Consider the following 69,655-nt stretch of genomic DNA (forward strand, 5'->3'; position numbering starts at 1 on the left):
GCTTGGCAACTGCAGCAGCCCCAGATGTTTCCCATCTCCACATTTCCACAGGAATCGGGCCACCCGGTGACAGTTGGGCTCAGACTTCAGAGCGAAAGTGTCTCTGGCTTACAGGGCAATGGGGAGGAGGGCTTCTCGCGTTGAAGTACTGAGCCCGGCAAGGAGCAGTCAGGTCCCCTCCCGGTGCCGGAGCTCCTCCCAGGCAGCCCGGGCCTGTCTATCGTTCTGGCTGAGGGACACACTCCGATGATTTCTTCCTTCTAGGCAGAGCTGAGCTGTGGGCTGTCTTCCCAGACAGCCGCAAGTGCTGGAGGAGAAAATCCTGCCAGAGCAATGTGGAGAGAGAGCAATGGGGAGCTGCACGAGAGCTCGAACGCTGGCTCTGCCACTCATTGGCTGGGCGTCCTTAGTCAAGTCACTTCACCTCTCTGAGTTGGTTCTCTCATCTGCAAAAGAGGATTATTAATAACTACCTCTCAGGTCTGTATAAGGAGTGAATGAAATAATAAACGTAAAGTACCGGGCATAGAAGTAGGTACTCAGTATTGATGTCTTTACCAGTTAACGTGCTCAACTGTAAACAAGAGTCCACTCTAGAGTGTCTAGCAGGAAAGGGCCAGAGAATCAGCCTGGGAGGCTGTACAGCAAGGAAACATCTCCCCAGAATGCTACTCCAGTAGAGATGCTAGAGCCCCCCAGCTGCTAGCACACAGGCAGCCCGGATGCTCTACAGGCACCCCTTGCCTTTCGCAGGTTCGTTCCTTTGGGGATCTGGCACGGGAGGAAAGGGGTTATAGGCCTGGCTCCCAGGGCTGGCCTGCATGGGGGAAAACACCAGCAGCCAACACATGTAAAAGCACTATCCACCTGGCATGACTTCAAATGCTTACAAGTCTTGGAGAGAGATACTATTATGATGCCAGTTTCCAGGTTTGGAAACTGAGGCACAGAGAGGTTCTTTTTCCTAACTTACCTGAGATCACACAGCTAGTAAGTAGTGAAACCTGGACCGGCCATGCAGTCTGGCCCCAGAGCCTACGTTCTTATCTACTACCTCTGTTCCTAATATTGTGAACTAGAACTCCGAATGAGGTGCCCTGAGGAATAGTGTTATACGTGATGGGGAGCTTCCATCATAAATATGACTAGATGGATGGAGGACTGGATTTAATTCATTAATTCAACTAGTATGCGCTTCCTAGGTTCTCGGTGACGAGCACTGAACAAGACTAACATGACCTCCGCTTATGAGGAGCCTAGCGCTGTGAGGAAACAAACGAGAAATAGGCAAACACCCAAATAAATAAAACAATCACAAATATGAGAAGAGAGGTGAAGGACGCACAAAGCGTGGTATGAGAAAGCACGACTGGAGCGTTGTTGGGGTTATGAGGACTCTCTCCCGGGCTCCTTCTGTTCCAGCCATACTGGCCTTCGTGCTGCTCTCTGAACCCACCAGGCACACTGAGAGCTTTTGCCCTGGCTGTTGTTCCTGCTTGGAAAAGACTTCCCCCAGTTATCCACGTGGCTAACTCCCTCAACTCCTTAAGGCTTTACATAAATATCACCTTCTCGGTGAGGCTTTCCCTGCCACCACTGTTTAACCTTGGACCCCCTCTCCACCCCTCCACACCTCAGCACTCCTTATCCTTACCCTGCTTAGCCTTTATACCTTCTAACAAAACCTACTGTGTTTTCAGTTCGTCTGCTTCCCCTTGTAGAATCTCAGCACTAGGAGAGCAGGGATCCTTGTTCTCCTCACAGAACGGTGTGTGGCACATAGTGTGTGGTGAGTGTAGGTGCTCAAAAATATTTGTTGAGGGCGCCTGGGTGGCTCAGTTGGTTGGGCGACTGCCTTCGGCTCAGGTCATGATCCTGGAGTCCCTGGATCGAGTCCCATGTCAGGCTCCCTGCTCGGCAGGGAGTCTGCTTCTCCCTCTGACCCTCCCCCCTCTCATGTGCTCTCTCTCTCAGTCTCTCTCTCTCAAATAAATAAAATCTTAAAAAAAAAAAATATTTGTTGAATGAATATAAATAACTTCCCCAAGGTCACACGGCTGGGCAGCAGCATGGTTGTGATTTGAATCCAATTTTTTTTTTTTTTTTTGGCTCCAAAGCTATAGAATCTTCTTTCTAGGGCTGTTATGAGGCTCAAATGAATTTGCGTGTATCAGCCACTTAGCAGAGTGCCTGGTACAAAGGTTAATGTGCCATAAATGTGAGCTATCATCATCATCACCATTATTATTATTATTATTGTTGTTGTTGTTGAGCCTCCCCCCATCCTGGGCTCATTTTTCTAAATTCCATAATAGTTAAGTCAGCTTTTTGGGATGGAACTTCGGGCAGACTCTGGCGGACACACTCACATGACCCTCAGGAAAAATGGGGGCATCTCTTGCCAGCCCAGGCAGCAGGGAGCCCTGCCCCTGCAGAACCCGATCCTCTATGTGGCCCCACCCACTTAGTAACAGACCTGAAATTGTTCTCCCACAATTACAAACAACACAGACTTCCTGTGTTTTCTGAAAGGGGAAGTCCAGTCAGCAATTTACCTTGAGTCATTTGTTTCGAGAAGGAAGCCTCTGCAATTGGTAGAAGGTAGCAGAAGAAGGAGGACTGCCAGAAAAGGGAAAGGAGACCTGGATTCTAGGAGTGCCCCCACTTCTCAGCTGACTGCACTGAACAAGTCCCCTCTCTGGCCTTGATTTTCTCACATGGAAAACGGAGCAATGATTTCACCTCACCTGCTTCTCTGCACTGTACTAGTGTGGGTGGGTGTCTCTCTCTGTGTGTGTGTGTGTGTGTGTGTGTGTGTGTGTGTGTGAAGAGCTGGGAATACAAAAGCTCTGTGCCACTGGGAGGGTTCTATAAAATGGATCCTTGGTTTCCTCAGCTGTGAAATATTAGCTTATCTCCTAATCTGGCTTTGAGGGTTAAATTAGATATGCACATCAAGGGCTGGGAAGAAGCTAGGCTCTGGAACAGTGGCTCTTGTTTTTAATCCTCGATGACCTCTCACTTCCTCCCCTCTCCCTTCGGTGATGTCCTGTCCAGTCCCAGCTGTGCTCAGGGCAAAGCCCCTTGTGAGATTGCTTCTAATAGACCCCCTCCCATACCTGTGAGGCCACACATAATTGTTAAAATAGAGGATAATTTCATTTATATTTTTACTGATTACAAAAATAGTAAGTCCATGGTAAAAAAAATTTTTTTAAATATTTTATTTATTTATTTATTTATTTATTTATTTATTTATTTATTTATTAGAGAGAGTGCTAGCTGGGGGAGGAGCAGAGTGAGAGGGATAAGCAGACTGGGCTGAGCAGGACCCTGAGATCATGACCTGAGCTGAAATCAAGAGTGGGACACTCAACCAACTGAGCCACCCAGGTGCCCTGTAAACAAACAAACAAATAATAAAATAAATAAATAAAATAAGTAAAAAGAAGAAAATAGAGATTACACGTAACTTTACCCCAGAGATAATCACTATTGATGGTTGGGTGACTTTCCTTCCTGATTTTTTTTTGAGTAGGCTCCCCAGCATGGAGCCCAGTGTGGGGCTTGAACTCACGACCCTGAGATCAAGACCTGAGCTAAAATCAAGAGTTGGATGCTTAACCGACAGAGCCACTAGGTGTCCCTTCCTGATTTCTTTTTAATGCATGTGTTCCAGGGTGTTAAATGCAAGTGTCCTGTCACTTTGCCTTTAGAGTAGAGGCAACAAACACCGAGGACCACCCAGGCAGGGCATGCCTAAGGCTGGAGAAACTGGTTCTACCCGCATGAACCCATCACCCACCTCTTGTCATCACGGAGTGTGTGTGTGTTAGGCAGACACAGACAGAGACACAGAGACAGAGGAGAGGCTGCTTGGGAGGGATTTCTTTTGGAGAGGATTGTTGATTATTGTCTGTTCCTACTGCAACAATCCCCTTCACCCAGAGAGGAGGGATGAAGGTGTGTCTCCTCCTCACTATAGAGCAGGGGGCTTGGAGACAGCTTGGCAAGTTTGAGATGTGCCTCAGGGGTCCATGGGCCAAAGAGAAAGGCAAATCTAAGGCAACAGCCCCTCTTCTCTCCCCCTGGCAGAGAGCTTGTCATGCTGAATTGAGTGTCCACTGAGTTGTCTACCTCCCCAACTTGACCTGGAAACTTCTTTCAGACTGTCTGGGTCTTGTATCCCCTGCCCCTGCAGAAGGCCTAGCACTTGGTTGATGCTTGATAAATGTTCTGGTGAATGGAGGAAAGACTGACTAGAAAGCAGAAAGAACAAGGTTTGGGAGCCACCCAGGTCCAAGTTCAAATCCTGCCTCTGCCACTTTCCAGCTGTGTTCTCTTTGGGGAAGTCACATCATCTCTCTAACCTCATTTTCTCACTTGTAAAATGAAATTAATTGAGTATCTGTTCATAACAAAACAGAGCTTTTTCCCTGCCCTGAACCCTCATCTTATTCTAACACAGATCAGAGGTGCCCCCCCAACATGCTGCACAGCGAGCAGGACCCTCGTACCTTCCCTCAGCCATGGGCCCACTGGCAGGGGTGCAGGGGTGCTAGGCAGCCCAGTGGGCATGGGCTCTCAGTAGCCAGAGCCAGGGACCTGGGCCAGGCCTGTCACAGCTCCTTCTTGCAGGAACAGAACCCCAGCTGCTCCTCTGGGAAGGAGATCTACTCACTCAGGGAGTCGATGCTCTCCAGCTGCTGGAAGGAGTGAGCCAGGAGGCTGTCGGGGTCAGGCAGCCTGTATTCCAGGGCCCTCGAGGCCCAGCTGTGCGGTGGGGCCAGCACCAGCTGCAGCTTCTGCTCCAGCACATCCAGTCTTGACAGAAGCCTCCGCACTGTCCATTCCTGTCGTGGGGTTCGGGGCTACCATGGGAGGCCTTCACTTGGGCAGGCAGAGCACACCATCTGCAGATGGGCTGTGCCCTTCCCGGCACTGGCACGAGTACCCACCCGCGGTGTTGACACAGTGAGGGGGACAGGTGCCCCCTCCAGCACTGCATTCGTCCACGTTTGTCTGGCAGGTGTCGCCCTGCCATCCTGCAGGGTGGTGACAACGGCCTGGCTGTACATCGCTCTGTCCATTCTGGCATGGTGGCTGACATATTGTTGCTCCACAGGCCCTGGGGAGCCTGCTGGTCCTCTTCCAGCCAGGGCAGCAGGCAGAGCGAAGCCCGGTGGAGGCCAGCCCAGGGCTGTGGCGGTAGGCAGTCCTGTAGATGGTGCGGTAGGTGCTGCAGGCTTGGTGCCGTCACAGATGGTGAGGGAGGGTTGGTACATCTGCTGCACGAAAGACTCAACTCGGGGCCCCTGGGAGCCCCGATTACGCACACCCTGCGGCCAGGCCAGTAGACGTGCTCAGTGCCATCCACTGCCAGCGCCGGAACCACACCAGAAGTAGTTCCCGGGACTCACACATGGCCCGTGTGTGCGGGTGAGGATGGCCTTGTCCTCAGCACGGCCACCCGAGCTGGGAGCATACTGAGACAGGGTTTTTAATGAAATGAGATCAAGCATTGGCACATAGTAGGTGTTCCAGCAATGACGAACGAATGAAGACACAGTCGTCTTAGCAACTGGCAGGGCCTCCTGAGAATTTCGCGTCTGAGTTGATACAGGGCTGGTACTTCCAGATCCTGGTTTCCTTCCCTGCTCCTTCCTCTGTCCCCACCACCATCATCATCTTTAGCAGCAACAACAGCTGCTGGTTGTATGGCAAGTTACAGAAATTCTATGACTTGGTCTCATGTAAATCCCACAATAGTCCTGAGGTCTGTATTATAATTCCCATTCCACAGATGGAACCTAGGCTTAGAGAGGGTGTATGACTTGCCCGAGGGCACAGAGATCTGACACGTGAGGGCACTGCTTTTGGCCTTCCTTAGATGAATTGATTTAACACGTACTCAGCAGCCACCATGTGCATGGTTAAGTGCCGACACGATGACAGTTTCTTTTGCGGGGAGCGATCGGCTGGAGAGCAGGTCCAGTCCACTTTTTCTATCTCTGTGACTTTGGGCAAGTCCCTTCACTTCTCTGGGCCTTAATTTCTTCATCTGTAAAATGGGCACTATGATGATAGTCTCGTAGGAGAGAGTAGAGAGACCCTCTCACGCAATCACTGCGGGGAAAACAGAGACAATGTATTTACATAGCATAGTTGCTGGCACAAGCGAGCACTCAGTAAATTGTAGCTCGTTCTTCGTTGTCACCTAGAGTCAGCCAGGGGCCTCCTGACCCCTTGATACCTTCACAGGATGAGCCCAAGTAACCACTACAAAGCCCTCTCCAAGATTACTGCAAATTCCTGGGTGATTTGATTTCTCCAGATCCAGCTCTGGCTTCAGCCTATACTCTCTTTGGTCAACACTATACCAAAATAGATGTAAAACTTGGCCCCTTCTACTAGTTCCACAAACACCCCAGTCAAGGCAGCTTCAGTGAGTATTGGAGACTTTTTTTTTTTTAAGGTTTCCAGGTATGGGAGACAGAGAAGCGGATCACATCATAGCTACAAAAAAAACCTCATGGTGAACTAAGAGTAACCTGGTTCCCAAGATGGCTTCAGCCTGCTCTTCTGCTTCCCTCCCCATTGTCCTCAGACCCTCAGCCTTGGGACATTTGCCATAGTTTGGCTATTGTTTCCAATTCTCTCTTCCTAAGGAGCTCTCCAATTTCCATTCCAGGCATTATCCCACTGTGTGAAGCCTTAGAGGTTGGGGGTGGGGGGCGGGGTGGTGGTGGTGAGCTTCCCCTCCTATCTCCCCCTCACCCACCCACCCCACCCCCACAAGTAAAACTCTGCAGAGTGCTTCTCAGGCCTTCAGGAAGTCCCCACAAGGATGAGAAGAAATGTTTGCTATCATTCACAGTAGTTGATGCTGGTGGGTGGGTGACCCTGCCTGGCTGCTGGCTGCCACAGGGCTCTCCCATACTCCCCACCCTTGGTTCCTGCCCATTTCCCAAACCCAGTCCTCCAGTTTCGGGTAGATTCTCTTGGGCGCTCGGTAGCTTAAAACATCCCGTGTCGTTTTAGGAACAAATTCAAATCCTAGTCCACTTCCTTGTTGCGTCCACAGCAGCTGCCTCTCAGAGCTTCAAGAGCAAACCTTCACTCTCAACAGTTTTTCAAAGTATTTTTCCAACGAAAGCCATTCTCTTCCCTAGGAGAGGAAGTCACGCGCTGAGGATCTACAAGCCGTATCTGGTCCACAGGGATTTTTTTTTTTTTTTAAATCAAATGAACATTTAAAAATTGAGAGATTACACATGAAAATCTGGATTTATGCCTTTTCTTGTAAACTCATAATATCTGGCATCATAGGACTCACATTTCCCCCCAAGGAGCATGTTGGCCTGAATGGAGAGCAAGGTTCCTACCCTTTAGACAGGTTTTTCTTATGCTCTCACCCACTGGCCTTATTTCTCCTGCTGGATCCCTGTAGGCTTTCTTTGTGACCTTTGCTAAAGGGCATTTCGGGACCGGTTTCCGCCCTCCACTGCATTATTGCAAACAGATTGGGTCCATGAATTTGCTGGGTTCGCAAAGGGCACCGTAGGCAGAAGATACAGCAACAGTGGTCACTTAAGCACGCGAGCGGTGACTGTTCCTGGAAGGGCAAAGGGTCCGGAGGGACTGGGTCTCTGGTGCGAGGGGGCGGTGGGGCTGGAAAGGGTTAACCTGGGGCTTGGTTCTGAAGGGCCTTAACGCTCTCTTACAGGACACTGGGAGCCAGTGCGGGGTTGAAAGCAGGGCCACAGCATGAGGTGTGCGTATGACAAAAGAAGCTGGGAAGCTCGTGGGCAGGATGGATTGAAACCCTTCCACCCCCCCCCCCCCCCCCCCCCCCCCGCCCCGCTATCCCCGCAGCAAGCCCAGCGAGAAGCTGAGGCAGTGGTCCAGGAGGGCCAGGGATGCTGCGGCCAGGCTCGTGGCAGCGGCGGTGGGAACGGTTCGGAGGATGGCAAGGGAGGGAGTCCAGAGACTGGGCTGCCCAGGAATGGATACGCTTGACCTTGACGGAAGACACTGCGGGCGCTGCGGCGGCAAAGCGCTCGCCTCCCCCCTTTCCCCACCCCCGCGCCGCAGCAGACTGCGGCGGAATCCCGGGCCCTCGCCTCTGCGCCCTCCCGCGCCGCTGCGGTACGCGAGGGGCGGGGGCGGCAGGGTGGCGGGGATGCCCGTCTTCCCTGGAAGGCCGGAGAAGGGGGTGGGGAAGGAGGTGGGGGGGGCGGGGAAGGAGGCCGGTCACGTGGCGCCGCCACCAGGCGCAGCCGGATTGGCGGTCCCGCAGCCGATCCTGCCCGGCTGCTCGGGTTTCCAGGCAAGCGGCAGCCCCTCCCGCGTTCCCGCTTGCAGGGGGTGCTCTGGCCCAGCGCAGAACAGGGTAGGGCGGGGGCCGCACTCTCCCTGCGCTGTTAAACGCTGCCAGGTCCCTGGCTTCGCGCCGCGATCCTCACTGCAGCTTGGGAGGTCTGATTATTGTCTCCGTGAACACATCCCTTCTCTGCTTCTCTTCTGCCTTCTCCCATCTGTCCCTGTTCCTACTGTGCTACCTGAAGGCCAGCTTTGTTAGGACTGGCTGAAGCAGGTTTCTGTTACTCGCCAAGATTTTGTAGCTTTGGGCAAATCAGTTAACCTGCGTGGAGGTGGGGAAGATTCAAATAGATATCTCACAGACACCTCAAGCACCACACATCCAAACCAACCACAGTTGCTCCCCAAACTGTTTCTTCTTTGTGTCCCCATCTCTGTTTTAAGCAAAAACCTGATAGCCATGTCCATCTTGCTGTCCCCCATCAAATCTATAACCGAAACCTATCAAATTCACCTCCAAAATAGTTCTTAAACCTCAATATCCAGTATTTTGCCTTAGCATTTACCCCAATTTGTACCTGTATGTTTGTGATCTTTTCTGTACAGTAAGCTCCATGAGAACAAGGACCTTGTCTTTTTCCTCATCATTGTATCACCAACACAGTACTTCCCCACAGTAGGTGTTTGATACAATTTTATTAAATGAATAGATGCATGGCTAGTCCTGTGCTAGGTACTAGGTGTGGAGGTGGACACGGATTTTAAGATGAGACACACAGTTCTATCCTCATGAAGTCATCTATGTAACAAACATGCACCGAGGCCTTCTAGGCTAGCCCCTCAGCAGGACCGGTGCACAAGATGAACAAGACACTTTTTCTCCCTTCCTCCTTCATCTGGAGGGACCACACATGACAATAAGACAATAAGACTCTGGCGTTGGAGGGGTCAGGTGTAGTGGTATATAATGACCTCTAGAGTCAGAAGAGTCCAGGGCTTAGAATCTAATGATCTGACTTCCCAGGCCAGCTTTGCCTACTTCTGGCTGTGTGACCACAAGTCTCTTCTCTCTCTGAAGCTCCATCCTTTCATCTTAAAAAATGGGAAATAACAGTACTGTCTAAAAGGGCTGAGAGATACGAACAAGGTAAATGGAAACACTAAGTGCCAGGTTTTACAACAATGCAGGGTGTAGGTGGCTGACCAGGCCTTCTCCTTAGCCTGGAAGAGACCGGCTGACACCCGCTGAACCAGGGCAATTGATCATAGCATTCCCTTTCATTCTCAGAAGGGTCCTGGGTTTGCACCATAAATTATGTGGTCATCCTAGCAATAAGTGTGACACTAGAGTTATCTCCACTGTGCCCTGGAGACACAAAGGTGGGAGGGTGGCGGGGCTGACTGGAGGAAGAGATGCTGTGACCATGGAAATGAGTCTGGAAGTATGCATGTGATTACACCAAATGAAGAGAGATAGGAAAGGCATGACAGGCAGAGGGACCAGCATTTGCAAAGGAAACAAAACTTGGTAATTTGGGGCATGTTTAGATAACATCAAGAAGGCCCAATGGCGCTCTCTTTGGCAGCACATACACTAAAAATAGAATGATACAGGGCCACCTGGGTGGCTCAGTTTGTTGAGCATCTGCCTTCGGCTCGGGTCATGATCCCGGGACCCTGGGATCGAGTCCCGCGTCGGGCTCCCTGCTCAGCGGGGAGCCTGCTTCTCCCTCTGCCTGCCTACTTGTGATCTCTCTCTCTCTGTCAAATAAATAAATAAATAAAATCTTAAAAAAATAAAAATGGAATGATACAGAGAAGATTAGCATGCCCCCTATGCAAAAATGACATGCAAACCTGTGAAGTGTCCCATATTTTTAAGGGGCACCTGGCTGGCTCAGTTGGTAGAGCATGTGACTTTTGATCTCGGGGTCATGAATTCGAGCCCCACGTTGGGTGTAGAGATAACTTAAAAAAAAAAAAGGCCAAATGGGTCTATTCTAAGAGGCATGGAAGGAGATGGGGCTGGCAATGGGAACTGTAGAAGGGATTGACATGAGCTGGTGGCTTCACAAAAGAGACCAATTGAGGAATTGGGGCCAAAGTCCAGGCAAGAGAAATAATGAGGCCTGTAGCCAGGTAAGGTTCTCTAAGCACCTTAGAAGTAAACTGGACTTGGATGTGGGGGTTGGAGGACAGGTCAGGGCAGTAGAACTTCCAGGTGAATGGGGAGGTCATTCACTGAAGCAGGTGGGGAGAAGGGAGGGCCAAGAAACCTGGAGACAGGAGGTGACCCAGGTTGGACTTGTGGCATTCACCACTCTTGATCCAGAGACTGTCTCATCTCTCTGATGAGGAAGCTAGGAGCGTGAGCTGGGGATTGCTGTTGGGCACAGTTCCAGCCTGGAGAGGCAAGTGGTCTGAAAACATCGAAGTAGGGAGAAGATTGTTTCATAGGTACAGGGTTTCAATCTGAGAGATAAAAAAGTTCTGGAGATAGATGGTGGTGAAAGTTGCACAAACAATGTGAATATAATTAATGTCACTGAATCCTGCACTTAAAATTGGTTACAGTGGTATTTCATGTAATGTACACTTTACCACAATTCAAAGAAGAGGGAGGAGGAGAAGGTGGAGGAAGAGTTGCCGGCAGACAAGCAAAGTTGAAAGCTAGAGGAGGGCAGGTAGCTCCCGGGTGTGATTGGTCCTTGGGCCCAGTTGCTGTAGTACTTGTCTCAAAGAGTTGCATGAGCCAAGAAACGTACTCTTTTGGCATAGGTTAGTTCACGTTGGGCTTCTTTTCCTTGCATCTGATGGAGTCCTAACACAGAAACTTTCCATTCTCTCTTCTCTCTCACATCCTTTCAGACATTCTCTACTCCTGTCACACCCTGCTGCCCACATTTCCTCAGACCAATCCTGTGCCTCTCCTCCAGGCTCCCTCTGCCCTTTCCCCTACTTTCGAGTGTCAACTCCTACTCATCCTTGGAGACCCAGCTCAAAGGGCTCTTCCTCGGAAAAAGCCATTCCTGACCACAAGGCTTACCATGCCTTCCTCTATATATGCCTTCCTTTTTGTACATGTCTTTGTCACCTAGTATCCCAGTGACCTGCTTTCTTGTCTGTAACCCTCATCAGGCTACGTTGTTCATCTCCATGACCCTCGCGCCTGACAAACAGCCTAGCACAAAGTATCCTAAATGTTTACTGAACGGGTAAATAGATGAGTAAGAATCCTTCTTTCTCTCATTCCATCTCCCTGAGTCACTACTCAGTTTCTACCCAGTGGGGACATAGGAAAAAAAAAAAAAAAAAAAGTGGGAGGAATTACTTTAGTCTCTCAATTCAAGGGTGAATGGATCCAGAAGGGAAGAAAACCCAGTAGAAATGGGGCCATTGCAAAGTTCAATGGCATTTATGAGAGGTCAGCTTTCTGCCAAAGTCACTGATGGTGGCAGCTTTGAGCTGAGGCAGTTTGTTTGGGTGCCAGTGCTAAGACAAGCGAACATTCAGTGTGCTGAGCTTTTCAGCAAGCTTGGATCCTGACAGCGGCCCCGGGAGAAGCACCTAAAAGCCATCTGGGTCTGCCGGGAATCAGGGGATCCCCATCTCCTTCAACACAATCTGACCCAAGGAACAAGGCAGCCTTCTCCCCCACCCTTTGTCTCCCCACCACAGGCACACACCTCCTCGAAGCGGGCCCCGCAGCTGATCAGGACATTTGGCACTAAGGACAGAATAAAAAATAACTACAGGGAACCGTGGCTTTGATAATACTGCATACTTACTAGTCCATGGCTCCCCCCTACAATTCCCAGCCTCCCTTGCACTTAGATTCGGCTCGTATGACAAGTTCCATTTCCAGGCTGGAGTATTTAATTGCCAGTGCACAACCCGCCAGCAATCTTTCCCTCATTGAGGCAATCCTGAAAGCCTTGTGTGCAGGTTGTGGAGGCGAGGATGGAAAAGCCTGGATCTCTGAGTTATCCAGTGGAGTAGAGGATCTGTAACTCGGAAAGTGCCTTGACCCATATCAGGCATTGCTTGAGTGAGAAAAAATAGACCATTGTTAGGTTAAGCCATTGAGCTATTTGGGTTGTTTGTTACCATAGCAAAGCCTAGCCTATTCTGACCAATATATAGAAATTGTTTTAGCCATCCAGTATCAAACCTCCTTATTTGAAGAGAACTTTCTCCCTCCTTATGGTTTTTGCCAAATCCAGGGGTCGCTTCTCTATTCTTTCCTGATTTCTCAGCAGCATTTGTCACAACTGACCACTCCCCGCTGGAAACATTTTACCATGGCTTCTGTGACATCACACCTGCCTGGTTTTTCTCCTCTGACAACCCGTTTCTCAGCTTCCTTTGCTGGCTCCTCTTCCATTGTTTTACCTCAAAAGTTTGAAGTTTCTCAGGACTTATTCCTGGGGACCTTTCTCATGGTTTTACATGCCACCCATGAGAAAGACACCTGGTACCTTCCATTATTCACTCTACCCCTCTCTATTAATTACAGAGCCCCTATTTTTAGCTGGGCACGCTGTGTCCAGTTAAAAGACTACATTTCTCAATATAGCCATGGGACTAGTTTTGGCCAATGAGATGTAAGCAAAAATGTGTGGGACTTCCAATGCAGTATCTTAAAAAGAAAGGATGCACTTTTCCCCCTTTCTCCTCTCTACTTCCAAAGGTGGAACATAACGAGGTGAACTTAAGATTGAAAAGCCAGTGCTGAGTGTAGCAGAGCAGCCCTGGACTGCCTACCCCTGGACTTCTTTTTTTGAAGACAGAAATAAATCACCGGGTGCCTGGGTGGCTCAGTCGGTTAAGCGTCTGCTTTCACCCAGGGTCATGATCCCAGGGTCCTGGGATCGAGCCCCGCAACCGCTTACCCTGCTTGTGCTCTCCTCTCTCTCTCTCTGTCAAATAAATCAAATCTTTTAAAATAAATAAATAAATTTCTATTGTAAGTTATTTTTTTTCTTTTGTTATGTGCAACTGAACCTAACCCTAACGGACCATTTCTGTTGCTGTCGTAGTTGCGTGTTTCCTCCCATCAGGAAGGCTGCCGAGAGCACAAGAGAGACACTTACAGGGGAAAAAAAGGTGCTAGGCCTCCTTCCACAAACTGTAAATAACCAAGCTACCCGGAGGTGAGAGTGGGAGGTGGGCCTAGCAATACAGTTTATTAGCTCACAGAGAGCACTGAATGCTAGATTAAGGAATTCGGGCTTTATTCTGCAAATCCCTTGCAGATAGGGGACCCTGTCTGTCTTATCTAGTAATGCCTCCACTTTGTAGATGCGTAACGAATGACTATATTCTTTATTAATTAATGCTGTTAACAAAAGAAGTGTCGGAAGGTGGACCAGTTGGGAATCACCATGTGATCTATCCTTGCCCATGTTTTACAGATGAAGTAACCTCAGAATCATTTGCTGTAAGGGGCAATCATCCTATCCGTGAGCAAAGGCAAACCGAAAACTCCACCTCGGGGATGAAGGCGGCCGGGGTGACGGAATTGGGGGAAGAGGGCCAAGAAAAGCAGTTGGGTTAGTGCCTCCACAAGATGGCGGCCCTGGAACCCCATGACCGGGAGGAGGCGGAGCTCCGCCCCAGCACGTCCGGCCCCACCCCGCTCGGCCCCGCCCAGCACCCGCCCTCCGCGCGGGGGGGGCGGTGCGGGTTGTGAGGTGTCTCAGCGAAGCGCCTGCGCAGTGGGTAGCGGCGCGCGGGGCGGAGGCTTTATAACCACTTCGACGCGCCCGCTTGGCTTGCAGCTCGGGGAGGGCGGCTGAGGCGGCGGCGCTCGCCGCGCCGGTTGAGGGGGCGCTGAGGCGGGAGCTGTGGCGGCGCTGGGCGCCCCTGGCTCCTCGGCCTCTGGGGGCCATGGGCTCTGAGAAGGACTCCGAGTCGCCGCGCTCTACATCTCTACACGCGGCCGCGCCCGACCCCAAGTGCCGCAGCGGCGGCCGGCGCCGGCGCCTCACCTTCCACGGAGTCTTCTCCGCCTCGGCCCGCGGTCGCCGCGCCCGGGCCAAGCCACAGGCCGAGCCACCGCCCCCGGCCGCGCCGCCGCCGCCCGCCCCGGTCCCGGCCGCGGCCCAGGCCCCGCCGCCCGAGGCGCTGCCCACCGAGCCGGCCGCCGAGGCGGAGGCGGAGGCCGCGGCGGCGGCCGGGCCCGGGTTCGACGATGAGGAGGCGGCGGAGGGCGGCGGCCCCGGCCCGGAGGAGGTGGAGTGCCCGCTGTGCCTGGTTCGGCTGCCGCCCGAGCGGGCCCCGCGCCTCCTCAGCTGTCCGCACCGCTCGTGCCGGGACTGCCTCCGCCACTACCTGCGCCTGGAGATCAGCGAGAGTCGGGTGCCCATCAGCTGCCCCGAGTGCAGCGAGCGACTCAACCCGCACGACATCCGCCTTCTGCTCGCCGACCCGCCGCTCATGCACAAGTACGAGGAGTTCATGCTGCGCCGCTACCTGGCCTCGGACCCCGACTGCCGCTGGTGCCCGGCCCCGGACTGCGGGTGAGCGCGGGGGCGTGGCCGCCGGCCGGGGCAGGGGCTGCGGCGGAGGGGACCCGGGTTGGGGGACTGGACCCCCACCCCGCGTGTGGCCGGCCCGGAGAGGCGGTCCTCGGTGCGGCGTGTGCGTGTGTGTGTCCCGGCACCGAGGGAGAGGTGAGGGCTGAGCAGCGGGAGGGAGGAGAAGGCGGCAACTGCGGCGCGTTGGTAACCGGTCACTGTCCGCAGGCCCAGACGAGCGGGGGAAGGCACCCGCCACCCGCCCTGCCCGAGGGCTTGAGGTGGGGGCTGAGCAGTCGGGGAGGGGAGGGGAGCTGTCCATCAAGTCAGGAGGCAGGGAGAGGCTTTTAGGTGGGGTGCACGCCCCTCTGTCCAGAGGTAGGGGCCATGTCTTAATGACGGCGGGCAGGGGATAACGGGCAAAGGAAGGGATGAGAATATTCTGAGGGCCTCACAGCATTCGGAGGGGTGTGTCCCTTTGGCCGGGGCAGACTTCGCAGCATTACGGGAGAAGGTGTGTTCTCGCAGCTGCTAAAGTTGGGATGGAGGTGATGGAAATGGCACTAGGGGGAAAGGACAGCTCACTGGCAGCTCTGGGGCTCTCTGGGCAGTGTGTGCCTTCTGTGCCAAGCTGTTGGAAGGCCCCCTGTGGTTCTTACACTGCTGCCTTGGGCAGGGTGAGGAGTGGACGGACCTTTTCTTTGTCCAGAGAAGCAACGGGGCACTGAGAAGAAGGATGCCCAGAGGCTGACATGGTAGGAGAAAATGTGTTACCCAGCCCCTCTGATCTTGAGTTCTTGACGACAGTCTTTTTAAGGCACCATGTAGCCTGAATTTTTAAGGTCAGTGAGAATATATGCAATATGTGCGGAGACAGAATACCACCAGATTTTACTAGCTAAAGTATTCAATGGAGACCACCCTCCCACCACTTAAAAAAAAATCTGTTACTGTCAGTACATCCCATGAATAGTTGCATGCAGCAAAGAAGAGCTTATCTAAGTGATTAGGAGTCAGACTGTGCCATTTACCAGTTCTGTGACCTTGGGCAGATCATTTTATTCTTGTGTGTTATGTTTTGGGGACAAAAAGATGCTAGGGACTCCTTGCAGTGTGTGAATGTAATGGTAGTAAAAAAGCTGCATGGGCCTTTGCTTCAAAGGAGTTAAGAAGGGCTTTTAATTGTAGCCTGTATACCAAGGCTGTTTTAAGATTTCTATGATGCTGGGGTACCCTGGGTGGCTCAGTTGGTTAAGCAGCTGCCTTCGGCTCAGGTCATGATCCCAGAGTCCTGGGATCGAGCCCCACGTCGGCCTCCCTGCTCAGCGGAGAGCCTGCTTCTCCCTCTCCCTCTGCCTGCCACTCTGCCTACTTGTGCTCTCTCTCTGTCAAATAAATAAAATCTTAAAAAAAAAAAAAAAAGATTTCTATGATGCTACTATTTGTCCCCTTGAAAAGAAGCTGTCTTAAGAGTGTCTAGGACAGTAAGAAGAGTTAACTTCTGGGGCGCCTGCGTGGCTCAGCCGTTAAGCGTCTGCCTTCGACTCAGGTCATGATCCCAGAGTCCTGGGATCAAGCCCCACATCGGGCTCCCTGCTCCAAAGGAAGCCTGCTTCTCCCTCTCTCACTCCCCCTGCTTGTGTTGCCTCTCGCTGTGTCTCTCTCTGTCAAATAAATAAATAAAATCTTTAAAAAAAAAAAAAAGAAGAAGAGTTAACTTCTGTCTTTCTATTCTGCCAGACTTGGTTAGAGATGGGTGTGTTATTTAACCTCACTGAGATGGGGTTTCTAAATTACTTTGAAGTGTTGTGGTCAAAGATATGGTGTTTGTCTATGGTAGATCACTTTCACTTTGAATTACTAAGTGTTGGAAACAACCTTGTAGGCTCTTATATCTGGTGGCCTGGTGATCTCACTGGCCTTAGGAGGCTAATGTATATGATAGGTTTTATAAATACTATTGATCTATTTTCCGAACCAAAGGAATATTTACTTAAGAGAACATTGCATGGTTAATTTTGACATAGTATATTAACTCCTTTTTGAGATGTGTTTCCTTGAATTTTAACTGAGAAATGTGGCGTTGCTGATTATCTTTCTGGAAAGCTCCCTTTTTGTTTTTATTTCTCTAAAGTCAATGACTGTCTTTGCTCACAACATTAAAAATGGACAGGAATTAATTTATAATCTTTATGGTGACAACTGTAAACCATTACTAAAAGTTAATAAAGAATTAAGGCCATTTCTTATTTTAGCCAAGTATTGGTTTAGTATCATCTAGAGGGTTTTATTAGTTAAAAGCATTATAATAATTTTATATATTTTTTTTAATGTGTTATCTGTGGGTTTAAAGAAGGTGAAGTCTGCAGAAAGAAAGCAAGCTGGCATCCAAGTATCCCAGGTGCCAGGCGTACATAATTTAATTTGATCCTTACAACATTGTAAGATAGATTTGATTTAGTTTTTACAGATGAGAAAACTGAAATTTAAATAAATTGAGTGTTCAGGGTCATGTAGCTAGTGGGTGATGGAACCAGGCTTGAAACACTGGTCTTAACTCCAACCAAGGCTAATATTCTTTCCTCTCAACCTTTTCTTTTTAAAAAGCATGCACTTGTTGGCATTATTGGGGATGCTACTGTTTGTATCATTTTATCAAATGTGGCCTAAGGACAACTTTGAGAGAGCCATGGATCTGAAATCGTTTCTTTTCTGATTCTTTTTGTGAACAGCCTCTTATCTACTTTATTTTTCTTATCTGAAATAGGCCTAATCCTTTCCTGACTCGAGAAGCTTAATTAATGTTTGCAAAGTGTTTTGAGGTCTGCAATTGGAGGTGTTAGATAAACAGGGAGTAACTTTAAAATTCTGTCATTTCCCAAACAGGTATCTGAGTTCCCTGGGGATGTGGCCAATGGTTTTGCCACCTTTTGAATGCCAGGAGAAAAACAGCTTGTTTTGTTTTGTTTCAAACTGTTCTATTCTTCTGTGTCTGGTAAAAATCATGGATGAGCAGTAAGTGTAATCCCTAGTTCTCTTCTTCTTGTACCTCACCATCTTTACTTTACTTACAGATCAAGTTCTTGCAGCCAAATTTATCAAGTCCTCCCTACGCTCTGTGTGTGTATGTGTATGTATGTAATAGAGTAGGGCTCCCTGCTCAATGGGGAGTCTGCTTCTCCCTCTGCCCCTCCCCATGCTCATGCTCCCTCTCCCTCTTTTTCTCTCTCTCAAATAAATAAAATATTAAAAAAAAAAAAAAGAATTACATTTGGCATGGTGCAGGGGGCATGTAAGTGGTCTTACAGAGTTCTGGTCATTAGTTTCACTGTGATTATGATAATGAGAACACTATATATTAAAAGATTTTTTGTTTACAAAATAATTTTAGAGCAGAGTCTTGAATTTTTCTTTTCCCATACTTGAATATGATCTTATTCATAAATAAGAACCAATTTCAGTGGGGCAACATTTGCATTATTGTTTAATATTATTAAGTACAATATTACCAAGTATATTTAAAACATACTTTCAAATGAGATAAAATTGACTCAAAACACAAATAACTGACATTTTTATAGTTCTTTATAATCTTCAGATTATAAGCTCATTCAGGAATAATTTTAGTTTCATACAGGTGGATGGTGATAGTAAACTTATTTTATAAAGGAGAAACCAGTTCAGAGAAGTTTAAGTGTGGGCTTCAATGTCTCACAGCTAATAAATGGTGCAGTTGATACCCCTTAGAGTCTCTGCTTAAGCATGAGTCTTCTCAGAAACCCCCACATCATGTAAATATATAATGTTTTCCTCTCAAGTACCCTGTTACCAATCTTTAAACCCTTTCAGAATCTCTAGAAGACTGAGGGATGAGCAAAGGAGGCAACAGAAAATTTCCTGGTGTGTAGGGGCAGATCTTCTGTACAGATGAATAGGAGATAAGGCTGTCTTGACCTAAATTCTTTGTGCAGGTCCACAACTCCAGCCTCTCATTGCTGGCTCTTTCTCCTGCAGAGTCCCCCTCCTACCTGACCCTAACAGGTAGTATCAGCTGTTGGCCTTCCTGGACAACTGACCTAGACCATCCCATAAATAGGAAGCTTCTGTTCATCTCTAGCATATTTATGAAGGAAGAACAAACTCCTTGAGCAAGACAAATTTCTCAGTCAGTGGAAAGGGATTTTTTTTTTCCTCTCTGAAGCCTTCCTACATCTTTTATCTCTCTCTCTCTTTCTCTCTGGTATGACATTTTAAAAATTGAGATATAGCTGATCTGGACGTCTTCTCTTAATTTAGCTTTGTACCTTCTATTTTCACAACTCTTCACTCTATCCCCCACCCCTCACCTGCCCATCTACATCCAGCTCCATACATCTTTCCCATATTTGCCAGTGTATCATTCTAAAGTGGAACATTTTATATCACTCCCCTGCTTCAAGCTGTTCATACTTGACCTATAAAATGACTTCTTATGTCTTTAAGAACTGATTATTTATATGATCTACCCTTATAATTTAAGCCCCTTTAAAGTCTACTACCATCTTTTCATCTTGTTTTCTTTTTTTCACTTACATCAATATTTTCCAATGTATATTTTGGTATTACTGGAAAGGTAAACATTTTGTGACCAAATAAGCTTGGGGGGAGTATTGGATTGAACAAAATTTATTTCTGAGTTTTTTGTACCCTTTAAACATGCTAATATACACTATAAATTGCTAATGCTAATATACAGTGTAAATCTTCAATCTGGTGTAATTTTCCCAAACTTAAATCAACAGGAAACATGTTTTTGTTTTTTCTATGGCATCTTAAACTGACATTTTCCCTGATTATTTGCAGTTTTCTAAACTCCTTTAACAGTTACTCTGTACAGTTATTCTGTCTTCTGTTCGTGTCCTTATTTAACAATGAATCTTGTGCTCTGAATAGATTGAGAGTTCCTCTAGCCTAGGTTATCCATATTCCAACTTTTTCTACAACTCTATGAACAAAAATTTTCATTAGATCCCAGAAGAATGGGATAGTTGAATTTTGATGAGGTAGATAAAGAAAATGAACAGCCCAGTTTTTGAAAGAGACACAGATAATGGGGGTGGAGGGCAAGAAGAGGACAGACAGATGATCATTCAGTAGACACTTTTGAGAATTATGTAGTGTTGAACTTTCCTTAGGTGAATATTGGGTATTACAAAAAGGACTTAGGCGTTGTCCTCTTGACAGGGAGTTTGGCCTGTTAGAAGAGATTAGATAGATATAGATAACAGATTATAAATTCAGTGTAATACATACTAAAGAAAACACAAATGCTCTTAGAGGGTAGATGAAAGATTTTGCATGATGGTGTCAAGAAAGACTTCACAGAGGAGGTAATATTTGATCTGGGCCTTGAAGAATGTAAGTAGGAATTCATACCAGGCAAACAATGGTGCGAGTAGAGAAAAAAGCATCTTAAACCAGAGTGTTTTGAGCAAGTGAAGTGCATAGAGGTATAAAAATACAGTAGTAAGTCTGGAATCTAGTTTGGTCAGCCTCTGGATGCACAATATAGAGAGCCTGATCTGGAAAGTAACTAGAGATCAATCTGAAAAGGTAGACTGGACTCCAGTTGATAGACTTATCTAAGCCATGCAAAGAAGTTTAGGTTTGAAGGACTTTTTTTTTTCTTTTTTGTTGAAGGACTTTAAGTAAAAGAGTTACATAATGATAGATAACCTTCTGGAATTGGAACTTGGATTGGAGTGGGGAATAAGGAGACAGATATTAGTCTCTTGCAGTTGTCTGGCTAAGAGGTGACATAAATTTAAACTAGGGCAAAAAAAAAAAAAAGAGGAAGAGAGTAAGAGTACAACTCATGACAACTTGGTGCATTTCTACTACCCTTACACATGGCTCAGGGTCCATTTGTAAATGAAGTTATGTGGCCTGGAGCTAGAAAGTTCAAACATAATATAGGAACACATTTCTTTAACTACTAGGGTCTGTTAGAGCATAATCAAATTCATAATAATGGGATTTTTTCTCCAGGGCCGAAGTTAGGTAGTGCTGTGGTGTAGACTGTCACATATTATGATATTTCTGAAGACTTAGGAAATTAGTAAATTTATATAAACATAAGGGGAGGGGGAAGGATACATCTGTTTTCTTAGCAGCATGTAATTTCCGTCACCCTCTATTTAGCTTCTTCTTTCTCCCCTCTTATTTAGCTTCTAATTAGCAAACCTGAATGCTTGGTTAAGCCAAGAGCAGGGTAGGAGATAGGCTCCAGGGTAGGACATGGAAGAGAAGGAACAAGATTGTCAAGGTGGCTTTGGTCTCAAGGATGAAGTTTTTTTTTTCAACTACCTGGGGAAGATTACCCTATTCAGAATTTAGGAGTTTGCTCCTAAAATGGGCTTAGACAAAACTTTAGGTCTAAGTTCTAGTACCTGGCATATAGTAAACCAATAGATACATGGATAAGGTTTAAAGATTGCTTTAGGGTAAAGTAATAGCCCAGGAGAAGAGTTAGAATGGCCTGTGGAAGGTGAAAAACTAAACAGGAAAGGGTCTCAAACATTCATTCAACACAAGTATTTTGAGCATGAACCAGTATGCTAGACCCTGAAGATTAAAACATGGATGATACTTTTCCTTGAGTCTAGTCTGGTTGGGGAAGCACACATATAAACAGATAATTAATGTGATAAGTAGTATAAAGTAATTGTACATAGGCATAAAGTAGGCAGCCAGCTGCCTGGAGAGGTTAAGTATTAAGTAGATTTTATAGGGAAGATGACATTTGAGCTGGTTCTTAAGTGGATAAGTATTTGCCAGGGCAAGAAGAAAGGAAAGAACATTCTAGGCAGAAGGAGTAGATTATGCGAAGGCCAGGAAGTAGGATAAAATGTGCTATATTTTTATACCATACCTTTCAGGGCAAGATCTCAAATGCAGTTCTAGAATATGTTTGGTTACACTTGAAGGTGGCAAGCACCTATATCTCCATTTCTGGGATAGAGGTTAAGGCTTGGGGATTTAAATTAGCTCAGTGTCATGCAGTATGAGTCAGGGACAAGGAGCCCAGGCCAGGCGCCCAAAAACAGGAATGCCAAGTCTCGTGCCCTGACTAATTCTGTGTCATGGTAATAGATTGTTGTGGGCTCATGAGTATTTGGGATTATTTTACTTCCTTGGAACCAAATTCCACACCCAAAAGTGACATTATCAATCTTGTCAAGTGTTCATCTTAAAAGAAAAAAAAAATCTGTTAATAAATATTTATTTCCACCAGGTGAGGTAGGAATAGATCAGGAAATGATCAAGGCTTCTTGACTGTCTATGTAATTTGTATCATCAGAAGTTGATTTAAGGTACTGAGGTCATCCAGTACCTTTCCCATTTAACACAAAATAGCAAGCAGGTCACTTTCTTTAGGAGAAACATTGTTTATCTGTAGTAGCTATTTTGCAGCTAGGTTGGGTAAATTTGCTCAGAACTCCTACAGGATATGAATCATTTGCATTCACACATTGACCTATTCTCCCTTTGCTCTTTCTGAGAAAAGTTTTAGTACAGACTGTATTATATAACACAAATGATATGTCATTGATATTTTCAGTGTCATTCTCAAATCAACTTGTAGAATCTATAATAAGCCTGAGAACTTGAGTTGCTGTTATGAACGTCTAATGTACATTCAAAAAAACAAACAGTAGAGTAAATCCAAGAAAAAGTTATTAGCCTTTTTTATAAGTTACTTGAGGTCTTTGGCTATTGGAGGAGAAAGTAGAATAGGGGACAACAAAGCCCAATGGCAACACCTAAGCCTGCACTTACTGACCTGTTTAAAAATTGTTTGAACTTTCACAACTGCTATGTTCCCTTCTTTGTTTCTTTAAATTACTTTTTAAATTTTTTTATCTTAAGTCTTCATTTGTTAGGGTAATCTGAACATTTGGTTGACATATTTTGAACTAGTCAGAAGGGCTAATGGTTGTAAATATATTGGATTGTTTGTGAGAGAGTAATTCTTGGAAAATAAGTGTGAATTATAAGAAACAATTGATGTTGGTGCAGATGGATTCTGAGTTGTGCATCTTTACTAAGAATATGTGTCAGAAGAGAGAAGGAAGGGGAGGGAGATAATAGCCTTATTATGTATTAATTAGTAAGGTAGATGAGTGGTATTCTTGGATTCTGGAGCCTGTCAAGGAAGTAGATATTTCAAGGTATAGATGTGAGCTAAAAAAAAAAAAAAAATTTGAAAGATAAAATGAGCTTTCATTAGGAGAAGTTGATCATGAATCCATCTGTGGCTATTGTCTCAGGCTGTGTGTGCTCAGACCAGCTTCCCTGTGGAACTTAAAAATGAAAAAGTATACTTTAGTTTCACTATACTTTCATTTTACAAACATTCTGTCCTTTAATGTAAACAAATTCTAATCTCTCTAAATATAGCAAACCATCAAAACGATATAGTTTTGTACCCTGTTATTTGTGAAACTTGCTGTGGTAAACTCTTAAAGTAGCTTAAACTGTGGCTGAATGCATGCTAGAATCCAGGCTAAATATTGTATTTTCCCCTATTTCTTCAGAAGGTAAATGATTTGTGTTTTTAGAATCTCCAGAAGAAATTTACTTTCTCACATAGAATATGTTTTACAGTTTGTTAGGCATGCTTGTGTGTGTGTATGTTATGAGTTACATGTAGACTCTTTTCTTTATATCATGTGTAGTGGTAACGAGTGTCAGTGTTACCCCACTGAAACTGGTGAATAATGTCTGTCTTTTTCCGATCGTTCTTACCTTACTGATATCTCTTCCTGTTTCCTTACCCAGTTATGCAGTTATTGCCTATGGCTGTGCCAGCTGCCCAAAGCTGACCTGTGAGAGGGAAGGCTGCCAAACGGAGTTCTGCTACCACTGCAAGCAAATATGGCATCCAAATCAGACATGTGATATGGCCCGTCAGCAGAGGGCACAGACTTTGCGAGTACGGACCAAGCACACTTCAGGTCTCAGTTATGGGCAAGAATCTGGACCAGGTATAAGTTGGCATTGTCTCATTTTTCTCTTTATTTGATATTTCATGATGTGAGCCTAAAGCTGGGAGAGATTATTTTGCTGTATAACCAAGTATTTCCTGGGATCAGAGAGCAGAAAATACTTGGTAATACTTTCGATATTATATTTGATATGTAGTTTCTCTCTCTGACAACTGTAGGTTTTCCAACCTATAAATTGGTAAAATTGGAATGCAACAAAATTGAATTGTTTAGTTTCTACCTTTTTAATAATATGTCTTATACTGGTGAGTATATAGGTCTTTTTGCGAGGGACTTTTTCAAAACTTTAATTGTGAGCAGAAAGATAATTAGTATTAAACCTCTACTGTCTTCCTACTAGCTTTAAGTGCATCACCGCTTTTGGAAGTAGGGTACAGACTGAAGGAAAGGAAATAATATTAGTATGGATTAATGATTAACCTTAAAAGGAGGAACCTTGGCAAGTCAGAGTAAACCTATTTAAAAATGTCAGTGGGTTTATTGCCTTTTATAAATGTATTTTATTTCATTGATGTCATTTGGGAGAGGCTGGTAGGAAAGATTTTACCATTCACTTTTTCCTGGCACAGCATAATCTCCTAAATTGTCATTTTAATAGGATAGTTCCTAGCCTGCTGTGAAAATTACTAGGTGTGTGCTACATAGCATACCCAATTATTTTTAGGTTTTGAATTTGAAAGTATCATGGGAGGGGTCTGTGGGTTGTGTTAACAGCACATCACAATGATACTTGCTGAGCCTGAGAAATGAATTTCCTGAGTTAAAGTTTTTCAAAACTTAAAGCCAATTCCAAGCTGCAGACTATTATTCCTGCAGAACTCTGCTTTGAATTCTGCCAGCCTGTTGGCTGGTGAAATTCCATTTTTCTTGGAACCATCTTTGTCTCTAGGGAAGTCTTCTTGTTCAGAGTGTGGCTTAAGTGCTATGTAAGATGCCAGTTTTGGGGATAGGCAGCTCAGTATGAGACAGGATCCATTTTACGAAAATTCCTGAGGTCTAGACATAGCCAGCCTTCCAGTGAAGTGGGTTGCACAATTTAGAATTCTCAGCCAAGAGTTGACTGCCTCCTCACTTTTTATATATATTCCTAGGAATAATAAATCAAATTAGGTTTAACTGGGGGTATTTTTCTGCCCAATCTTCCTTCCCCCCTTAGCAGATGACATCAAGCCATGCCCACGATGCAGTGCTTACATTATCAAGATGAATGATGGAAGCTGTAATCATATGACCTGTGCAGTGTGCGGCTGTGAATTCTGTTGGCTTTGTATGAAAGAGATCTCAGATTTGCATTACCTCAGGTGAGATGGGAAATGTGTCCATTGCTTTATAGTCTTGTTCTTTTACTGATTTAGGGAAAAGGATGTCAAAGAGACACGGTTGTCTGTCCTCTCATTGCAGGATAAGGAAGCTATAAAAAGTTCTTCTCAAACACTCCTCTGACCATGTTTTTCTTCAGTTCAGCAACTTCCAGGGACTATTTTCATTACCTTCCAGAGAGAGTTCAATTTTCCTAGCATGGCTTTGCCACAGTCTGGCCCTAATCTCCTTTTCTAGCTTTTTCCATGTTGTTTTTATACATGCTATATTCCGGTAACCTGGGCTTGCTATTTCCTGTGTCTCCTCTGGCTACCTTTCTTGTTCATGTTCTTTCATAATTGTTCATGTTCTTCCCTTTGCCCATAATACTTTCTGATCACGTCACCCTCCCAGCAAGCCCCTCTTCTCTCAACCTGTTCAGTTCTTATTTCCCCTTCAGGGTCCACTTAAATGCCATTTCATCTATGATACCTTCCCCAGCTTTTTCTGCCTCATTCTTCTGTATTGGCATTCCTTAAATATTTCATTATAAACATCACTACTTTTACTTCATATACATATCTAATTTTGCTAAACTGCATACATTTATTAAGGCCAGAGTTATCTTTTTACAGTTCCTTGCATGTAATGACTTTACAAAGAATTCAGAGTGAATATTAAAATATTGTCCTAAAGGAGTTAATATTTACAAACTTAACATTCATTGTGTGGATGAAACATTACATTTCCAATATAGCAAACTTTGACTTACTTACACTGTACTGATTATCGGGAAACAGAGGTGTGTAAGACATGATCCCTACTTTCAAAATTGCTTATCCTGTCTAGTAAGAGAAGACAAGACAAAGGGAGTGAGCAAAAATGGTTGAACACAGAAGGACTGAGTATAAAAGTAGCCAAACTCAAGAGTATGAAACTTTATGTACATAAAGGGTGTGACAAAGTCTTTTTATATCCTTCCCCAGAAACATAGTTTACACTATCTATTGGGATATGGGTAGGACACATGCCAAGAAAACTATTCAAGTCAATGTTCATTAGCTGCAGGGCACAGCACTTTTGAATGAGATGTCAAGTGTGTAGGTTGTGCAGGATCCCAAGTAGTATATCAATCAAGGAAGCTGGATCATTGTTGGGTTAGGGAGGACAGAGTTCAGTAGCAAAGAAAGGAAAAGAGGTTTCAAGTCTGTAAGCCTGTCTTTACAAACAAAAGTAAAGGGCCCAGAGCTCTAATCTGACCTTGTCTTTTGCTCCCCCTCATGTAATATATTCATTTCCTAAAACCTCTTGTAACTGTTAATCATCTTATTGAAAAAGAAGGCTCTTGCTCTTATCAAGCCCTCTGTTGACAACAGCTGCATTTGTAATATTGATATTAACTTTAGCATGTTTCCTCTGCAGCCCCTCTGGCTGCACATTCTGGGGCAAGAAGCCGTGGAGCCGTAAGAAGAAAATTCTTTGGCAGCTGGGAACACTGATTGGTGCGCCAGTGGGGATTTCCCTCATTGCTGGCATTGCCATTCCTGCCATGGTCATTGGCATTCCTGTTTATGTTGGCAGGAAGGTAAGACATGCTGAGTTCTCTGTGTGTTCTATCCCCAGGTTTGTTGGTAAAGTTTTGAAGGAAATAGGGAGGAGCTTATATTTCAGAGCTTCCTGAAAACCAGCTGGTTCTTAGATAAAAATAACCTTAATTTCTTAAATGGATTTTCATAAACCCCAAGAGATCTGAAAGTTCTTATTAGCATCCTGGGCCTGGTTTGTCTCAGTGACTTAAAGGTGAAATACTTTCCTCACAACCCTGAGTTATTTTGTCTCTTCTTGGATTAACTTTTTCTGTATTAGTGTATGTCACCCTGGTCTGAGTTAGGTTAAAATTTGAGAAAGATGGCCTCTTGGTTGGTATGGGATATATTTTAATATAGATGGAATATTCACTTGTCTTTTTCCACCCCAGCAAAAAGATTGATATCCTAACCTACTGACCTGGATTTTCTTTCTTATTCTTAGATTCACAGCAGGTATGAGGGAAGGAAAACCTCCAAACATAAGAGGAATTTGGCTATCACAGGAGGAGTGACTTTGTCAGTCATTGCATCCCCAGTTATCGCTGCAGTTAGTGTGGGTAAGCTAGCCCAGACCGCGACTCTTCTCTTTCCTTCCCTCTCTTTTCTTCCACCACACCCCCCTACCCAGCTTTCTGACAAGAGCATTTTAGCCAGCTGGCCAGATGTTTCACCTTGGAGGCCCCTACATTTTATGCTGAACCCACCTTGGGAGTTAACTCTATTAGGCACTGTTGTTATGATTATCAGCCACACTAAGTTGTCAGAGTTTGGGATCTTTCATTCCTAAATTAGTGCTTAGAACTCTGTCTGGCTCAGAGAAAAGGTTAAATTAAAGAATATTACTTTAAGGCCTAGTTTTTCACCTTTTATCTTCCTTCTCCACTTGCTAGGGAACCCACAAAATAAAATTACTTTTATTTTGATTTGCTTAATGCCTCACAGTATTTTGGGAGGCATGAGGGTTTGTTTTAGAATAAGAATATTATAACTAACATTTATTAAGGCTCTCCATGTACCAGGAGCAGTTCTGAGGGTTTTGCATGTATTAATTCATTTAATCCTCACAGCACTACAGTCGTGATAGTGAGGTGCTGTAATTTGCCCAAGGTCACTTAGCTGGAACATGAATCAAGGCAATCTGACTTGAGAGCCTGTGCTCTTAATGGCTAAGCACATTCTGCCTTCACAGCAGTCAGATTTTGGAATTAACATCCTGGGGTGATCCTAAGCCCCAGGAGTCACTTATTTAATGTTTTGAGTATTGATTGGTTCTTGGATTAGCATGTCAGCAGTGAGTAGAAGAGGGAAAATAAAATCAACATATACTTACTGTGCTGGGCACTGTACATACGTTCTCTTTTTTTTTTAAGATTTTATTTATTTATTTGAGAGAGAGAGAATGAGAGACAGAGAGCATGAGAGGGAGGAGGGTCAGAGGGAGAAGCAGACTCCCTGCCGAGCAGGGAGCCCGATGCAGGACTCGATCCCGGGACTCCAGGATCACGACCTGAGCCGAAGGCAGTCGCTTAACCAACTGAGCCACCCAGGCACCCCATACCTTCTCTTTTGATCGTTGACAACCCTGGGAAGATATGTGAGATTATACAGCTAGTAAATTGGAGCCAGGATTCTAATCCAGGCCTTTCTAATTCCCAAGTCCAGTCATCGTTCTGTTAGACCCAGCTACCCCTTTAGGATAGCCATCTTCTGTCTTTCTTTGGCCCTTTATAAAGTGGTTTGTCTGTGCTCAGGCTGGGAAGGAGAAATTTAGGGCAGTTGCAACCTGATGGCCTGCTGACTTGTTTCCTTCTCCTCCCCCAGGTATTGGCGTCCCCATTATGCTGGCTTATGTCTATGGGGTTGTCCCTATTTCTCTCTGTCGTGGAGGTGGCTGTGGAGTTAGCACGGCAAACGGAAAGGGGGTGAAAATTGAGTTTGATGAAGATGATGGTCCAATCACAGGTAAAGGGAGGATTTTAATTTCCCTTTGAATTTATGGTGCAGAACAAAAATCAGTAGAATTCAGCACATTTTACGGAGAGATTGTCATTGGATTACTTTGGATAATGAGCTTTGTAGGGGGTAAAGTATTTTTAGCTTTTCATTTCTTTGTTCCAGAATTATTAGGTTAATTCCTCTGGTACTTGGCTCTGTGTGGCAGGTACAAACTAGTAGGATTCCAAGTAACTCCAAGTATGCTGGTAATAGTAGTGATGATAATAAAGTCTTATATCTGCACAGTACTTTATAATTTTCAGAGGACTTTACACAGTTATTATCTCACCTGGTTTTTAGAATAGCTTTCTGAATAGAGAGGGCAGGGGCTATTATTATCCCCATTTAATGGGAACTTCTTTAAGCTTTTGTCTCAACATCTGTTAAATGGGTTTAAGAGCTTCTGCAGAGCTAGGACTAGAGCAAGTCTTCCAGCTTCTTTTTTTGTTCCCCTGACTTCTACTTTGATGTTTTCACTTTACCATATTAACTAAGCTAGGGCACAGAGAGTCCCACAATTTTTGAAGCTTCAACTAGAATCAACACCTAACATGACCTAAACATGTTTTGAAATCTTCATGTTTGATTAGATGGCATCTATGGTATAATGGACGGAATAGTGGACTTGGAATCAGAAGTGTAGTTTTGTGTGACCAGCCATGACTTGGACATGTCATTTAGTTCTAGACTTTCGTTTTCTCCTCTAAAATTCAGTCTGTTATTGCGTAGTTATTGGGAAGATTAAATATTAACAATATGTTAAAACACCTGATGTGTGGTGGCTGCATATAGTAGCTGTTCATTAATTGAGTAAATGAGGATTTTTCTACATGAATATTCTCCACTCTGAAGAATCATTACAGGAAAATAACAGACTCTATTTTGATGCTGTGTTATCTTGAATTGAAATGTTTGGTTCCATCCCCAGTGGCCGATGCCTGGCGAGCCCTCAAGAATCCCAGCATTGGGGAAAGCAGCATTGAAGGTCTGACTAGCGTATTGAGTACCAGCGGAAGCCCTACAGATGGACTCAGTGTTATGCAGGGTCCATACAGCGAGACAGCCAGCTTTGCAGCTCTCTCAGGGGGCACTCTGAGTGGTGGCATTCTTTCCAGTGGCAAGGGAAAATACAGCAGGTAAGCAAATGGATAATTTTTTTTTTTTTAAAGATTTTATTTATTTATTCATGAGAGACAGAGAGAGGGAGAGAGGCAGAGGGAGAAGCAGGCTCCCAAGGAACAGAGAGCCCGATGCGGGACTCGATCCTAGGACCCTGGGATCATGACCTGAGCTGAAGGCAGACGCTTAACCATCTGAGCCACCCAGGCACCCCGCAAATGGATAATTTCTGACAGAACCAGTTGGAATGATAAGTAACATACCTGTATTGAGCCATGTCTCTGTGCTAAGCACATCTCATATATCATCTCATTTTGATGTAATCATCAGTGGTTTGTGGGGTTTTTTGTTGTCTTTTTTTTTTTTTTTTTAATTTTATAATGAGAAAACAGGCTCTGAAACGTTAAATGACTTAACAGAAAGTTCAGTGTTCTTTCCACTGCACCATAGTGGCTCCATATAAAGAGCAATCCTGACTTCAGATTTTCCCTCTAAAACATTAGGCTGCCTGCTTCTAGAAGGGAAAGCATGCATTTTTGTAGAATTCCCAAGGCTGTGCTCCCCATTAGGCTTGTCATTGACTTTCAATTGAATAGCATTTATACTGTGTCTTTTTGGCTTACTGGTGCTGTGATCCTTATTACTTTCTTATTCTTATTCCCATTTGATAGATAAGGAAAATCAATTCTATGATTTTGTGTTGAGAAGCTGTAAAGCTTTATGACTAAAAATGTTATGACTTGCTTAGTCATTTAGTTAGATAGATAAACCAGAACGTATTCAGAGGAGCATAGCAGGTATTATATGAGAAGCAGTTAGTTGAATGCACTGGAGAAGAAAGACCTGCAGATGGGGCAAAACAAGGTAGGCAAGTAGGAGAAATGGTTGCCTTCAGATAACTGAAGGACTTTGAACAGGAAGAAAGGATTCTGACCCATGCCAAGAGGTAGATTAAGACAACTTGGCGGAAGCTAGAAGGAAACTTAATTTTGTTTCATTATAGAGAATATTGGAAAAATCTATATAAAAGTTCAAAGAAGGATTGGATTACTTTAGAAGATACTGAGCTGCCTATCCCTGGAAGTGTTTAAAGTAAGACCAGATGGCCATTTGGCTATTAGAAGGAGTCAAGCAACAGATGACAGATGGACTGGATCCCACACCTGAGTGCCTGTCAGTCACCTGGGAGCCTCTTAAAAATAGATTTCAGGGCCTTATCCCAAAATTAATAAATTGAATCCCCTGGAGTAGGACCTAGGGATCTGTGTTTTGAAAAGGTTCCCCAGGTGATTGCACAAGCTAGCATCTGGGAAGCACCTAAGTGATGACATTTGTGAAAGGCCTCTTCCAATTCTGAGATTCTATGGAAAAGCTGAAACTAGAATGCAGGTCTCTGATTCGACACACTTTCCATTGCACTGCCTCATTTTCCTGGGCCATGGCACATTCTTGAAGGGTATCTGAGGCTGGAGCTGCAGAGTGAAGGTGTGGGCAGTAGGATGGGGGTTGCTCGAATGTGCAGCTGAAGGCTGCTGCTGACCTGTCTGTGCCTCATCACTCTGGTTGTCTCTTGTTAGGGGATCCCGCCCCCACATGCCAGAGAACTCACTGCTGGGCTTTCTTAAAACCATCACCCTTGTAAATAAGCAGACAGACATAATTGGAGACTGACTTGCTGAAATTGCAGCTTAGCCGGTCCAGCTGTTCCAGTTCTGTGAAAGCCTTTTATAGGAAGTGGATGAGTCAGATGGGTTTGACTGTGAAACCTATTAAGAGGAAATACTTAGGTGTGCAGCAAACCGGTGTTAGAGCCAAGGAGGGAAATAGTTCTGGGTTCTCAGCTTTGAGACACCATCGGGAAAGTTTGCTGCTCCTGTGGGAGGTCAGATCCTCGATGTCCTTTAATCTTATAGCCTGGGGGTAATTTGATTGCTAAGTGTTTTGAGTTCCTATGTGCAAGACACAGAGGGTAAAGTGTGAATGAGATGTGGTCTCTCCTTTTTTTGGAACTCACAGATGAGTGAGGGAGAGATGCATAAATTAATTTAATAAATAGGTAGATGCTGTGGGAGCATTTAATAGGGAATGACTGGTTTGCTGGGAGAGTGAGGGGGATGAAACTTCCTCTGTTGTTAAGGACTGAATATGAGTTTGTCACATAGAGAAAGGAAACTTCCAGAGAGAGGGAATAGCATGTGCAAAGTCATGGAGGTAAACAACATATATAGGTGTGTAAGGAAAGAAAGAATTCAGAGTGATTATGATTTGGAACCTATGGTGAGAGATGGAACTGGAGAGAGAGCTTGGAGGCAGATCAGAAAACCAGGAGAGGACTGTTGGCAGTAGAGAGCCAAGAGAGGACTGTTAGAGTGATCAGGACTTTGTCCACACTGGCACTGATGTGGAAGGTGTTGGACTTGAACTTAAGGCTGCTGGAGAGAGAACCCAATTGCAATTTTCCAGGCAGGAGATGTTCAACGCCTAAAGTTAAGTAGTAGCAATGGGGGTAGAAAGGAGGGGACGATTTCAGTAGATATTCGAGAGAGAAACTGTGTGAGCATCTATTTGAGCTATTTGACAATTGGAGAAGATCAGATGAACTCAATTAGCAAGAGAATAATAGAGATGTGTGCCAGGAAGCAGACTGTCTTGGAATACCCAGGTCTCGTATTAACTTGATCGTCCCCTCTTTACACAGGTTAGAAGTCCAAGCCGATGTCCAAAAGGAAATTTTCCCCAAAGACACAGCCAGTCTTGGTGCAATTAGTGACAACGCAAGTACTCGTGCTATGGCCGGTTCCATAATCAGTTCCTACAACCCACAGGACAGGTATGTGAACAGTCAGAGATGCCCAGGAGAGGTTACAGTTTGTGGTCGGGTCCTTGGCCTTCAGAAGCTCAATGCCTCATGTTAGGGCTGTGAGTACCATCAGATGGGATATAGAGTGTGTGCCCTGAGTGCACTGGGTAGGTTCTTGTTATAAGAGTGTTTGGGATCTCTTGATTGATTCTTCTTCTTAGCATTTGATTTTTAGGGGTTTCTTTCTTCCTTTTCTTTCCTTCCCCCATTTTTTGGGGTCTTTTTTGGCTATTGTATAATTATTGTCATGAAACTTAAGGAGCTAGATTGCTGTTCACTGATGTCTGTGGGTCTGTGGCTTTTGCTCTCATGTCACCCTTTGCCTGATGTGACTCCTGTCACCTAGTTCTCTTTATTTTTGAGAAGCTAGTATAACTGATACAGTGTGATTGCAGCACTCCCTACTGGAGAAGTTCTGGTTTCTTCTAATTGTGCCACAGTAGTAAAACTAGGAATCTTCTTTCACTTTCGTATTTGAGTAGGATAGTGTGAGGGTCTGACCCTTAGTTGAATTTTGAAAGCTCTTTTTTAGTTGTGTAAAGAAATTGGCAGAGGTGCGTGTGTGTTCTTAATCATCAAAAGGGATCTAGTTCTTCTTCATCTCATTGGAGAGTTAGGTTAAATTTTTATTTTTGCTAAAAGTGAGCTTTCGTCTACAGTTGACCTATGTTTTGGACTTCTAATCCTGAATCCACAAACTGCTTGTACCAACAGGTATAGCATGAGCCATACATGACTCAGCAAAGTGGATTTTGTCTCCACAGAGAATGCAACAATATGGAAATCCAAGTGGACATTGAAGCCAAACCAAGCCACTATCAGCTGGTGAGTGGAAGCAGCACGGAGGACTCGCTCCATGTTCATGCTCAGATGGCAGAGCATGAAGAAGAAGGTAGTGGTCGTGGCGGCAGTGGCGGCAATGAAGAGGATCCCTCCTGCAAACACCACAGCTGTGAACAGAAAGACTGTTTGGCCAGCAAAGCTTGGGACATCAGCCTGGCCCAGCCCGAGAGCATCCGAAGTGACCTGGAGAGCTCTGATACGCAGTCGGACGATGTGCCAGACATCACCTCAGATGAGTGTGGCTCCCCTCGCTCCCATACGGCAGCCTGCCCCTCGACTCCCAGAGCCCAAGGTGCACCGAGCCCAAGTGCCCATACGAACCTCTCTGCCCCAGCCGAGGGGAAGACTGTCTTGAAGCCAGAAGGTGCAGAAGCCAGAGTATGAAGTGGAATGAATGCTCCTGTTCTGAGAAGCACACTTGTTGTAACTGCATCTTTTGGAATATTTTTTTGGGGAGGCGGGGATTTATGTATTTTATTTCAAAGATTCTCTGGTCACAGGTTTTCCCCAGGGAAATTCTGAGAAATTTGCAGTTTCTTACCAGAAAAAACATGGAGATTTTTGCCCTTAGTCCTACCCCCACCCCCTCCCTCCTTTTTTTAGTTTTAATTTATTGGTTAAACTGATGGTGGCGATTCGTGAGGTGTGTCAAAGAGTGTACAGATGTATGTGTGTATATTGTATGTATGCTAACATATTACTGAAGGACACATTTTAATAAAGATTTCTGTCGTAATTCAACTCAATCTCATTTTCCTTGGCTTGGATAGTTCTACAGAGCCAAGTGTTTGAATAGACCACTCACGGCTTTAACAGTCTCTAGATCGGAGTTTTCCCAATCCCAGGAAAGGATTGTATTCTAATTAGACTGCAGTGGAGTCCTCTATAAACCAGTGACTCCTAGCCTGACAGGAAGCAAAGGTAGCTTGCTTTGGACTGCGTAGTCAGACTGAAGCCTTAGCTGAGTCAGCCATGTGAAGAAGCTGTAGATTAAAATGAACCTTGTTTGCCCTCTCGAGGCAGCTGTGTAGTTTTGCTGTTAAAGCTTTACTTCGCGTTGTAGGCACCAGTAGAAATGTACTTCAGAGGAGGGAAGGGGCGGCGGCTGTTGCAGTGCCTCTTCGGAGAGAGCCCAGTGAATGGTGCAGGGTTAAAACTTGGGGACAAAGTACTCTTACTGGAGAAGGAAAGGTCCTGATTTTGCCTAATCACCAAGCAGTAACCCAGGTGTTTGTTGTATTCTCTGGTATGCACTCCCTGTTCCAAAACGCTGTCTCTGTTTTGCCAATGTAGTTTAAGTAAGAGGGCCTAAGGAATCTGACTAAGATTCGTAATGAAAGGAGACAGGAGACATGCCATCAGAATCTCAACATTTAATTTTATCTGCTCTTATAAAGTCATCAGAATTGCACTAAGTTGGTATTACTCAGGGTTCTGGCTCTGTCTAGAATAATGACCTTAGCAAGAAAGCTCATACATAGTGTAGCAGAAAACCTAAAAGATTCATGAAACCTGATGTAAGATTCTAAATCTGGCAGTAACTTTGTGACTGTGAATCAGTTTCTCTCTCATGCCCCTAGTTTCCCCAACTCTTAAACAATATTTAAGGAGCGTCCAGTGCCAAACTTCTCTAGCCCCTTAGCCCTGGGCCCAGAGAAAGAGTTGAAAACATCCTTTCCCTGAGGACCAGATGGCTTTCTGTTTCCTTCCACAGATGCACCTGCTCCTTGTCTTCCTGGCCTGTGCTTTACCACAATGAGGAGGATGAATCTGGACGACAACTTGGAAGATCCTTATCTCTGGGGCACTGCAGCTAGACTGAGCACATTTCCCTGCACCTAGGACAGGAAGTGCTCTTAGAGGGCTTCGGGTCTCTGGAAGACAATGCCCTAGTGTTCTTGTGTGAAAAGGGGACTTGTTGGAAAAAGGGGCAGACAGTCTGGAAATCTCTGAAATGCAAATAATCAACTCAAGATTGCAGTTCTCTTGAAACCTCACCAGGACAGCCGTTAACTTGGATAAAATCAAAGAAGTCTTTTGGAGGGGCAAGCGTCGGCAGCCAAGCCTGTGTTGTTATCTAGGCTCCGCTTCTTCCTGCTGTGAGACTTGGGCAGTGGCCTCTGAGTCTGTTTTCACTTAGCCAACACGGGGAGAACAATCCTTAACTATGGGGTCGTAAAGATTAAGTGAGATGGTGACTGAAATGCTTTTTTTCCTCCTGCAGGAATAAGAAGAAATAAGTTAAGGGAGATTATGGGTGCCATCTAAGGAAAGCCCGGAACTCTAGACCAGAAGCTATGAAAAACTAAACTTACTCTAATCCTTTGCAACACTCCTGTTGCAGATCCTAGACATTAGTTGATGAAAAGGCCCTTCAGCGCCGCCTGGAGGAGAACATGAGTAATGCATTGGAAAAGTTCTCCCTTTAGAAAATGGGGAAAGTTTAACTTCCTCTTTGTACAGCATTCATTCATTTTGAAATGCCTACCACATTTCAAGTGTAGAATACAGCAATGAAGAAAACACAAAATTATTGTCCCCATGGAACTTACACTCTAGTGGGGAAAGACCATCAGGTCTATAATCTGGATGAGGATTAGTGCACTGAAGAAAACAAAGCAGGGAGAGGGAAGAGAGAATGGTAGATGGTGTTACTTCAGATGGTAGTATAGGCCTCTTTGATAAAAGTAATTTTTTTTAATCTTTTTTTTTTTTTTTAAGATTTTATTTATTTATTTGACAGAGAGAGAGAGCGCACAAGCAGGGTGAGTGGCAGGCAGAGGCAGAGGGAGAAGCAGGCTCCCCGCAGAGCAGGGGGAGCCCGATGCGGGACTCGATCCCAGGACCCTGGGATCATGACCTGAGCGGAAGGCAGTCGCTTAACCAACTGAGCCACCCAGGCGCCCTGATAAAAGTAATTTTATCAGAGTCCTAAGGGGAGTGAGGAAGAACCAAGTGAATATCTAGAGGAAGAACGTAACAGTCATTAGGAACAGAGTACAAAGACTCTTTGGTGGAACATCCTTAGTCTGATTAAAACACATGCACACACACACAGCTTAGAGACCTATATGGCTGGGGATGAGAGTGTGTAGATTAGCAAAACAGCTCTGAAGACAAGGAAATTTTAAGTTTCTCTGAGGCCAGGAAGAGAGGTAATCTTCAAACCAGAGAGATGGGATGCTTGCAGTCAACTTTCAAAGGGGCTAAACCTGGGAGAGGGTGCGTCTGGTCACCAGTCTGACTTGGATGGACTAATGTGAAGAAACTCATGGATATGGTACTTATTCATTCTGACCCTTTCTAATACACTTTCTTGTACTCCAGAGCCTGGAAAGCTAAAAACTACATGTCTTAAACTTCCTTAAACCAAGGTTCTGAATATAATTTAAGTTTTGCCAGTTAAATGTGCAAACAAGATGTGGAAGGAAGAAGTGACTGAGGGGTAATCTTCAGCTATTTTGACTAGTTGCTACTGCAAGGATATAGAGACTTTGGGTTTCTCTTCAACAGTATTCCAATATCCGTCCATAGTTTTGTGAGTGAAGGGCTTCCTGATCCATAAATAACAGTGATAAGTGTTCTTATAGTCAGCCTGTGGTGGCCTCCTGATGCCTCATCTTGATGGTCACAGAGGTCTACCAGGGTAGACCAGTCAGTTTTTCCTGGAGGTCCAGCCTAGAGCCCACTTGCTCAGGCTTTCCAATTCTGGCAAGCACCTAATTTATTTGTATTGAATCCTTTTCTACTTAAAATAGGTACAAGGGTTTTGTTTCTTACAACTACTAATTGCTGGTAATGGTATTTGGTTCCAAAAATGGTTATAGGCAATAGGCCCTCAAACATGGTACTCTTAGATTAGTTGTGACTTTGTTGGACTTGAAGGAAATGAGGATAAAATTGCCATTGGAAAGCAGTAGACAAAGATTACTTATATTTGTGGTCACTTGAAATGTCTTTTGGAGGACTTTGGCAGATCAAATGGCTGCCACTACAGACCCATCATGTAAGAAATGAGGGCCTAGATGGTGGTGGCTATGCTAAAGAAGTAAAGAAAAGAGGGGTGCCTGGATGGCTCAGTCGCTTAAGCATCTGACTCTTGGTTTCAGCTGGAGCCATGATCTCAGGATCTTGGGATTGAGCCCCACATTGGGCTCCATGCTCAGCTGCAGAGTCTGCTCGGGATTCTCTCTCCCTATCCCTCTGCCCCCATCCCCTCCCCCCAACACACGGGTGCACTTGTGCACATGCGCCCTTTCTCTCAAATAAATGAATAAATACAGTTTTTTTTTTTTTTAAAGAAGTAAAGGAAATAAAACCAAAGGCTCAAGAACTTTATGTTTTCAGCTCAAGGCATGTATAGGAGAGCCCCAGAAGAATTTCATCTCTTGCAACTGCAAGGCTGATGATACACATGAAAATCGGAAGGAGATTCTGGGTTATAGAATTACAACATAAGTTGAATTCATAGCCTTACCATGTCTCTTTTTTTTTTTTTTAAGATTTTTTTATTTATTTGACAGAGAGATGGAGAGGGAACACAAGCAGGGGGCAGTGGGAGAGGGAGAAGCAGGCCCCTGACTGAGCACGGAGCCTGATGCGGGGCTCCATCCCAGGACCCTGGGATCAAGACCTGAGCTGAAGGCAGATGCTTAATGACTGAGCCACCCCCTTATCATGTCTCTTATGTGAAAATTATAGCATTGTTTGGGAGAGAGTGGAACCCTGAAATGAGAAATTGGGGACATTTGAGTAGATTTGGATAAACTCCAGTGTTCTGAATCCAGAGTCCACTTACCTTCTCTTACCAGCAGAAACAGCCTTTCTTCCCCTCACTGATATGGCTGGTCCTGTCTTACTTGGAGACCCTCGGGTACTTGCCTTGAAAGGGAATGCCAATACTTATGTCCCACCCCATACCCCGTATTGCCACCAGATCTGTAACTAGAGTCCCATCCCAGTATGCTTTTGGAAGCAAACACAAAGTGTGATCTAAGGGAAGTCTTACAGAATTGTAAGATTTTGTTAATTTGAATCAGCAGAAGCCTGGATTTTAAAAGTTTAGACCAGGAAGAAAAGAACATTATTTTCATTTGGGTTGAATTTATTAATATGAAAATTCTAGAGATACTGGATTCAATATATTGACTTGAGCAGCTAAGAGTCCTTCTTAGCTGGTTGGTTAGATGAAGCCTGGACTGAAGAGTGGTCTACACTCAAATTGAAATGCCAAACATTCCTTAGTATAGCATTAAAAGATGAATCCAAAAACATGAAGATAGAAATGTTGATGCAGATTTATCATATGTGTGACTTATTCATCTAATTTTGCCCTCCAGAATTGCTCAGAGGATATTCCTTTCACCAAGGAATTGGAAAGTACACAGATAAGGGGAACACCTTATCTGGAAAAATGCTATAGTTTATATCCTCCATAGGCTGGGATTGAAGCTCAGAGATGCTGCTGTTGAAATGGAATCCCTGATATCAGTGAGGATGATGGGATCCTGGAGTGGCAGGCGCCAAGGGGCAGTACAAAGGCAGCGGAGCCGGGGTTGATAGTCCTATTTGGTTTATATAACCCAAAGCAAGACTCCAGATCTGGCAAAAAGAGGCCTATTTTGAGTCACCAAAATGGAGTTACAAACTCTCACTGAATTCTCAGACCCAACGCCCTTGAATAAAGGGGTGCTTAGTGCCCTGGAGGGAGCACCCAACAATATCACCATAACTGTAATTGTAAATCTTTTCGTCTTCCCGAAAGGAACCTTAAGCCATTTATCTATGTTCCTGTGGTTAGGGAAATGGAAATACCCAGGCCTTTCGGGAATACTTAGAAACTAGGACTATGCTAGCAGTAATCCTAAGGGATCTAAAAGGTCTTTGTGGGGCGCCTGGGTGGCTCAGTTGGTTAAGCGACTGCCTTCGGCTCAGGTCATGATCCTGGAGTCCCTGGATCGAGTCCCGCGTCGGGCTCCCTGCTCGGCAGAGAGTCTGCTTCTCCCTCTGACCCTCCCCCCTCTCATGTGCTCTCTCTCATTTTCTCTCTTTCAGGTGAATAAATAAAATCTTTAAAAAAAATAAATAAATAAAAAATAAAAGGTCTTTGTGGTCCACTAGTTAGAATAGAGGTTTATGGGGTGTTACGGGTTGAATCATGTCCTCCAAAAATGTATGTGTTGGAGTCCTAACCCATAATACCTCAGAATGTGACCTTATTTGGAAATAAGGCCATTGCAGAGGTAATTGCATTAAAATAGGTCATATAGGAGTAGGGTAGGCCCCTACTCCAATATGATTGGTGTCATATGTAAAAGGAAAAATTTTAACACAGAGACACAAAAACAGAGAACGCCACGTGAAGATGAAGCCAGAGATCCGGATGATGCAGCAGAAGCAAAGGAATTACAGAGATTGCCAGCAAACCACCAGAAGAGGGAGAAGCCTAGAACAGAGTCTCCCTCACAGCCCCTCAGAAGGAACCAAACCTGCCAACACCTTGATCTCAGATTTCTAGCCCAATCAGTTTGTGGTGTTTAAGCCACCCAGTTTGTGGTACTTGTAGTAGCATATCTTGCAGACTAATACATGGGATCAAATAGTTTAAAAGGAATTTTGGCCCAGATCTATCTCACATATTCATCCTGTGGTTATTTCTCAGTTCCGGTAGGCACAGTTGTAACACATACTTGGCAACTGGCAGAATCTTCGCATTGACCTCTAGAGTTAAAGCTATTGTGGTAAGAAGAGCAAAAGAAAGCCCTTGGAACTGTCCTTTCCCAGCAGAATCATAATTCAAAAGCAGGAAGTGCATCCCTGAGGGCATGCTAGATATCACTGCAACCCTCAAAGACTGAGAAGGTCAGGAGTGCTGATCTCTATCTTATCCACATTTAAAGTACAGCTTTGCCCTGTACAGGACTTGACTCGCAGCTGTTATTTCAGATATAATCTCTTCATGAAGCAGGTCAGCACCTGCCCCAGCACGTGGGGCAGTGACCTGGAAGATGCTTTCTTCTCTAGCCCTATGAGCAGAAAACATCACAAGCAGATGACTTTCACCTGCCAAGGTCAACAGTCCATCTGACTGTCCTACATCTGGGTTATATCACCTCTCCAGCTCTGTTGAAATCCCATTGGTAGGCACTTAAATCATCTCATTTCCCAGCACACCACTCTACATGTGATAACATCATGTTTTTGGACCTAATCGGAAGTAGCAGGTGTCTAAATGTCTTGGTAAAACACATGTGTTCTAGAGGCTAGGAGATAATCCCTGCACAGATTATGAGCCTGCCACCTCCAGGAGGTTTTTAGGAATCCAGAGCAGTAGCCTGGAGCATGGTAGGTTATCTACAGTGAAAGATAAACTATTGCACTGTACACCTGCCGCCACTGAGAAAAATCCTGAGAATTTAATCTTTTTTGATATTGGAGGTAACCTACCACATTTGGTTATGCTGTGCTGACCTGCTTACCAAGTAACTAATATGGCTACTGACTTTGATGGGCCAAGGAAAAGAGAATGGTCACCAGTTGGAATAGGCTGCAATGTAACCGGTTTGGATTTTATGACCCAGCAGATCCAGTGGTGTTCAAAGTCTCTTGGCAAATGAGGATACTGTGTACATACACACCAGCAAACTTCTATAAAAGAGCCACAGCACCGGGCCTTAAGATTTTGGAGTCAAGTCGTGCTAATTTTGGCAATGCCTATTCTTTTGAGAAGCTGATGTTGGCTTACTACTGAGCCCTGCTCCATGCTCTGGGGGGACTAACTACACACTTACTAGCAGATCAGATCCCTTCCATCACCGAGAACACAGGGACTTTCCTCGCTGGAATAGACACACATTCAAGATATGGATTGTTTCCATGAATGTCAAACCTAAAATATTCACAAAGAAACGTTAAATAAAATTTCAATTATTATGAAACTAAAGACATTCCCCCCCCCCTTCCCATTATTCTAAATTTGATTGTACGTTCACTTTGAGAAGCACAGTGGTTAAGATGATAAACTCCAGAGCCAGAATGCCTGGATAGGAATTTCTTTCTTTTTTTTTTTTTTTTTAAAGATTTTATTTATTTATTTGTGTGAGAGAGAATGAGAGAGAGCACATGAGAGGGGGGAGGGTCAGAGGGAGAAGCAGACTCCCTGCCAAGCAGGGACTCGATCCAGGGACTCCGGGATCATGACCTGAGCCGAAGGCAGTCGCTTAACCAACTGAGCCACCCAGGCGCCCTGGATAGGAATTTCTAACTCCACCATTTAAGTAGCTTATGACCTTGAGCAAATTATTTAACCTCTCTATCTCATTTTCATCATTTGGGACTGTGAGAATTAAGTGAATACATATAACAGAGCCCAGCCTGTAGTTAGTACTACATGTATTAGCTAATATCATTTTCATTTATCATCATCCATGAACTTACTGAACCATATTCATCGTGTAGTATTCCACACATTGCCCACCTAGGTGAGCTAAGTAAGCTAGGGCCAATGGGGCTAAGACCTGTGGCCCCAGAGAACAGTCAAATGGCTTACTGAAGACTACTGGAAAACAACATCTTGTGAGGTTGAAGTTCTGTCCCACAGGATGAGGTACATGTTCTGAAACAGTGACCAATATATCTTCTGCTGCTTGTCCCTGTGAATTTGGTCTTTGTTAGTTTAGAAGTCTCAATACCCAGGGGCGCTTGGGTGGCTCAGTTGTTTGAGCATCTGACTCTTGATTTCAGCTCACATCATGATCAATCTCAGGGTCGTGGGAATGAGCACCCTGAGTTGGGCTCCGCACTGGGCGTGGAGCCTGCTTAAGATTCTCTCTCTCTCCCTCTGCCCCTCCCCTGCTCATTCTCTCTCTCTCTCAAACAAACAAACAAAAGCCTCAATACCCAGAGGAGAAATACTTCCACCAGAGCACACAACAATGAGTCCATCAGACCAAAAGCTTTCTGACCAATTTGGTCTCCTCATCCCCTGAACGAATAGCCAAAAGGGGGCCATCGTGTTAGGTAGATTGATCTTGATTACTGAGGGAGATAGGTCTGCTATTGCTCAGTGGGAGCAAGAAGGGGTATGTCTGGAACCTAAAGGACCCTCTAGGGCTACTTCCAGTCCTTCCATATTCAGGACTCAAAGTTCTAAAAGAAATGTACGAGGGCACCTGAGTGGCACAGTTGGTTAAGTGTCTGACTCTTGATTTCGGCTCAGGTCATGATCCCAGGGTCCTGGGATGGAGCCCTGCATCAGGCTCCCTGCTCAGCTGGGAGCCTGCTTCTCCCTCTCCCTCTGCCCTTCCCTCTGCCCCCCTCTCCCGCTCATGCTCAATCTATCTCTCAAATAAATCAATCTTTAAAAAAATTTTAAAAATGTATGAATATAAATAACTAATTCATGAAAAGTTGAGAAATGAGGGCTATGTTGGCATTTCATATGTTTTCCTTGCTCTATTGTGTATACATTTATAAGTATCAACCCATTTCTTCCTTACCTCCCACATTTTCCCTAGTATTATAAGGTGTGTTATTGTTGCTAACTTGATCATGTAATCCTTAGGTTGTTGAGGTAGAATTCCTACTGAACTAGGATGAACATCACCCAGAGGTGGATACACGACTAATGGGACTTTGGATATCTCCTTTTAGGGAGCATGTTTCGGTCCCTAAAGGATCAAAGGGTAAACTAGCGTAGATATGGCGAATTGGCCATCAGGATCTGTTCCAATCTCTTCCTCATACTGCCAAGTCTGAAAAGTTAAACACATAGTGTATTTCCCAGAATCCCTTGTGGTCGACATTCTACACGCAAATTAGGGTCTATAAATTGCATCCACTTATATAAGAGTTGGGAGGAGAAGGTCAAGGCCAAGGTCACCTCCCAGCTGTATGGTTATTGCTTTGTGTCCCTGGCAACCTTGGGTTACTGTTCAGCAGCGTTCCAGGGTCTAATCACTAGCTTCATGAGGTTGAAAGCAGCAGTAGCAACAGTGGGGGTGGGGGGTGGCCTTCTGAGCCTGAGACTGCAGCCACAAGGGCGGGGTGTGTGTGTGTTTAATCATCCTTTCACCATCTTAAACTGTACAACTCAGCAAAAAATAAACTGTCCAACTCAGTAGTTTTTAAATATATTCATAAAGTTGTGCAACTATCACCACTATCTAATTCCAAAACATTTCCATCACCCTCAAAGAAACCTGTTAGTGGTCAGTCCCAATTCCCTCGTTCCCCCCAGCCCTGGCAACCACTAATCCCTACTTTCCGTCTCTATGACCTTGCCTGCTCTGGACATTCTGTATCAATGGAATCATACAATAGGTAACCTTTTGTGTCTGGCTTCTTTCCCTTGACACAAGGTTTTCAAGGTCCATCCATGTTGTAGCATGTATCTGAACTTCATTCCTTTATATGGCTCAATAATATTCCATTGTATATTGTACAGATATACCGCATCTTGTTCACCCATTCATCAACTGATGGACGTGTAAGTTCTTTCTACTTTTTGGCTAATGTGACCAATGTCGTTATGAATATCGGTGTACGAAAATCTGTTCAAGTCCCTGCTTTCAACTCTTTTGGGTCTACACCCAGACATGGAATTGCTGGATCATATGGAAATTCTATATTTAATTTTTTGAGGAACCACCATCCTGTTTCCACAGAGGCTATACCATTTTACCCACCAGCAATACACAAGGATTCCAATTTTTCCACATCGCTGCCAATCCTTGATACGATCTTTTTCCTTGTAGCCATCTTAGTGGGCATGAAGTGGTATGTGGTTACGATTTGCATTTCTCTAATGACTAATGATGTTGAGCATCTTTTCACTCACTCCTTGGCTATTTGTATGTCTTATTTGAAGAAATACCTATTCAGATCCTTTGCTTATTTTTAAATTGGGTCATTTGGTATTGTTGAGTCGGAAGACCTTTTTATATATTCTAGTTAAAATTCCCTTAACCGACATGCGATTCACAAAATCCTTCTTCCATTCTGTGGGTTGTCTTTTCCCTTGGTACGTTCTTCAGTGCAGGAATTCTAGTAGTGGCCTCACATGTGATTCACAAAATCCTTCTTCCATTCTGTGGGTTGTCTTTTCCCTTGGTACGTTCTTCAGTGCAAGAATTCTAGTAGTGGTCTCCTGACTCATCACCTTCATCCTTGTGCCAGAGTTATAGCAGCTACTCCGGGATCTTGTTCTAGGAGTCATTCCTGGAGGTTTATCCCAGAACCCACTCCTCCAGCCCTTCCAACTATTTCTTTGAGCATAGAATTCCCTGTATGAAGTCCTTTTCTGCTTGGAATAATTAGAACAGTTTTTCTTTCCTGAGACTGAGCCCTGACTGATAAATAGCACAACTTGAGACCTGCCAGCAAGGATATGACATAGCATTTTGCTAGAGCTGATGGGCAACCATGCTATAATAATAATAAATTCCTGGAAAGTCAGATTTGGAAGCACCTTTGAAGATCAACTGGTCCAACCCTTTCATTTGTCAAACGGAGAAACAAATTGAGACACAATGTGAAAGACACACAACCCATGAAGCTGAGTGCCCACAGTTCCCATAGCCTTCTCCCAAGGCCGGTGGACCTGAGCCGATCTTGCTCCCTGGAATCTGTGATCTAGGTCACGTAAATCCAATGAGGCCAGCCCTGCCAACCTTCCTGCAGCTGATTGGACACAGGATTTGTGTCCAAGCCAAATGCTGCCATGAACAACCTAGATGTGACAGAAGCCAACCGCCTGTGTGAGACTGCCCGGTATGGGAGACATAAGGGCTAAAGGACACCCAGAGCACATCACAACGTAATCGTTCCTGTTCTCCAGGGACCTAGTGGGCTGCTGACATGGCTTCCTCCCTGTCCTTTCCCTAGCCCCCATTACTGAAAGTCAGCAGAGCTTGGCTCTTCCTTGCCCACCTGAAGAAGCTCATGGATATACACAAACATGGCCACTGGTTTTCTGGGGATCACAGCTAGATTTAAAAAAAGGGGGCACCTGGGTGGCTCAGTTGTTAAGCATCTACCTTTGGCTCAGGTCATGATCCCAGGGTCCTGGGATCGAGCCCCGCATTGGGCTCCCTGCTCAGTGGGGAGCCTGCTTCTCCCTCTCCCACTCCCCCTGCTTGTGTTCCCTCTCTCGCTGTGTCTCTGTCTGTCAAATAAATAAAATGTTAAAAAAAAAAAAAGAAAGAAAAAGCAGGCCACAAACGCAGGTCTGGAATTCCAGACCTTATGCTCTTTCCACTTGGACAAGACTGTGCAGCATGAGAGCGGGGGGTGTCCTGAGTGCAGGGAGACTAGAGGAGGCTGCTAGCTCTGTGGGGTTGAATTCTGAGGCCCAAGTTGTCATCAGAGGGATCCAGCAAGAGCAGGATTACAGCCCCTTGTCTTAGCCTGCACTGGAGATGCTGCTTCACTTTTCTTCGGTGGGTCTGCCTTTGCGAGTGGCTTGGGATAGAGTTCTAGATGCACATACTGCTTGGCCATTCCTGAGGCCCCTGCCTTTGAGGAAGTCCATTTGTTGCTCACTCTATGTGGACAGGGCCTCTGCTCAGACTTGATGCTTGGACATAGAAACTGACACCCAGAGACAGACCCAGGCCACGGGGATGGGAAATCACCAAGGAAAAAATGGCACCGGAAACCATAGATGTGAGTGAGAGGAGGACTGGCTTTCTCTTCCCAGAAACCTTTCACTGATGAGAGCAGCGAAAGGAGCAACCAGAGAAAGGGGAAGGGGAGCCAGGAGGGAACAAAACACGGGAAGCCAAGTGGGGGGAGAAGTCCAGGAAGGCAAGCACGGTGAGCTGACACGTGGGGCCGGTCTAGCTGGCCGGGACCTGGGTTTGTCACATGGGAAGTAATTGCTAACTTCAGAGAGAGCCATTTCGGAAGACAGCAGCGGTAGAGAACGGATTTCATTTAGTTGAGGTGTGTGTGAGTGGCCGGGGAGGAGGGAGAGATGGTAGACAATTCTCTCCTAAGAAGGGGAGATTTTTTTAGTAGGAGAGACTCATGCATGTTTGGAGGCTCAGGAGAAAATAGGGAGAGAGAGGAAGCGATTTCATGGCGCTCTGCCTCTAGAAGCCAGAGGGACAAAAATCAGGCGCAGGCAGAGGGGTTGGCTGTGGACACGAAGGGGCACCTCCCCCCTCAGCTTGGAGGGACATGAAGACGACCATGAGATTGAGTGTCCTTCCTGAAGGGGCTAATCTTCCCTCTGAGAAGATATACAGTGCCTCCAACAGAACAGATAGCTGATAAAGAAATACCAGTCCTTCCTGCCCTCCCTCACTGCGTGGCTCCAGTCCTCTGAATCCACACGGGACGTCACTCGGGGCTGTTACAAGGCTAAAGAACTCAGCCAGAGCTGGAGAAATTCAAGGCAATCACGGACTTTTCTGGAATTTCAGAGGAGTAGAGGCTGCTTTCTCCCAAGGCTCCTAAGCTGGGAAGACGTAAGAGAGTGTGGCTCTTCCCCCATGGGGACAGACTTCCAGACAACTGAAACCACACAGAGGAAGGCAGAGCTGAGGAACGGAAGGCAAGAGACAGGGACACCATGTGAAGAAACACCGAATGACATCGTTTTAGGGCCAGGATCAAACCATGCCTGAAGCCCCTGTACTTTACCGTATCCTGATGCGACAGATTCTTTCCCCCTATCTGAAGCCCATTTCTGTTAGGTGTCTGTCACCTGTAACTGAAGGAAGTGGGGTGTTGCTGGTGATGATCCTTGACCCACGGAAGTGGCAGGGTTGAGATGGGGTCTGGACAGTGATGTTTTCCTCACCCCAGGCCGGGAGGTCAGCATGCCCTGCAATGTAGCTGCTCCAGAAGCTCAGACCACGTACCTAACACAGGTGGGAGCTCAGGGACTTGGTAGAAATCTGTCAGGAGGTTGTACGTGTCGGCTGTTTTCCCAAACCTTTAGTTTGTAGTCAAAGATACAAATTTTGCAGACAGAATAATGAATAATAAAAGCTAATATTTCTGAGGCACCCATCCTTGCCAGGCTCTAAGAGCTTTACACGTAGGAATTCACTGAATCTTCACAGTAACACAGAGAAGTAGATACCACTGTTATTCCCCCATTTTACATTTGAGGAACTGAGGCACAGAACCATTTGCCCAAGGTCACAAAGCTAGGCAGGCGAGAGCGACCACTTGAATCCAGGCAGCCTGGCCCCTGATCTTGCGTGCCTACAGCTTTGCCAAGACAGACCGCCTGCAGCCAACACCGTCTGATGGTCACGTGCTTTGCAGGATTGAAAAAGCCTATCCATGTCAAAGCTAAAGTGATGGGAACAAAGGCAGGAAGGCAGGAAACACAGCCACACCCAAGCCCTTCCTGCCTGTCCCCACTAATAGGACAGTTACCCGAGGTAAAGAGCCTTCCACTGGGATGCAGCCTCGTGGTCAGAGTTGCTCCAAGGCAGAGGGGAAGAGCGAGGCCCTGGGCTGAGGACTGGGAGGTCCCGTTGCTGACAGACTCCCCCGGTCTAGATTCAGAGACCGTAGTTCACAGTTCTTCTGACTTAGTTTTTATTTTTTTTTTAATTTAATTTTATTTTTTTTTAAAGATTTTATTTATTTATTTGAGAGAGAGAGAATGAGAGACAGAGAGCACGAGAGGGAAGAGGGTCAGAGGGAGAAGCAGACTCCCTGCCGAGAAGGGAGCCGGATGCGGGACTCGATCCCGGGACTCCAGGATCATGACCTGAGCCGAAGGCAGTCGCTTAACCAACTGAGCCACCCAGGCGCCCTTGACTTAGTTTTTAACTCATAGAGTTATCCAAATATGAATAGTCAGAAACCTCCCGCATCTTCTAAGGGAGTGGTTTTGCCAGAGAAACCCAAATCCTGGCCCAAGGAAGCCTGCAGTGATCCACCCCCAGGGCAATGTCTTGGTTCCCAACAATACTAACAGGACATCTTCGAAATCCTTCTGAGATGTGGCCACAAAGCTACAACGAATAGGGGAGACCACCCCCAACATGGCAGAGCAGACAGACTGGCTTCATTCTACCAAGTCAGGGAATCCTTGCTGTTCTCCCCCTCCAAGATGCAACACACACCACCGACCACTGGGTGCTGTTTTGTCTCCTCTCCTTTTCCAAAAAAGGGGTGTTTATTTAGAATTACCTTGTGTTCCTCCAGCAGTGCACCAAGGTATTACGTATGCAGCTGATTCACATTATTGTTTACATATAGTAATGTTTTCCAAACTTTTTGGTCTCAAGATTCCTTTACACTCTGAAAAATTGAAGACCTGAAAATTCTTTTGTTTATATGTGTTTCATTACTGATATTGGCCATATTCCAATTAAAATTAAGAGTTTTAGGGACACCTGGGTGGCTCAGTCGGTTAAGTGTCTGCCTTCGGCTCGGGTAATGATCCCAGAATCCTGGGATCGAGCCCCACATCCGGCTTCTTACTCCGCGGGGAGCCTGCTTTGCCCTCTGCCTGCCACTCCCCCTGCTTGTGCTCTCCCTCACTCTCTGACAAATAAATAAATAAAATCTTTTTTAAAACCCCATAAAAATAAAAAATAAAATTAAGAGTTTTAAAAATACATTTATTTATTTAAAAATAAAAATAATAAACCCACTAGTGTTAACATAAACAATACCCTTTTCAGTGAAAAATAACTACATTTTCCAAATCAAAAAAATTAGTGGAAAGAATGACATTGTCTGACAATTTTGCAAATCTCTTTAAATGTCTGGCTTCACAAAAGGCAGCTAGATTCCCATATCTGCTTCTTTATTCAATCTGTTGAGATATGTTGTTTTAGTTGAAGTATATGAACAAAATTCAGCCTCATACAGATACAAAAATGGAAAAAGGAGGATTATTTTTAAAAGCCTTTTCAGATAACTGTGGATATTCCTCTTTCTTTTTTTAAGGGAAGAAAGTGCACACAGTCCCCCACTACCATAAATTATGCAACCAAGTCTCCCACATTTGGGGAAATCAAAAATGTCAGCACACCCAGAGTGCAACAATGGATGGGTCTCACCCTGGAAAATCACCTTCATGATCATGGTTTTCCCCTGCTGGGTAAGTCTGGATATTTCTCTTTGATATTATACCAAAACTTAACAAATGATAGTTGTGTAAAATTTAGTTTTAGTGTAGAATCTGAAACCAGTCAATTTTTCATTAAACTAAAATGCATTGGTCTATCTTGCACTTTGAATGCATCTTTTATCCATGAATGATTTTGTAACACTTGGAACATAGGGTTTAGTGAGTTATACTATACAGATCTTCCAAATGTCGACATGTTATTATACAATATAAAAAAATCTACTCGTTAATGTCACCATTGATCTTATCAGAAAGTCTTTAAGTGTTGGGAAGCTACTAAGCTTACAGGGGTGGATACAAATATTCCCAAAGGCTAATTTTCACTCAAAAACTGAAATCTTATTATTAGCAGCAAATATTGTCCATTTTCCCCTTGAATCGATCAGCTCACTTCTTTTATTTTTTTTATTTTTTATTTTTTAAGATTTTATTTTTATTTATTTGACAGAGAGACAGCGAGAGAGAGGTGGGAGAGGGAGAAGCAGGCTTCCCGAAGAGCAGGGAGCCCGATATGGGGCTTGATCCCAGGACCCTGGGATCATGACCCTAGCGGAAGGCTGACGCTTAACGACTGAGCCACCCAGGCGCCCCATCAGCTCACTTCTTTTAGAGAAAATGTCTGCAAAAAAAATATATATATATATATTTGCATAATCATGGTGTGTCTTTTGATCCTTCTTTCGAGTAGAAATGGTATTGAACTTGCAACTAGCAGCTAGTTCAGCTTGCAACTCAAACAATACAAGTGCTTTTCCTGAGACAACCACGGTTACTTAGGCATCTAGCAGAATTCTTCCCACTCTCAAAATATTTAAAAGAAGTATACTCAAGGGTAGAGATTTAATACAGTTAATAGTTTTTACTGTTTTATCAAGTCATTCTCTTTTTATGATTTTATTTATTTACTTGAGAGAGAGTGAGCACAAGCAGGGGCAGAGGGAGAGGGAGAAGCAGGCTCCCCACTGAGCAGGGAGCCCTTGGAGGGGGGGCTCCATCCCAGGACCCCGGGATCATGACTTGTGCCGAAGGCAGATGCTTAACTGACTGAGTCACCCAGGCGCCCCTTATCAAGTCATTCTTAAGCAAAACTGCTTTATTTATTTCCTTTGCTGTGTGGACAGGGCAGGGAGGGATACACTGATTCAAGCGTAGCTGGAGCTGGGCCTCACTTTACCCTAAGGGGCCAGCTGCTCTACCCGCCATCGCTTTCCCACCACCAAAAAAGGCAAAATAACATCTTAGTAGTATTATGAAAATAGTTTTGACTTCACAGAGCCTCTAAAAACTCTTGGGGAGGCTCAGGGGTTTATAGACCACACTTTGAGAAGCACTGATTTTTTTTTTTTTTAAGATTTTATTTATTTATTTGAGAGAGAGAGGATGAGAGAGAACACATGAGAGGGGGGAAGGGTCAGAGGGAGAAGCAGACTCCCTGCCGAGCAGGGAGCCCGATGTGGGACTCGATCCAGGGACTCCAGGATCATGACCTGAGCTGAAGGCAGTCGCTTAACCAACTGAGCCACCCAGGTGCCCGATTTTTTTTTTTTTTTTTTTTAATTAGGCTCCATACCCAGCATGGAGCCCAATGCGGGGCTTGAATTCACGACCCTGAGATCAAGACCCTGAGATCAAGACCTGAGCTGAGATCAAGAGTCAGGTGCTTAACCAACCAAGCCACCCAAGTGCCCCACTCTTTCTTTAAATCACCTTGGTACCCTTGTCAAAAACCAATTGACCATGCACAGATTTTTATTTCTGGTTTATTTCTGGTTTCTTTATATGTTTTTACTCTCACATCTGTCCCATTGACCTATATGTCTATCTTTATGCCCAGTCTCATGTTGTCTTGATTACTGTAGTTTTGTAGTATATTTTGAAACTGGAAAGTATGAATCTTCCAACTTATTTTTTTTTCAAGATTGTTTTGGCTATTTTGGATCTTTTGCATTTCCATATGAATTTTAGGACCCTCTTGTCAATTTCTGCAAAACAAGGGTGGGGAAAGCTTGGATTGTGATAGGGATTGCAATGAATCTGTAGATCGGCTGGGAAGAAATGCTATCCTAACAATATTAAGTCTTACAATCCATGAAATCAGGATGGCTTTCCATTTATTTATATCTTTTAAATTTTCTTTATGTTACTGATTTTAAGCAGAAGAGTGACATAATCTGATTTATACTTTAGGAAGATTACTCAGTAGTGTGTGGAAAAACAAATGGGGGCTAAGAGATGCTACATGAGCAAGGGTAACAATAGCAGGAACAAAGAGGAAAGCACTTGTTACAGAATCATTTATGATGGAACTCAGCAGGACTCAATGATTGTGTAGAAAGAGCAAAGTGTAAAGAATGACTCCCAGGCGGCGCACCTGGGTGGCTCAGTCGTTAAGCGTCTGCCTTTGGCTCAGGTCATGGTCCCAGGGTCCTGGGATCGAGCCCCACATCGGGGTCCCCGCTCGGCGGGAAGCCTGCTTCTCCCTCTCCCACTCCCCCTGCTTGTGTTCCCTCTCTCGCTGTGTCTCTCTCTGTGTCAAATAAATAAAATCTTTAAAAAAAAAAAAAAAGAATGACTCCCGGTTTTTTGGCTTGGGGACACTGTGATGTCACCAACTGAGACAGAAAACACACAAGAAGCAGTTTGGGAGAAAAGAGGAAATAATCAATCAGTTGGTACATGTTGAGCTTGAGATGACTGGGACACCCAGCAGAAAGGTCAAGCGACTGGATATTTGAGTCTAATGCTCAGGGGAGCATAGTCTGGTGGTGGTGATTTGAGAATCATCATATAAAAGGAGAGCCAAGAGATGACATGAACCGGGGTGCCTGGGTGGCTCAGTTGGTTAAGCGACTGCCTTCAGCTCAGGTCATGATCCTGGAGTCCCTGGATCGAGTCCCGCATCGGGCTCCATGCTCGGTGAGGAGCCTGCTTCTCCCGCTAACCCTCTCCCTTCTCATGTACTCTCTCTCTCTCTCATTCTCACTCTCTCAAATAAATAAATAAATCTTTAAAAAAAAAAAGAGAGATGACATGAACCAACCAATGGGAACAATAAAGGAAGCAGAAACAGGGCGCCTGGGTGGCTCAGTTGTTAAGTGGCTGCCTTCGGCTCAGGTAGTGATCCCAGGGTCCTGGGATCAAGCCCCGCAATCTGGCTCCCTGCTGCTCAGCGGGAAGCCTGCTTCTCCCTCTCCCATTTCCCCCGCTTGTGTTCCTTCTCTTGCTGTGTCTGTCAAATAAATAAATAAATCTTTAAAAAATAAAAAATAAAAAATACAGGAAGCAGAAAGGATGCAAAAGATTACCAATATGTAAAAGGTAGAGCACAGGGCACCTGGGTGGCTCAGTAGGTTAAGCAACCGACTCTTGATTTCAGCTCAGGTCATGATCTCGGGGGTCCAGAGATCAATCCCTGCATCTGGCTCTGTGCTCAGCGGGAAGTCTATTTGGGATTCTTTTCCTCTCCCGCTGCCCCTCCCCCTGAGCACGTGCTCTCTCTCTCTCAAATAAATAAATAAATGTTAAAAAAAAAATAGGGGCGCCTGGGTGGCTCAGTTGGTTGAACGTCTAACTTTGGCTCAGGTCATGATCCCAAGATCCTGGGATCGAGCCCCGCATCAGGCTCCCTGCTCCACAGGAAGCCTGCTTCTCCCTCTCCCTCTGCCCCTCCCTCTGCTGCTCCCCCTGCTTGTGCTCTCTCATTCTTACTCTCTCTCAAATAATAAATAAATAAAATCTTTAAAAAAAATAATAAGTAGGGGCGCCTGGGTGGCTCAGTCGTTAAGTGTCTGCCTTCAGCTCAGGTCATGATTCCAGGGTCCTGGGATCGAGCCCCGCATCGGGGCCCCTGCTCAGCCAGGAGCCTGCTTCTCCCTCTCCCACTCCCCCTGCTTGTGTTCCCCTCTCTCGTTGTGTCTCTCTCTGTCAAATAAATAAAATCTTAAAAAATAATAATAATAAAAAATAAATAAATAAATAAATAAATAAATGTAGAGCAGATCACAAATAGTCCACAAAGGACCATTTGCAACAACATGCATGGATCTAGAGAGTATAATGTTAAGCTAAATAAGCCAGTCAGAGAAAGACATATACTGTGTGATTTCATTCATATGTGGAATTTAAGAAACAAAACAAAGAACAAAGAAAAAAAAAAAGACAAACCAAAACATAGACTCTTTTTTTCTTTTTTAAAGATTTTATTTATTTATTTATTTATTTGTTGGAGAGAGAGAGAGAGAGAAAACAAGCAGGGGGAGTGGCAGGCAGAGGGAGAAGCAGACTCCCTGCTGAGCAAGGAGCCCTTGGAATCATGACCTGAGCCTAAGGGAGACTCTTAACAGACTGAGCCACCCAGACGTCCCCAAACCACAGACTGCAGGGAACAAACTAGTGGTTGCCAGAGGGGAGGTGGGGTGGGGCATAGGGGAAGTAGGGGATGGAAGCCCTGAGTAACGTATAGAATTGGTGAATCACTATATTGTACATCTGAAACTAATAAAACACTGTATGTTAACTATACTGGAATTAAAGTTAAAAAAAAAAAAGTGCCCAAAGGAGACTGAGAAGGAACAAGCAGGAAGAACCAGGGTGCTGAGTGCCGGGGCAGCGGCTAATAACAAGCAGCCACACGCTGAACCACTTCCGTTGGATTCACCGAGTTAGAAGGCGCTGGTGGCCTATGCAGGGATCTTCCAGCAGGGGGCTGAGCCATGTTGCTGTGGAGGAGGACGAGGGTGTAGCTGAGAAGATGGAGGCAGCACAGGATAATTCATTCCAGAAGTTTGGAGGGGAACGGAAAGGAAACAAAAAAGAAGTGACTAGAAATGTAAAGGGAGTCGAGGGGAGGGGGTGTGGTCTTAGGATAGAAGAGACTTGGGTGTGTTTACGGGCTGGTGGGGAGCACTAGCCGAAAGGGGGAGGATGAGGGAGGCAGTGGGGTCCATGAGGAGCTGGGGGCGAGCCTGGGAGGAGGAGAAAGCAGGTGAGGGGGTTTGGAATAGTGCTTTTTAAATATGAATGGGTGCACCCATCACACACCTCAAATCTCCCCTCTCCTCCCCAAGTCCAAGTCCCGCCTTCGCATTCCTCACCCAGACCATGGCACTGGCCTTCAGATGCTCAGCCTTGTGGTGCAGGCTCACTGGACAAGCGGAAACTGAACCGAAGGAAAGAGAATGAGCCAGGAGCCTCTGTGAAGTCAGGGGATGAGGCACTGGGAGGCAGAAGACAGGCATGCTGCAGGAGGGGCCCTGGTGGGACCCTTGAGACCGGGGTTCCAGAGGGGCCCATTCAAGCCGTGGCCCCGGACAGCACAATGGGGTCCCGATGAAGGTCACTGAGGAGGTCGAGGAAGAGTGTCATTTGCATGGATGAGCAGGACATTAGGACAGATCACCTGACAGAAATTCTGAAACCCAAGTCCTTGCTGGGTGGAAGGGGGTGACCGGGAGGGCACTAGGTCAGCGTGACGAGAGGGCTGGCAGAGTAGAGCCAGGAGGCAGGAGTCTCAGAGAGGGAGAAAATGACATACATGCACAGGAGAAAACCCTCCAAAGTGTGAGTGGGGGTCGTCCGTGAGGGCAGGGAGGACGGTGGGTCGTTCCGATTTCTTCTTTACTCTTTCCTGTTATTTCCTCCAAGTTTCCTACAATGATTTTTTTTTTTTGTAGAAACGTAAAAGATAGGGGAAAAAAATACAAATAACAAACGCCCCCGTTCACAGCATCTAGAATCTGCCATCGTAAACATGCCCAAGTCCCCTGTGAGTCCCTCCTCCCCTCAGACGAGCACAATCAGTAGGGTTCTTTTTACGCACATGTACACACACACCCATAGTAGGTTTGTGTACGTGTATATACACACGTAAAACAGAAGACAGTAGGTATGTGCCTCATTGTTTCTTTTCCATGGGGGGAGTGTTTGAATAATCAGGGGAAAGGAGCTTTTTGAAGGTGAGGAGGACACACAGGGACAGGGACAGAGGGGCCTGAACCCCCTCTCCAGCAGAGGAAGCCCCAGCCTTCAGTGCTGGGCCACACCTGGCTGTTAAATATTCTAGGAGGAGGGGGATTACTACTTTTATTTCTCTGGCTAGGATTCTACCCATTCTCATGTCTCCCAAGTCATTTACACCTCAGAGGTCTGGGAGGCAGGGATGGCACCCATTATCCCCATTTGACAGATGGGGAAACTGAGGCCCAGGGAATGGCAGGGAGCTGCCAGGATGTCACAGTGAGTTGGTAGAGGACAAGGGACCAGAGCTTGGCCTAGGTTTCTTTTCAGAAGCCCAGGCCGGTGCGCAGAAGGGCAGGGTAGAGGCAAGGAACATTGGGTGGGTTGGACTTTGGCCACTTGGCAATAAGGAAGAAAAATGGAAATAACTTCAGGCAGCTAAGGCTGGGCCATGGCTGGGAAACTGGGGAGAAACAGATGGGCAATTCACCTCCTCAGAGGTGAGAGCACGCCCATCCCTGGAGGCTGGGGCTCCCCTCCCCACTGCCCCACTCCCACGGTCCCTTCCCCCACTCAGGAGTTTTCTTCACAGGTACAAAGGCTCAGCCCTACCACTGATACATGCTGTGTGATCTTTTTTTTTTTTTTTTAAGATTTTATTTACTTATTTGTCAGAGAGAGAGAGCACAAGCAGGGGGAGGGGGCAGAGAGAGAGGGAAAAGCAGACTCCCCGCTGAGCAAGGAGCCTGATGTGGGCACTGGATCCCAGGACCCTGGGATCTTGGCCTGAGCCGAAGGCAGACGCTTAACCGACTGAGCCACCCAGGCGTCCCTGCTGTGTGATCTTTGAAAATCCTTTTATCTGTCAGGGCCTCAATTTTCTCATCTTTAAAACGGGGTAATAACCTTGAACTTAGTATTGTTCCAAGGATGGAGAGAGAGAACCCTCATCTATGAATCTGAAAGTAGAGACACGTAAGAGATCTGGGTCCCCAGCCTAATTCCCAGAAGGCCCAGATGGACTGAGTGTCAAGGGAACTGCCCGACACAGTGGACAGGCCACACGCGCTCACACACGGGACATTTGGCATCGGCTTTGCAGGGACCACATGGGCTCTCCAGGGCAGCCCGTGGGAGGCAGCCTCTGTCAGCAGAAAGTTTTTAGTGGAGTGGGGCAGGGGGTAGTGATGAGGGGGCCGTTTCTTTCTCTCTCTGTAACAGAAGCAAGACATGAATCAATGTGCATTGTATGACTCCTACAATATAGCCCCATGTAAAACAAAAAGCAAAATCCTCCCCTCCCTCTCCTTGGGGCCACGCCTCTCTCGGTTGTCACTTTGGTTTATTGCTTGCTATTCGGAACAGCTCGTCCATAACCATCATTAAATGCATACCCGTTTTTGCACTTTTTGGTGTGTCTGATAAAGACCTAGAAATTGAATTGCTGGGTCACAAATACAAGTGTTTGACCACTACAAGGAGGGTAAGTACTGCCCAACTGCCCTGCTGAAAGGCTGTCTCTAAGGACATAAAAATTCAAATGCCAGCCTGGGAGGGGATCAGCCCAAGGGCTTCCTGACCTGCCCGCATCTTGCCTTCCACCCTGAGAGTCTTCCTCCCCACTCTGCCCCTGCTGGGCACGGTCCCCCCTCAGACAGCAGATAACGGTGAAGCATGTCTGCTGAGGGGTTGGCAGACCAGCCTGCCGGACTCTGGCCATCTGCCAACACCCCAGGGGGCTCCCCAGCCCCAGTGTCAGATGGCTCCGCTCCCTCCTTTGGCTCTGTGTGCTGACCGGGATGTCTGACACACAGGGTATATGGTTGGCCCCACTACGGGTGTGCAGGAAGGGCACATCCAGTGGACATCGGTGCTCCATGCAGCAAGCCCCCCTGCCCTTAAGGCCACTGCCCAGTGGGCTGGGGGTGCAGACCATGAACTCGTGCTACCCAGATACCACGGAGGTGCCTCCCAGAGTCCTGCTCCGAGGGCCAAGAAAGCCCAGGGAGGCAGCCACAGCACTGCCACACTGGGGAAGACGGGCACCGAGACCTGAATGGGAATCTGGGTGCCCCCTTACTCCAGCATTTCCGGCTGGGTGCTCTTGGGTGAGTCCCCTTCTAGGTGCTGAGGAGGAAACGGGAGGGCAGGGGTTCATCCTGACACATTAAAGCGGCTCAGTAACCAGGAGCCAGGATAAGCAAAGCTCCCAGTATGGGTTCCTGCGAGGTTTACACTTGGTCTTTGAAGGTAGAGAACTTCCCAAGTGTTTTCCTATCTCATTTTTTCTCTCTCCTTTTGTCTCACCGCGGCCTTAAAGGACAGCAATTGTTATCCCCGATTTTTCAATGAAAGAACAGAGACCCCCCCCTCGGCCCGCCCCCAAGACAGAGAAATAGAGCGCCTTGCTCAGCGTGGCGGACCGAAGCCTCCCAGGACGGGTAACACTAAGGTCCAGAGAGGGGAAGTGATTTGCCTGAGGTCACACAGTAAGTCAGGGACAGACTCTGGTTCCCCAAGCAGTGCTCTTGTACCACCACGGCTGCCCCTCCCCATCTTCTAGAAAGAAGTAGATTCTCAACCTGCACCCCGGGGGCTGCCCGGTGCAGGCGCCCCCCGGGTCACGGTAGCCACAGCCCAGGCGCGCACGGCCGCCCTCCGGAGGACCGTGGCTCCTCGGAGCCTCAGTGTTCATCTGGGCAATGGAACCCCCGCGGAGGGGTGGGCTAAGGGGGGCGGCGGGAGACGCCGAGGCAGGCGGCCCGGCGGGTGGGGCCAGCGCCGTGACTCGGCCGGGCGGGCCGGGAAGGGCCGCCCAGCCGGTCCGACCGGCCCGGGATGCAAACGAGCCGCCAGCCCTCCCGGGGCTGGGCCGCCCGGGGGGTGACGGGAAGGGAGGCCGGGCCGGGCGCCGGCGAGCCCGCGGCGCGGGGCTGGTCGGAGGCGTGGCGCGGGCAGCGCGGGCAGGCGCGGGCGGCGGGCCGGCGCGGAGGCTGCGGCCCGGGATGCGAGCGGGACCCCGCCGGCCGCGGCACCCGGAGCCCCGCTGAGGCGGCCGCGGAGAGCCGGCGCGGGAGCCGAGATGTGTCTGCGCCCGGGTGAGCCGCGGCGGGGCGGCCCGCGAGGCCCCCCGCCGCCCCGGATCCTCCCGCGGGGGCGGAGCGCTTGGCCGGAGCCCGGAACTCCGGGGTCCGCGCCGCTTTCTCGGCGGGTCACTTGCCGCTCTCGGCCTGTTTCCCCAGCAGGGAGGTGGAGGGAGGGGGGCTGCTAGTATCTTCTCGAGGTGGGGTAGCGCCTCCGCCCCTCGCCCCTCGCCCCCACTTTCCTTTCTTGCGGAGGAGGGACGCCCAGGCGGGAGGAGGAGAGTTGCTGGAGAGAGCAGCAAGGGAGAGCAGAGGGAGAGAGATCCGGGGCCCAGAGAGTTCTGAGGCTCCCTGCTCTTTCACCTCCTCAGCCTTGCCAAAGGCTCCCACTTCCAACCCTCCGCTCCTCCAACCAGGAGGGGATGGGAGGGCCTTTAGCAAACAGGATCCAGACAGAGTGGGACCGATGTGTCCTCTCCCCTGACTCCCTCGGCACAGTGATACTGCTCTTGGGCAGCAGACGGACCTGGGGACTCCCCACTCTCTAGCCAAGAGACCTTACGAACCTCAGTTTTCTCATCTGTAAAATGGGGATGGTAGCACCACCTCCTAGGACTACTGTGAGAAGGAAGTGAGCTCCTAAGAGTGAAGTGCTTACCACTGTGCCAACCACATTGATGAGTGCTCTAAGAATGGTCACTTAGAGATGCCAGGACTGCCCTGAGACTCAGTCCAGGGCTCTGGGCAAAGCCCCATACTGGCACGGGATCTCTGGTTTGACCGAGTCTTGGTCCTACGATGTTGTTGTTGTTCATGAGCCCAACCCTGAGCCAGGTGGTGTCTGGGCTGCCGGGTAGGTGGGTGGATGGTGTGAGGTGGGTCAGGTCCCTGGGACGAAGCTTCCTGTTTGGCTGGCAGTTAATCTTCACAATGTCATTCCAGTCCCACAGTGCCTGTCAAGCCCATCATCGGCCCTCTGCTCCTAGACCTGGTCTAGCTCCAGAGGGCCCTGCAGGCTCCAGGGGTCTCAGACAGCTAGACCAGCCCCTCCCCGTTTTACATATGGCAAGGTCGCACAGGAGGGCTGTGACCATGGCCCTATCCTCCCTGCTCCCTAGGGACTGCCTCTTGGCACAGGGCCCCCAAGTTATGATCCCTTCTTCCCCCCTTCCTTCCTTCTTTCCTTCCTTTCTCTCTCTCTCTCTCTCTTTTTTTTTCATCTCTTTTAGCTACAGGGCTCCCATAATATGAAATATGACCCAACCCTCTTTGACACAGATGGGGAGACTGAGGTCTGAGAAGGGACTCACAGATTCCATGGGGAAGAGCTAAACAAAGAAGAGGGGTTGCTTAATTCAGGGGTTGCCAGTCTCCCAGTCTCTCAGAACTGGCTGGAATAAGGAAGCTGACAGGGCCAGGGGGCTAGCATGGTGTGTGTCCTCGGGGGCAGAGCCAGAACCCATAGGGGACATTCCAGAGGGCAGATATGGAACAGCCTGAGCTGCTCAAGGAAGAGGGTTCCCTATTCCTGGGGTGCGCACATAGGGACTGGGTAGCTACTTGGCCACTCAGAAGGAATTTGCATACGTGTCTCTGGTATTCTTTTGACCCCAGCCTCCCCCACTTGGCCTGTCCCTGTCCAGTGCCCCTGCACCTAGAGCTTGCTTTTCCCAGCACCTGCACGGTATGCCCCACCCACCTTCCCTCCTTTCCCCACTTCCTTCCCACCTTCCCTCCTTCTCCCACTATCTCCTCATGGGACCCTCCTTCTCCACTGGGAGGCAGGGGTTATTCTTCCCACTTTAAAGATGAGGAAATGGGTACTCAGAGGCTTGAGTTTCTTGCCCCAAGTCAGTTCAGCAATTGTGAGTTGATTATCTACTGTGTGCCCGGCTCTATACCCCAGAGTGAATCCTGAGCAGGACCTGGTCCCTGGTCCATGAACTAGGGGCTCCTTGGGGCCTGGACAGTGACTGTCCAACTCACCGTGGTGCTTTAGGGCCTGGCACAGAGCAGGTACTCGGGGAACATCTGTGTAACGAATTCCTGAATGAATAAATCAGTGAATGGGGAGCTTAGCGGAAAGACCATGGATCCAGAGCTAGAGACCCAGGTTCAAGTTGTGGCCCTGCCCCTTGGGGACTTGAGCACTCACGTGGACTGTGACCCTTCATTAAGTACCACCCGTGTGCTCTTCTAGCCTTAGAGTTCCAGAGACTCTCATGAAGCCATTGTGAACCCCTTTTCCAAATGAGGAAACTGAGGCTCAAGACAAGTTGCCCGAGTCATCCAGAAACAGACTTAGAGCCTAGTGTCCATTACTCCTGCTGGGGCCTCAGTCTTCTCCTCTGCCAGAGGCTGCGCCGCACCCCCCCCCCCCCCGCCCCCATGGCCCTGACATGGCTGTCCCATGTGGTCCACAGGTGGCCTGAGTATGGAGGACTTCCGGAGGGTGCTGATGAAGACAGGGCTGGTGCTGGTGGTGCTGGGCCACATGAGCTTCATCGCAGCCACTCTCCTCCACGGCACCGTGCTGCGCTACGTGGCTGGCCCGCACGACGCTGTGGCCCTGCAATACTGCGTGGTCAACATCCTGTCTGTCACGTCTGCCATTGTGGTATGGCCAGGCGGGGAGGGGGACCGGTGAGGGGAGTGGCGGGGGCTTGAAAGGCCTTTGATGAGTCCCCGCCCCAAGTCTGGGGTGGGCAAGTAGAGCCCCTCACGCCCTCTGCTCTGCCCCTTACCCACTGGACAAGGCTCTCAGCCTCTCTCTGTGCCTCAGCTGCCTTTTCTATAACATGGGGAAGATAACAGTGTCCACCTCAGAGGGTCCCCGTGAGTATTAAGATCATCCCCGTAGGGGCACCTGGGTGGCTTAGTCGTTAAGCGTCTGCCTTCAGCTCAGGTCATGATCCCAGGGTCCTGGGATCGAGCCCCACGTCGGGCTCCCTGCTCCGCGGGAAGCCTGCTTCTCCCTCTCCCACTCCCCCTGCTTCTGTTCCCTCTCTCGCTGTGTCTCTCTCTGTCAAATAAATAAATAAAATCTTTGAAAAAAAAAATCATCCCCATAAAGTGCTTGTCCCAGTATCTGATGCCTGGGCAATGCTCGCTACTGCGAGCTTGGATTATGATGACAAGAGGGAACTAGTCAAGGCAGTGCTGGACAGAAGGAAGGAGCATCAGCTCAGGTGGGGAGGGTCCAGGAGGGTTCACAGACGTGGAGGCCCCTGAGCTGGGTATTGATGGCTGAGTAGGAGTTCAAAGATAGGCTGTAATTACCATAACCCAGATAGGAGGCATGCTGGAGCCGGCAAGTAGGAGAGGAAGCTGGGATGACATTCCAAATACAGAGAATGGCAGAGGCAAAGGTGTGGAGGTGGGAATGGTTAAGATCTATTCTGGAGACACTGAAAAAACCAACTTGGCAGGAACTCAGCATTAGGCCTGGTCTATGGTAGGTGCTCAATTAATGGCGGCCATGGTTTGGCCTGGATGCCAGTACCTGTCTGAGGAATGCAGGAATGAAGGGGCCTGGTATTCTCAAGGTCAGAAAGGTCTTTCCCACCTGTTAGCGGTGCTGGCGGCAGCCTTGGGGCAACATCCGTGCATCAAAGTCTGGAGTTCCATCTCTGCCACCTCCTGGCTGAGGGACTTGTTTCTGTCTCTACAAAGGGAAGCTCCAACAGCCTGCTGGCCCCAAGGCTTGGGTGAGTGAAGATCGCGGGGCCCCAGCAAGCAGGAGAGCCGCAGTCAATGGGACGGGGCTGGGCCGCAGAGATGTGTGTGGCGTCCCCTAGCGTTGTTGTTACTGTGGTTCGTCCCTCTCACCAGCCTTGTCAGGAAGTCAGGGAAAGCAGAGAGGTGAGCTCAGCTGAGCTCGTGAGCTTGGGGTTAGAAGATCACCAGGGATGGGCCACGGGCCACACCCCTTCAGCTTTGCCCTCATTCCCTCAGCTAATCCTCCCTGCTTCCGGCAACATGGGGCCACGACTATCCCCATTTTCCAGACGGGGAGGCCACACTGAGGATTCACCGCTGCCCTGCTGATACAAAGAAACCGAGCTGGATTTGAAACTATTTGTGTCTGACGCCAAAGCTCGTGTCCTTTCTGTGAGCTCATCCTGCCGCATGGGGCTTGGCCCCAACAGGTTAAGGCACTTACTTGTGTCCGCTTGGTGAATTAAAGACATTGCCGTCCCATCAGACAGCCTGCCTCCCATGGGCCCAGCGCATAGAATTCTACTCCATAACGTTTTATCTCTCTCTCTCTCTTTTTTTTCTTCTTTAAGTAGGCTCCACGCCTGACATGGAGCCCAACTCGGGGCTTGAACTCAGGACCTTGAGATCAAGACCTGAGCTGAGACCAAGAGTTGGATGCTTAACCGACTGAGCCACCCAGGCGCCCCTACTCCACAAAGTTTTCTGACTTTTTAAAAGAACAATTTTGTTTTTAGTTCCTTGCCAGTTGAGTTACTTAGTGTCTTCCAAAATCTTTTCCACTCCAGGGAGATGTGTCATATATATTCTGTGACATGCCCCTGCAGCCCTGGGCTACACGGGTGCCTGTTTGAGATACACAACTAGAGGCAGTAGGGAGGCACGGAAGGTTGTAGGCAGGGAGTTACCGGGTACTAGAAACGTCTCTTCAGGGCTGGACCGTGAGGAGGCAGTGCCTCTGTGCAGATGGAGATGGTGAGGCCAAAGCAGAGCCGGGGTGAGGGGCTGGGGGCTGGGAGGGCCAGAGTTGGCGCCAGTGGAGTCTTTGTCCGAGAGTGGCCCTGACCCCCTGCCTACTCTCCTTCCCCGCAGGTCATCGTCTCAGGCATTGCAGCCATCGTGCTGTCCCGCTACCTGCCCAGTGTCCCCCTGGTATGTGGCTCCTCCTGGGAGGGGCTGTAGGGGCAGCGGCCACCCCCAAGGGCCTGGCCTGCCTGGAAGGAGCAAGGCTGACCCCATGGGGGCCAAGCCTGACATCCATTGACCAGTGGCCTCCCCCATCCAGCGCTGGACAGTGTTTAGCTCGAGCATGGCCTGTGCCCTTCTGTCTCTGACCTGTACTCTGGGCCTCTTGGCCTCGATCGCCGTGACCTTTGCCACCCAGGGCCGGGCACTGCTGGCCACCTGCACTTTTGGAAGCTCCGAAGTGCTGGTACTGGTGCCCGACTGTCCCTTCGACCCCACACGCATTTACGTGAGTGCTTAGGCCCGGGATGGCAGGGGTGGGGGGCAGGGGGCAGGGTGGGGGGGTGACACCCAGGTGCTCATCAGAGGTGGGAGGGGTTCTTGGAGACCCCCTCCTGTCCATCCTGCCCCTTGTGCCCCTGCAGAGCTCCAGCCTGTGCCTCTGGGGCATCTCGCTAGTGTTCTGTGTGACCGAGAGTGTGTTTGCTGTGCGCTGCGCCCAGCTCACCCACCAGCTGCTGGAACTGAGGCCCTGGTGGGGGAAAAGCAGCCACCACGTGGTAAGGCCTGCCACCCGCTCCATCAGTCCTGACTCCCCATATTTCCGGGAGCCCTTGCTGGGGAGCCCAGGCTGGTCTGCCCCCACCCCTCTGTATGGGGCCCTTGCCTTGAGAAATGGGGCAAAAGTTTTTTCCCCAGGACAAAAGGGAGCAGCTTGGAGGCTTAGAGAGGTCAGATCTCCCAGCTAAGACACACAGCTGAAACCTGGCTCCCCCAAGGGCCAGGATGAGTCTTGGGGGGGGGTAATCTGGGCTCAAACTGGGGGCACTCCAAGGGTATGGCCTGGCTCTTGTATGGGAGGGAGTAGTGATGCCCCTTTGCTCCCGACATCCTCCCAGCCCCCAGATGTCCTGGAGGAGCAGACCCAGACCCTGGCACCCTCTCATGTCTCCACAGATGCAGGAGAGCCCAGAGCCTGTGGAGGGCCATGACCTGCTGAGCTGCACCATCTCTGAGCCGCTGACCCTCTGAGAGCTGATGCCCCATCCAGGCCCCATGACCACTAGGGCCCCACAACCCAGTCTGCGCTGTGACCAGGCCAGGGTTCCTGGAGCAGACCCCAGCTCACTGGTCACTCGGGGACCCCAGTAGGGCTTTCCACCCCCTCCCTCAGCTACCCAGCCCACTGCACTGAAATGAGACTTTATTTCGAAGTTATTAAAAAGAACAGAGATGCTCCACGTGGATGCATGCAGCAGGGGAGGGGACTTGGCGGGGGGGCGGGGGGGGGTCCTGTGCTGTTTTCCCACACAGGATGCTGTGGGTGGGGCTCTGGGTGTGTCTGCCCATCCGTGGGCCTGGTGTGTGTGTCTGAGAGAGGAAAAGTACACCGAGGGATCAGTGGGTCTGTGTTCATCCAAGTGCTGAAAGGCAGGTGGGGGGGTTCATGGGACCCACAGCTGGGAGGCTGGAACCCAGAGGTTTTCCTTTTGCATCCTGGCCTCCGGGCCAACAAGAGCGGTGGAACAGGAAGGGTTGAGCCCTCCTGCAGGAAAGGATGGCTCAAGGAAGCTTTTTCCTCAAACCCCCACACCCCTAGAATCCTTCTCTCCTTTCCAAATGAAGACAGCCTCCTCACCTGGGCATGATTCCCCCTCCACCCTGACTGAGAGCTACAAGGGCGGGGGTGGGGGTTGGGGAGCTTGCCCGGTGGTTGGGGGGAGGAGCCCGAGGCTGCGTGTGGGTCTGGGGGCGGGTGGGGGCGGGGGAGAATGGTTAAAGTTCCCTCTGGGTGAGGGAGGGCAGATCCAGCCAGAGCCTGCGTCTCAATCCTTGCCTAAGGGAGATACCGCCTCTCGGATTGACGGTGCGGACCGCTTGCTTGCTTGGGCCTTGGGGGTACTGCGGGTTGCCTTCTCCATAGACCCCGGAGTGCAGGCCCTGGGGGGAGGTGCCCAGGCTGACCCCCAGGCTGGATAGACACAAGGGAGAGGAAGCTGAGTGCCGGGAGAGGGCCAGTGAAGGCAGGGAGGAGGGGAACCTGGGTCCTCTCGCTCAGAACTGGGAGGCGCTGCTGGGGTCGCACTGCAGCAGGCGCACGATGGACGGGTCGCTTTTGGCCCCGCGGATGAACTCCTCCAGGGACAGCTTGCCTGCGGGGCGAAGGGAGCAGTGATGGAGAAGGCGGCCGCGCCCCGAGGGGAGGCAGAACAGCGGGAGAGGAAGGGGGAGTGGCGCCCGCCCCGCCCCGCCCCTGCCCCTCACCGTCGTTGTTTGTGTCCATTTGGCGGAAGATTTTCTCGGTCCTCTTTTCTGGGGTCGACTCGTCCTCCGGCATCTTCATCACGGACGAAACCATCTTGTAAATGGCCTGAGGGGCGGGAGGGGAAGGCAGGGAGTGAGAGGAGCCTGCCCGAGCCCCCCGTCCCCATCATCCAAAACCGCCCCCAGGCACGCAGAAGATCGCAGCTCCTCCTGGGTGAGGTGGAGGGGGGATTCCGGAAGGAGGGTCTGGGAGGGCTTCCCAAAAGAGGGGGCTATTGGAGCGGGCCCCGACCAAGTTCCCTTGGAGCGCAGGGTGGGAAAGGCATTGCTGGCAGAACAATCTGCATGTAAAAGGACCGGCATTGAAGCTCTGAGTGGGCACCGAGAATTTGGGGGTGTCTGAGTGCAGGGGGCCAGGAGAGATGTTGGAGGATATCAGGGCCCAGATAGCGAAGGGGCTAGAACACTGGGCGCCGCGGGCTCCAGGCTAAGTCCCGGCTTAGCGCTGCTTTTCTGAAACTTCGGGGCCCTGGGCGGCCCGCGCTCGGGGGCCTGCAGGGGGCGCTGGGCGGAGGAGGTGACATTGGGCTGCGCTGCCTCTGTGGCCGGCAGGGGGCGCAGGGCCGCACTAAGGGCTGGAGGGCCCGGAGCAGCTGGGCCCAGAGTGGGCGGAGACGTTATGCAAATAAACTCAAATGAGCATCTGCCAGGGGCGGGGACAGCATGCGCTCAGTTGTGCCCAGAACTGCAGCTGCCACGTGCAGGATCTCTGGAGGCAACGCGAAGGAGGGTATTTGTGCTAAATGTACACAGAACACGTAGGGCTTGGCCTATGGGCTAGGCTGGGTCCCATCGCCCCAGAACTCAAGGACTAGACCGATCGCCCCAATCTTCCAGCGTTTTGCTACTGACACCTCCGCCAAGAAGCCTCCCTTCTCCCATCCCCCAAATTTCCCTTGCCTTAGATCCGGCTCCAGCCTCCGTACTGGTCTCTTCAGGCCTCTTTCCCTCAGGTTTGTCCCCCACCCTGCTTTTGAAAGCTTTCCAAACACATCTCCACCGCCACGTCCTCAGCCCAGTGGGCCGCCCCCTCGTTCCTGTCACACACACAGGCTTCCCTCCAGGCCTACCGTGCACCCAGCTCCTTCTGGATGCTGCCCCACGCTCCTTCTGCTGCCTCCCACTCTTCCTTGGGACGCAACTTACATGGCACTTTCTTCCAGGGGCCTTCTCTGATCCCTGCTGGGTCAAGGCCCATATCTGGCCCAGAGTCTCCTGGGCTTTTCCTTTGGGGACACCTCTCTGGAAGTAATTTTGCCCTCGTAGGATTGCTCCTAGTCCCCAGCCTACAGATGAAGATCACGGACATCTAGCTAGTTCCCATATCCTCAGAACTTAGCACAGTGCCTGGCATCTGGCAGGGACTCCACCGTTTAAAAGCCTCTCACTGCTCTATCAAGTCCAAACCATTCGGCTCTATCAAGTCCAAACCATTCGGCCCTAGGAACTCAAGGTACTCGGTGCTCCGGTCCTTGCTGACCTCTCCATCATCAGGCCTCCCCTGGTAGGTGACCCTGCCATCACCAAACACCTCCACGCCTTTCAGGTTTCCCAGAATGGATAGCTTCCACCTGGGACAGTAATACCGGTTACCACTTATCAGACACCTGCTATGTGCCAGGTACTTGACACGCATTATTTCTCAACCTCACAACAGCCCTGAAAAGCAGGTATCAAGATCCCCATTTTCCAGGTAAGAAATGCAGGCTTGGGAAGGCAGTTGACGCCAGAGACTGAATTAGAATCTGCTCCTTTGTAGCTGCTGGATAGACGCTCGTGGGTGCTAATGACCAGCAGGGACTTTGAAGGAGAGGCATCCTGGCTCCACTAATCACTTTATCGGACAAGTCCTTAACCTCTGTGAGCCTCGGTTTACTCACGTCTCCCTCATGGGGCCTGCCTAGAGGATTGAATGAGACAGTGTGTACAGTTGGAATAGTAGCTGGCTAGAGTAGGTGGTCAGGAAATAGCAGCTTATATTATGGTCATTACTCATCCACCACATCCTGAGGTCTTCCCTGCCTTTCAGTCCCCTAGACTCCCAGATGCCAACAAGTGTGGGCTGCACGCTTGTTCTCTCCCACCAGAGTGGGAGCCCCAAGAGGCCGAGATGCAGTGTTTTCCCTTGCAATGTGCCCACCACCGGACCACGGGGTTGGGTCCTGAGAAGGATGGGCGAGTGACTTAGAGAGTCACTGCTCCACTCATGACAGCCCACTCCTGGGCCTCCTCATTAATTGTCTGGAATTGCTGTGCACTCAGTTTTTCACTGGAGCTGGCGTGTAACTAATCAGTCACTGGCGTTGGCAGAGCTCTGACTGCGCTGGCCATCTCGGGGCCCGCGGCTGCCATAAAGGGAATCGGAGTCTAGGTAGCAGAGGCCGGGCAGGAAGGGGTCCTGAGGATGCCCAACCAATGAGGCTGGCTTGACTGACGTCTTGGGCTTGTTGCCTCCAATAGGGCCGAGATTTACCAGTATATCCCAGTGCAACCACACTAAGTGGTAAAGCGTCAACATCCCTGATATTGGTTGGTATCCAGCTGCTGCCCAATCCCTGAGTGATCTTCCATCACCCCACCTGCCCCAACCCTTCCACCAGGACCCCCAGAACTTCCCACTAGCCATCCACTAGAGAGTTAATGCCTGGCCCATGGGAGTCACACAGACATTAAGACTTTACCCCTAACAATAGGAACAGGGAGGGCACCACATCCTACTCCAGCTCAAGAAAGCGGACCCCAATGCTTAGCAAGAGAGAAACCAAAGCAAGAATCCAGGAGGGACTGGATGAGATGGAAGGGGAAGCAGCCGAGCTGAGGGACCAGAGGGACAGGATTCAGAGAGGCAAAAGGAAAGGGAGCAAGCTTGTGCAAAGCTGTGTGGTGGGATTACTCGGGGCATATCCCAAGGATGTTGAAAAGGCCATTCTGGCTAGGGTAGAGAATGTGCAGAGGAGACAACGGTAACTGACAACTTCTAACATTTACCAAGGAACAGTTATATGCTGGACCGTCTGCTGGAGCCCCCATCCCACTCTATACCTACAATAGCCTGGTGAAGTGGGGGGCTAACACCCCCACTATCTGGGTGAAGAAACACAGGCTCAGGCAAAATGTGAACTAGGAACTGGATAGGTAAAATAGAACCAGAGCCCTGATGGACTTCAACGACAGGCTGAAGAGATGGGCACTCTGGAAGATTTCTGAGGTAGAGCTAACCTGTGTTACACTTAAACTTGTGCTAAGAAAGGGCATTCACATCAGATCCTTAAATCTCCCTGTGAGGTCAGTATCATCATCCCCATTTTACAAATGAGAAATCTAAGAGTTGAAGCCAACTCCAGAACTGGAAGCCAGACCCCTTTCTAGGGGCAGCTCTGAGTAGGGGCCAGCTTGAACTTAACTCCACTTACATGCTCTGTGACCTTGAGCAAATTACTTCACCTCTCTGAGCCTCATGGAGTTATGGTAAGGATGCACTGGCTTGTGGTTATAAACATGTCAGTTAGTGCTAGGCTCTTAATGGGCCCTCAGTCAGTTGAAAGGTGGCTGGGTGTCCCGATGGAAAGTGGACGGTGGAGCCAGGTGGTCCACTCATGGGCTCTGTGGCCTTGGGCGAATGTCTTTACCTCTCTGACCATCCGTTTTCTCCTGAGTAAATGAGGATCAATGAAACATCACTGGCCTGTACTC

The 69,655-nt window shown here is 47.7% G+C and overlaps 3 protein-coding genes, 1 non-coding gene and 2 pseudogenes across 8 annotated transcripts in view; 3 read left to right on the top strand and 3 right to left on the bottom strand.

Annotated features, from left to right (window-relative positions):
- Positions 1-4,378: 4,378 nt before the first annotated feature.
- LOC118020270 lies at positions 4,379-6,004 on the bottom strand (annotated as a pseudogene).
- A 4,099-nt stretch (positions 6,005-10,103) lies between these two features.
- Positions 10,104-10,201, top strand: LOC118020434 (annotated as a pseudogene).
- A 3,896-nt stretch (positions 10,202-14,097) lies between these two features.
- On the top strand, positions 14,098-35,506 carry RNF19B (ring finger protein 19B). 5 transcript variants are annotated; one of them, XM_035019180.1, is made up of 10 exons: positions 14,098-14,843; positions 23,661-23,866; positions 25,044-25,188; positions 26,609-26,771; positions 27,218-27,332; positions 28,597-28,737; positions 29,699-29,906; positions 32,588-32,719; positions 33,514-34,015; positions 35,307-35,506. In XM_035019180.1, exons 1-9 carry the CDS (start codon positions 14,212-14,214, stop codon positions 33,974-33,976), a joined length of 2,205 nt encoding a protein of 734 aa, XP_034875071.1. In that variant the 5' UTR covers positions 14,098-14,211; the 3' UTR covers positions 33,977-34,015; positions 35,307-35,506. The 5 variants fall into 5 exon arrangements, with proteins under 5 accessions (XP_034875071.1, XP_034875070.1, XP_034875073.1 ...); XM_035019179.1 differs by lacking the exon at positions 35,307-35,506 and having other exon boundaries at positions 33,514-34,333; XM_035019183.1 differs by lacking the exon at positions 35,307-35,506 and having other exon boundaries at positions 14,099-14,843; positions 25,047-25,188; positions 33,464-33,545.
- Positions 35,507-49,512: 14,006 nt separating this feature from the next.
- LOC118020471 lies at positions 49,513-49,675 on the bottom strand. Its single transcript, XR_004681906.1, has one exon. It is a non-coding gene; the product is annotated as a U1 spliceosomal RNA (small nuclear RNA).
- An 8,936-nt stretch (positions 49,676-58,611) lies between these two features.
- TMEM54 (transmembrane protein 54) lies at positions 58,612-64,878 on the top strand. Its single transcript, XM_035019184.1, has 6 exons — positions 58,612-58,750; positions 61,159-61,352; positions 63,545-63,604; positions 63,738-63,926; positions 64,063-64,197; positions 64,595-64,878. Exons 1-6 carry the CDS (start codon positions 58,735-58,737, stop codon positions 64,667-64,669), a joined length of 669 nt encoding a protein of 222 aa, XP_034875075.1. The 5' UTR covers positions 58,612-58,734; the 3' UTR covers positions 64,670-64,878.
- A 625-nt stretch (positions 64,879-65,503) lies between these two features.
- The window catches only part of HPCA (hippocalcin), a 5,082-nt gene continuing 930 nt past the window's right edge, over positions 65,504-69,655 (bottom strand). The window contains exons 2-3 of the mRNA XM_035020195.1: positions 65,903-66,008; positions 65,504-65,790 (exon numbers count right to left, since the gene is read on the bottom strand). Coding sequence (XP_034876086.1) covers positions 65,693-65,790; positions 65,903-66,008 — 204 coding nt within the window. The 3' untranslated portion in view covers positions 65,504-65,692. The remainder of the gene's footprint in view (positions 65,791-65,902; positions 66,009-69,655) is intronic.

Source organism: Mirounga leonina, unplaced genomic scaffold (genome assembly GCF_011800145.1).
Source record: "Mirounga leonina isolate KUSES-001 unplaced genomic scaffold, KU_Mleo_1.0 Mir_173, whole genome shotgun sequence".
NCBI lineage: Eukaryota > Metazoa > Chordata > Mammalia > Carnivora > Phocidae > Mirounga > Mirounga leonina.

Coding starts and splice junctions, on each gene's coding strand:
- RNF19B (XM_035019180.1), top strand. CDS start 14,212: ATGGGCTCTGAGAAGGACTCCGAGTCGCCGCGCTCTACATCTCTACAC. Junction 23,867..25,043: donor TGGGCAAGAATCTGGACCAG/GTATAAGTTGGC, acceptor TTCCCCCCTTAG/CAGATGACATCAAGCCATGC. Junction 28,738..29,698: donor AGATGATGGTCCAATCACAG/GTAAAGGGAGGA, acceptor TTCCATCCCCAG/TGGCCGATGCCTGGCGAGCC.
- TMEM54 (XM_035019184.1), top strand. Junction 61,353..63,544: donor CTGTCACGTCTGCCATTGTG/GTATGGCCAGGC, acceptor CCTTCCCCGCAG/GTCATCGTCTCAGGCATTGC. Junction 64,198..64,594: donor GGAAAAGCAGCCACCACGTG/GTAAGGCCTGCC, acceptor ATGTCTCCACAG/ATGCAGGAGAGCCCAGAGCC.